The sequence below is a fragment of the Hemibagrus wyckioides genome, linkage group LG19 (genome assembly GCF_019097595.1).
Source record: "Hemibagrus wyckioides isolate EC202008001 linkage group LG19, SWU_Hwy_1.0, whole genome shotgun sequence".
NCBI classification, from domain to species: Eukaryota; Metazoa; Chordata; class Actinopteri; order Siluriformes; family Bagridae; genus Hemibagrus; species Hemibagrus wyckioides.
In genome coordinates this window covers 13,365,256-13,437,344 of record NC_080728.1, presented here as the reverse complement: position 1 = coordinate 13,437,344, position 72,089 = coordinate 13,365,256, and the positions used below count along the sequence as shown (strand labels likewise).

At 40.3% G+C, this 72,089-nt stretch overlaps 1 protein-coding gene across 3 annotated transcripts; it reads left to right on the top strand.

The window, feature by feature from the left end:
- Positions 1 to 22,540: 22,540 nt before the first annotated feature.
- On the top strand, positions 22,541 to 62,618 carry lmo3 (LIM domain only 3). Of its 3 annotated transcripts, none has more exons than XM_058416548.1 (4): positions 22,541 to 22,992; positions 29,131 to 29,344; positions 53,977 to 54,102; positions 61,160 to 62,618. In XM_058416548.1, the coding sequence occupies exons 2-4, from the start codon at positions 29,139 to 29,141 to the stop codon at positions 61,263 to 61,265; spliced, it is 438 nt and encodes a 145-aa protein (XP_058272531.1). In that variant the 5' UTR covers positions 22,541 to 22,992; positions 29,131 to 29,138; the 3' UTR covers positions 61,266 to 62,618. The 3 variants fall into 3 exon arrangements, with proteins under 3 accessions (XP_058272531.1, XP_058272529.1, XP_058272528.1); XM_058416546.1 differs by lacking the exon at positions 22,541 to 22,992 and adding an exon at positions 26,202 to 26,440; XM_058416545.1 differs by lacking the exon at positions 22,541 to 22,992 and adding an exon at positions 26,694 to 27,283.
- The last annotated feature ends 9,471 nt before the right edge of the window (positions 62,619 to 72,089 follow it).

Below are 72,089 nucleotides of genomic sequence, written 5' to 3'. Positions count from 1 at the left end.
ACAAGAGCTTGGCTGAGGGCAAATGAAGACGGTCTTTCGATATCTTTTTTTTTTTTCCAGGACAAATTGACACAATTACAAAAATGTCTATCTTAATAGCAAGCCTCATCTCCATTTCAGCCATGTTTCTGTAGATAGCACCGCTTATCCACAGAGGCAGCCTTAAAAAATACAGATGCAGTCAATGCATTAATATCTAATGTCTCATTATTTCATGTCAACAAGGCTGATTTTAGACTTTATGTTCCATTATGTACCTTTAATCATTAGGGCATTAGCTCCTAATATTCAAAAGGCCCTGTTAGAGCACTAGCTCAGAAAACCCCAAAGGAAATTGCTCTTCTTAAAAAGAGATCAAACATATATTCAATAATGTAATAAATAATTCTCATTATTCCGGTGTTTGATGCTCAGTGGTTGCATGGTATAAGAAAAGGCAGAAAAAGGTGAAAGATAATAAGATGATGAAATGCAAAAACCATTCCTCAAGAAAAAAAATAGGCCTCGTCAGTTGCAGTAGGATACAATGCATGAAAATAATTGGAGCCCAAGGGGTGATATTTGTTCTCCTGAAATAATAATTACTCTTCTGGACTTTGCTGCACAAACATTCTAGCACTTAGTGAGAACAAAATCTACCATTAGGTTTCTATCAATAAGGGATTATATGGTCTTGTTTTGTTATGTTTCACCGTTATCACACCAGTATTGGCCTTGTGGTTTCACAGATTAAAACACCTTGCATTTTTAATTAAACACCTAATGACAACATTAGGCATTGAACTTGTGAAACGCTTCGTTCAGTAAAGGTGCTCTTCAGTGCTGATTGTGTGCAATTCCAATCAGAACCATATCATCTTATAGAAAGGAGATGGAGTGGTAGATAATAATGTATAAAGTAAAGGTCCATATCAAATCTAAAATAAGGCAATTTCTATGTAAATCGTCAATAAAGCAGAACTTTCGCAATTGCTTAGGGCTCCTTCCATTACTGACATGCGGTTTATTCAGAAATCGTTTAACTGCTTGATAGTGGCCATACTATCTCACCAGATATTTGCTCACCTTTCCTCTTCCATTAATGTTCCCAGCAATATTAAGCCCTCTTTCCAGCACATGAATATCGGTGCTTGGTGACCACTCAGGCTGTAGCATCTGATTATGGTTTCGGATAATTCTATCACGTGCTAGATCCAAACGACGGCTGCCTGCAATATTAAGTGTTTTATGAAGAATCACTATTGCTCTCAAATTGAACTCTGGGATGCATTATTGATTGGCCCAGTAGTGGGCCACTGGGATATGATATTAGACTTCAGTGAATAGCATAGTCATGGTTAAAAGTGAGTAGAATTCTTTAGGGGTAAGAACTTGTTCTTTGTTTGCATAACTTTACTTTCTAGCTTAATTTAAGACTAGGTTGATTAAAGAATTTTGGTGTCAGCAGTTTTCGTCTTTGACTGGGCCTGATCGGCCCTCAAGCCTCCTCAAGGCATTATCATTATAAATTAACTCTTTGGATATCACTATATAATGAGCTTTAAGTAGAATAGCTCATGGTAAATGACGCCTAAACTTGATCATTCTCATAATTGTGGTGCAGTTAAGACTATAATGAATCCAGAAATGAAGTTGCTCAAAAACCCCGGGTTACCTAATTGCGTTTGGCTATATAGTATTCGGTTATAGAATAGAAATGATTTATAATCACTCTCCCAAGTGACACCCAGATGAGGACGAGTTCCCTTTTGAGTCTGTTTCCTTTCAAGGTTTCTTCCTCATGTGGTCTCAAGGAGTTTTTCCTTGCCACTGTTACCTCAGGCTTGTTCATTAGGGATAAATATTAATTTAAATTGAACAATTTCTTATTTTTATATATTCTGAATTTTTATATTCCTGTTAAGACACTTTGTAACAATGTCCATTTGTAAAAGCACTATACAAATAAAATGGATTTGAATTGAATAAAATTATGATATGATATGATATGATATGATATGATATGATATGATATGATATGATATGATATGATATGATACACACAACCATGGAGATGATTATTTTTCTATTACAGCTTTGCCATTCTGTATCCCTTTTACATCACAGAAATGAGCTAATACTTGCAGTTTATTAGAGTACTGTTATGAGCTTTTCGTGTTTTTATAGTTACATTTAATTTGGTGTAATTCAGTTTATTTATCACTTAAATTATGGTAGCTATAAACCGTCTTTAGCTCACTTTCAGAAAAAAATTCAGCTTGTTAAAGAAAAACTTCAAAAACAAAAGCTTAAAGATGTGCCTGTAGTGGAAAACTTAAACAGGCAGATTTAGTTTCTACAAAGTGCTGACACTGGAGACTCCTTCTGTAAAATGTTATATAACGGTTATTTACAGAAAGTTTCAACTTGGCATTTTTTCTTTTTTTCATTTCATTGTCTGTACCACTCTGATCAAGATGGGGAGCCTGTGCCTATCTCAGGAGTCATTGGGCATCAAGGCAGGATACACCCTGGACGGAGTGCCAACCCATCACAGGGCACACACACACACACTCATTCACTCACTCAATCACACACTACGGGCAATTTAGAGACCCCAATCAGCCTAAAAACATGTCTTTGGACTGTGGGAGGAAACTGGAGCACCCGGAGGAAACCCACCAAGCATGGGGAGGACATGCAAACTCCACACACACAGTGAGCGGGAGCGAGACCCCCGGACGCTGAAGGTGTGAGGCGAACATGCTAACCACTAATCCACTGTGCTGCCTCATTTTTTTCTTTATTAAACAAAAAGTTTTTATTTTAAAAATATTTTTACATTTTTATACATGTCTGTGAATAAGGCTTACTAATATATTAGACCTAGTGCATTAAAATAAACCAGTGATTTTGCCGGAAGACAGAAATAAAGAAGTAGAAGAAGCCTTTATTTCCGTCAAAAGAACATAAATCAATGCCTCCTGTTCAATCAGAATCAAAAAATCCAATATAAGACATGATATATACAGTAACCCCATTCTACAGACCTCATATTTCGCAGTATGGAATCAGTAGATGTCGTTGAATGTCGTTTGTTTGTCTTGTCTGTTGAGATGTGTCACAGAAGCAGTGCAGGCTAATGAACAAGACATGCACCTTTGCACATGCACCTTCATACTGGTGTGTCTATAAATAGTGCCTTAAGCCTTAAATGTTCATGTTGAATCTTTTGAGTGAGGGCTCAAAAAGTTAAAGGTGGCAGTGGCGTGTAAACAGCTGTTCTTAATTCAAAGTGGGATTGCCGAGCCCTGCTGGGTGTTGGGCTCGAGTTTCATTTGTGCCACTCACAAGTGTTAACTTTCTTATTTAAAAGTGCTGACAGCTTGAATCAAACAGAACACATTTTGGGTGCTATTGCAGAGATGTAAATTTAACAGTCGCTGTTGGTTTAATAACCACATTTTAACTACTAGGCCTGTAGGCTGGATAAATATGTGTTGCTGCTATACTTTGGATTTTCTCATCACAGTAGAAAGCCTGAGCTCAGCATATCAACAAAACCGCCCCCACCCCACCCCACCCCACCCTGGAGAGATTAGATTCCTCTAATAAAAAGTCTGTACCAAATTAAAAAGTAGAAATTAATATTGAAGTGTTTGACTAGTGGAACAGGAACAAATCTGACTCCTAATGCTCAAATGTGCACTCTGCATGGTCTGAAAGATTTACTTTTACTGATTATTGTAACTTTTCTCAATATTTTTTTTTTTTTGCCATACTCTAAACTCAAATGCCTTGTACCTTGGTGTGGTATGCTGATTTATTCATATCGCCTCCTTTAAATATTCACACAGTGGTGAGCCGGAGAAATCCATTGACTGTCTCGTAAGCACTGTCAGGAGTGATACAAAGCTGAATGAGATGGACTGGCTGTGGTTAATTATTAAGAGTATCCAAATAATCGCCACAAAAAGCTGTGCTAGCCTCGAACCTTCTCCTTAGCTGAGACCCACTGAGCGAGTTACAGGCAACATGGCACACACGTAGAGTTATTAAAGGAAGATGCAGTACTTTATAAGTTGCTGTATAAAAGCACCATGCATGATGAGTGAAATGTGACCTCCATGCAAGTGACATATGTCACCACTGAAAAGCACTTTTACCTTGATTTATTCCTGCTTTTTGTGCGAGGCAGACATCATTTTAAAGCTCAAGGCTGCCATAAAAAGTGTGAATAGGGAAAATATGGAATCTTAATAAACCTCAGAGGATACAAAGGCTTTTATTAATAAACATGCAATTACCCCACTGGAGCTTTCGGATTTGTTTAGCTTATAGAACATGCATTTCTGCAAACCTGCCCATTTCCTGTTTGAAGGATTTTATGGACATGATGTTTCAAACTTTCCAGCTTATTTCTGAAGTGATTCGCTTTTAATGCATAATCCTGATGTATGAAACATGTCATTGGATTTCAGTATCCGAAAACCAAAAGTTCGAATGTTCACATGTTCCAATGTAGAATTCAGAGTGGTTTAAATGTCTAATTCACATGACGTTCCTGTGAAATAAGTGAGTGTGAAAAGAGAACTAGTTCTTGTTATAGTACATCCAGTTAGATATCTTGTTCATGTGCATCCCTTGAAAGCAAAACTAATGGAATTCTGTGTGGCAGGCTGTCTGGCGTATTCTGATCACTAGAAGATTGCACTATTGACCAAATGTCAGGCACAGAGCGATGCGATGATTGAATAAAAGAGTATACATAATCGAAACCGAGAACTCTGCCAGGCCTGCCTTCTGTTGCCTCTCTAACTACACCCTGGGAAACTCTAAAAAATCATTACTCCCTTCCACCCTCCTGCTACTGCTACACACACATACATACACACACATATACAGACACACACACACTGGCACGCATGCACCAAACCAATTTTACTCATAATGAAATCCTTTTTTTTTTCTTTTTTTTTACATTAAAAGATTTCATCCTCAATTTTACACTGGGTTCAATGGCCAAAAGTGTTGTGTTGCAGTATTTTTAGTCTAAAATTAATGTTACGATGTTAGTGTCTGCCAAATACCGTAAATGTTACATTAAAAATTCATTGAAAGAGAGAGACGAGGATGACAAGAGTGCCTGTCACCACAATATTATTTGGCCTGAAATTTGGTGTTGCCAGGTCTGCAAATTGACAACAAAATTGGTAAACTTTGGCTTGAAATTTTTTCAATTTTTTTTTTTTTACTTTGATTAGAGGTCCAAGCTCTGAAAGTATTTGCAATCCAGCGCCTAGGATTTGTTTTGGTGTATCTTCACAAAATTCATGTCAAAATATTTAGCAGAGTCAATAATTATCAAAAACTCTGATGAGGTTAATATACAAAATGATCACCACATACCAGCAGAAGGGAGCTCAATTTACTCTAATAGCTGTAATTCGTGATTGGTCCCATGGATTCACACAAAATAAACAAAACACACATACAAACAAGGCATAATCCAGACACGATTTGAAAGGACATTTAGAATAAATAAAAGCAATATCGAAAAGCAAGTTTTGGAGTGAGGGCGTCTATAGGGGGAGTTAAGTTCAAATAACAGCTTCTCAGGAACCATCCAATAGAACTGAATTTCTGTGTGCTGTACCAATATGCATTATATTTATAAATGATCTAATTATCTATATCTTCTATGATCAGATGTTTATCATCTATGAGCAGATTTCTTAAGTATTTATAAGTAACTTGACTGTTCCATGTAAGAAATGTAAGGTTGTTATGTTTGAAATGTAGTTATAAAAGTGTCCATTAATAGGAGTAAGTGGATATATAAAATGACTTGTGGAACTGTGTAATTGTACTTAGTCCCTAGTTCTTTGATATTTTATGCAGCTCTCCATCTTTTTATGTAGCACCATGCTCCTGGAGGAACGTTGTTTCATTTCACAATACACAGCACCAGCTATAAATATGGTTGAAATTACAATAAAAGCTTCTTGACTTGACTGTAGTAAACTATTTAAGTACTTCTGAATGCTCGGATGATGTTTTCCATCATAACGATTAGGCCAGCTTTTGGTCTAGTTCTGAATGTTCATGGAATGCTTCTGTCAAGCAAACCTGCTGAAAAAATTTAGACCAAGACTGGCCTTTGGTTCATTACTAGCGGAGGGGTGTGCTGGGTTGACCCCAGAGGAGCAATCCTTTCAACCATAACTCACACACTCAAGGAGGTTCAGGGAAAGATGAAATTCTGATTGAGGAGCAGACAACCCACAGGAATTCGGCAGTCAGATGACAAGTGTGTGAGTGATGTTTTACCAGTTTGACACCTTTGTGAACATGCTAACGATTCAGCTACATTTATAAATACAGCAGAAGGGAGCAAAATGAAAAATGAGATTCGTGCATTTTTTTTTACCCTGGCTCTAGCCTAAAGTAATGTGTTTTCTGTTTAAACAAGTACCTAAAAATAAAATAAAAACTAATTTTCTTAATTGTGATGGAAGAATTTAAAGCATTTCTCCTTGCACCTGTGTAATTACGGGTACGGCAATGCGCGCCCATGAGCAATTACATCCAATTGTACTGAGCAGAGGACATTTACATTTTGTGAAGCGTGACATAAACCAGAGAGGTTACAATCCTCTTTTTTTTTTTTGTCAGGAAAAGCTCAGGTAAAGGTGAAGTCTTAGGATCCATTCAGAATTCTCATTTACAGCTGGGAGAGGATGGCCCCATCTGTTCCATGGCAGGATCCCTTCCAGCAATCTTTCATATCACTGAACACTATTAGCCAAGCAAGACGCTGGCCTAATGGACCTTCAACAGCTCATTTGTTTGAAGCAATTATTTGGAGGCTACCTCTATTTTGGAGTTGAGAATTGCCTTCACAGTGGTATATTCAGTGGAATATTCGTTGTGTAGGGAGATGGCATGTGTGAGAGAAAGCCACAAGGAAACAGTACTATAACCACAATAACAACAAAAAATGATTACGCAGAGGTGTCACTAAACACACATACAAACAAACACACAAAACATTCTGACATGCATCACACCAAACCAATTTTACTCCTAATGAAAGGCTATTTATTTTTCACATTACAATATTTCATTCTCAGTTTTACACCAATGATAAAATTATTATTATTAAAATTATTATACCTAATTAAGTTTTTTTTTTTTGACTAAAACAAATGTTACTTGAAAAAATTAATTGAAAATTATGTCACCAGAATGTTATTTGGCCTGAAATATGGGTTTGCCAGATCTGCAATTTGACAGCAGAATTGGCTTGAATATTTTGGTCCATGGATTGGTGGGTAGGGTTTTTTTTTTGCATACATAACTTTAATTAGAGGTCTAAGCACTGACAGTACCGTGAACATTATTTCTTTGCCTGTTTCAGTGGCTCGAGTCATAAACATTTGCCTTTCGGACCATTTAGTGATGAAATATGGTATGCATAGATCAAAAGTGGTCATTATATACAATATCTACTCTGTCACTCATGATACAGAGAAATTTAGCTTTTCGAACAGTTTAGTGCCAGTTTCAGGGCTTCCTAAAAGAGCTGAGAGAATTAATTTAACTCCATGGCAGACTGTAGTGAATCCCAGTTAAATGAATTCTTGCTTTATTATGAATCACTCTCTCATGGGGCTTATAGTATGTCTCATACATGAAATCATAGACAGGACATGTAAAAAGTGCATAAATGGTAGACAGCAAGTCAATTAACTGTAAATGTACTATTAGGAAAGGGAAAGAGGTGAGTTTTTCTTCTAGTACATATATTTAATAACGCTGAACAAAATGGACGTTTTACCTCAGCAGCGAGGTCATTTGTTATGTGTCCACCATTACAGCTTGGACTAGAACCAAATGATTTTAGTTCAGGACTCTGGGCTTGCATCAAGAATTAATGAGTTGCGATTTATATGAAGTCTATTTGCCTTTGCTCTTAGACCTGCAGGTCAATACCTCAGTTTCAACAGAGTATTGCAAGCAGCCATGATTCGTTTGAAATATATCTGATTTAGACATTTACATTTACATTTATGGCATTTGGCAGACGCCCTTATCCAGAGCAGCATACAAAAACTTTTCACAAATGTGTACCTAGGCTGATTAGTCCTATGTTCTGACAGAAAAAATATGACTGTTGTGACAAGCATCACGAGCCTTGTACATATACTCAGTGGGTCCTTGTCACATGTTCAATATTTCACAGAGTGTGTTGTTTATGAGGCACTCACAGCAGCTTTTGACTTGTTTTCCAAGTCGGTCTCTCACTGATCACAGACGTCTTTTTTCCCCCTCACTGATGACTTGAGTGCTTTTGAGAATATCACTTATCTGAGCCATAAGAGTGCTGAGGCACAGAGAACATCAAAATGGCTGCCATAGATGACAGCCCCAAAGTGAAACGATTAGCGAGGTCTTTTATGGTTACACCTTTTTTGTCAAGTGTATGTCTTAAATAATAACAGTAGCTTGCATTTTGCATTGAATGGAAAAAAAAGTTTATTCATCCTCTACCACATCTACTTGTAAGGTTGTGATATTAAAGATGGGTACATGTGTGGGTTTTTTTTTTGCCTACTATTTTTCTGCTTATATTTTTCTCCATATCTGCAGTCTGAGGTCAGACAATGAGAGAGTGATGTAATAACGTGGCCTGGCAGGTTCAGTAATGCAGTCAATGGTATAAGTCCTGCTCCAATTTCAAAACCGTTTATCTGAGCCAAAACGAAATGGGAAACTGCTCCCAGTTTTTTTTTTTCATAAGCACTTCACCAAGGATGTGTTCATCTCCGTACAGACACTCTAATCACTTTCATATATGCACTTTATGGCCAATTTAATAGGAATACCGGTACACCTGCTGATTCATGCTCTGCAGTTAACATATCGGCCAATCATACTGCAGCAATGTAATGCATAAAATCATGCACATGATACATGTAAAGAGCTTCAGTTCATATCAAACAGCGGAATGAGGAAATGTGTGATCTCAGTGATTGGGACTGGCGTGATTCCTTGTGACAGACTGATTGGTGTGAAGATCCAATGAGCAGCAGTTCTACAGGTACTACCTCCTTGTTGATGAGAGAAGTGAGAGGTAAATGGCTATACTATAGCGTGAGCTGGCAGGAAGGCTATGTAACTTGGTCTTCCAATCATCAAATTTCCAGTTTCAGTAAGCCTGTGCCCACTGTAGACACAGATTTCTGACAGGAGTGGAACCTGATGTGGTCTTCCACTGTTGTAGCCCATCCACCTCAAAGTTTCATGTACTGGTGTTTTCTGAACCGCTTTTCTGCTCATCATGGTTGTAAAGAGTGCTTTTATGACTTAGCATAGCTAAGCTCAAACCAGTCTGGCATTTTCCTCCAACCTCACTCATCAGTGATGTGTTTCCATTCTCATAACTGCTGCTCATTAGATTCAAACCAATCCATCTGATACCAGCAACCATGCCATGAGCCAAAGTCATTGAGGTCACATTCTGTTTGATGTGAACATTAACTGTAGCTCACATATCAACATGTTTTTTTTTTATTTACAGTGCTGTTGCTACATGATTGGCCAACTGGACTATTGCCAGGATGAGCAGAAGTTCCTAATAAAGTGGACAGTGAGTGTAAATATACTATATTCAGTTCAGTATATTGGGCCAGACACCTCACTGCTTTTCAACTTTTCATTACCACCACAACCCATTATTTCTGAGGAGTATGTGAACAAGACAAAGCCTCACAATCCAAAATAATGGGCCGTGTGTAGACTTTGTACAAACTTCTAACAGAACCTAGAAATCTCAGTACACTGTTTCCTTCTTTGGCACATTGTTGCTTCCACCTTCCTAAGCCAACTTAAAATTCAGATGTTTTCTGACACGAAAGGTGCAGAGCTTCAGAGTGAAAATCAGAGTGATTTTGAAGCTGCCCAAAAAAGTGGGGGTATGCATTTCCTTTTTCTTCCTTTCTTTTTTTTTTGCATATTTCAGGAAAATGTGTTTCCTACCTTTGTGTTTAAGTTTGGTTACTGTGGAGATGGCATCTGATTCGTCACAACTGAGGGTACAATAGGGTGTGATGTGAGAAGTTGGTGCCTGGTGTCCCTGGTCCTCTGAGAACACAATCTGATGTGATCATCACAGGAGGATTAGCTAACTATTCCACTGGGACCTAACAAGCAAAGTGAGCAGCCAATTAAAACATGAATGAGCAGACTCTGTCGCTTCTACACAAAATAGGGGTGGGGGGTGGGGGTGGTGGGGGTATAAAGGCAGGGGTGAGATGTAAGGATTCACATTTTGAACGTCTATCACCTCTATTTTTTCTTCGCTGTGTTTTCTTCGCTTTTTATTTCAATTGTATCTCGAGTGGCTTTGAAGCTCTAAGGTGCATGAACCTCACGCCTAATTTGCAGTTTTGCACAGGAAGGCAAGAGGTTGTGACATGAGACACCACACATGATTAACAAGTCACTTGTTCATAATGTTTATTCATTCGCTTATCTATTTGCTGCCCTCCGCCTGTCTGGTTGGTAAGAGTTCACAACGTGTGAGTCTTGCTTGTCCCTTCTTCAAGGCTTCTTCAAGACATGAGGGCATTAGATAACAAGCAAGTCACCTTAACATGGCTAGTTCTCATTATAAGCTGACATGACTCCTTGCGCTTCTTCAGCTGCACTGATGCTAACAGGCTAATGAGGAACCAAACACAAGAGTTGAGTCTGAATCTGTTCCTCGCATAGCATGAATTCTCGATGGACAATCATGTGAACTGGATAGTTTACTATATTAGTATGTGTACAGCAACATAATAATACAAACCCAGTGCTACTGCATCAAAGTATCACAACGTATAGTGATTTTTTCAGCTTGAAATTCACTTCAGAAAACTTTAATGGCTTGAAACAACTACAGGCAAGTAATAAGAAAGCAGTTTTATTAACTATAAGAGGTAATTGTGAGTTGTGTATGTGAAATAAAAAAAACAGCAATTTGATACTCCTGTATAGTTTACAGATAGCTGTCATACTTCGATATGCCTTATGATTACACTGTTAGTCTACTTAATACTGATCTTCCAATTGTATATGCAACAACAGGTCATGATTAGTGTGCATGTCTGGCACACTCTCCTAATCTGGTTACTATATAGTGCTTTATACAAAATGACTTATGTAGTAACATAGGTTCCTGCTGCTGAAGGGAATTCAAGAGATAAGAAATGAGTTTATTCACTAATAGAATTGAAAGAAAATTCAGCTGAAGTGCATCTTTTGTTGATATTCTATTCTCAAGTGACTTAAGTGTAGGCCTTACTAGCAGTTCCAGCAGAGTGTATGTCCATAATACAACAGCTGAGACATACAGAAGAGCTGCTGCAGTTGAAAAAGCTTGTGTGAAATTAACTATCCTAATTAGCTGTTGTCTTCAACACTTGCCCTTCCTTCATAATGGAAAGTCCTCAAAGGATCGATTGTGGAGAGGCAGTACAATTTGAATCAGTTAGCACAGCCTTATTTCTTGGCAAAAAGGTTGTAAAGCTTATCAAGGACACTGTCATATGGAACTGCTAGTATGGTGTACACTTAAGTCAACTGAGTATAGAATACCTACAAAAGCACTTCAGCTGATTTTTCTTTTAATTCTACTAATATGGTCTTACCTTAATGGCACACAATAAAGCAGTGAATAAACCCATTTCCTAAGTTTTATCTCTTGAATTCCATTCAACATCAGGAGCCTATGCTTCTGAGAAACGTCATAGTCCTCAGTGACTATTAAGGTTAATGGTGTTCATTCAGTGCCAAGTGTTCCATGTATTTATGGCATAACCTTCTGCATGTTTTGTCAACTTAACCCAACCCCTTTCGTTGTATTCATGGTTAAAGTAGAGCTCTCTGTTCACACATTTTTGTCACTCTGTTCCCTACCATATTGTAATGAAGCCGATGTGTCATGTCTGTACCTTTATCACATGTGGAGCACCTCACAATCCATGCATGTATGAGTCAATTATTGAACAGTGAGAATGAGAATAGGCTGAAGGTTAATAGTATTAATGAGAGAGGAGGCGTCCTTCTGTGCAGAGTTGGTTGCTCTAGTAATGTCACAGCAGAGCAAGCAGGGGTAGATGGGAGGAGAATGACTTAATGTCATTAACCTTTTTTACTTTCTTCAAGCAACCACTTGAAATTTTATATATGTTAAGAACAAACATAAAGGAAAAACAAGGCAACTTATGCTTATGGTTGCACTGATTTATTTAAGTTTATTGTGAAATCCATGTGAAATTCATTATGGGTGAACAGGTAGCAGCTAAAACACAAGCAAACAGTGAAACCAGGATAAAGATTATGCCAAAGAATGAACCAAGAGAGTAGGCATGGAGGTCATCAATCACAAAGCATAGATACAGCAGAAATACGAGGCTCAGAAGTGACAAGAGCTTGTAGTGTGTTTCGAAGGGTATGTATATATACTAGAAAGTAGGGAAGTAATTGGTTAGCAGAGGTCACACTATAATTCTGGGGATCACCCACCCTTGACATGCAGGAAGGAAGACATCATCTCTGGCAGTGAAGTGCAGTTCATCCCAGAATCATGCCTGGAAAGCAATAATGTTAACATTAATGTCAGTCTCTCATCAGTTGAGCATGGTTATCATACTCAAGCAAAAAATGTCTGAGTCAAGAATTTGGAGGATTCCTCTGGGTGCATCTACTCCCTGGCTCCTTAGATTGTGAAACAGTATATCATGTACATGAGTTTAGGCACTGGTAAGAACCCTGTCTTACTACATATTGGGACACTGATGACTCAATTTCTGGTGACATGAATACTTTGCTTATGTAAAATGTTACCATCGGCATTTATCAACAACCGATACCTTTGACATTATTTTTTTATGTTTTAATGATAAATCATTTCTGTCATGTTACTTCAAGCAGGATCATAGGCTAGCTAGTGGAGTCATAAAACACTTTAAAGTCTCCAACAGGCCGTATATGTTTGTTTGAATGTCAAATTAAAAAATTAAAAATCATTAATGTAATTAATCATTTCAGAGCTACAATGATAACAAGCTATTTAATTTGTAGACAACGTTGGCTGAGAGTTCATCTGCCTTTTATTTTCGAGCTGTGAAGCTTGAAAAAATATGATGTCATTTCCTGTAAGGGAACATAGTGAGCAGCAATGCTCCCTGGTTTGCAGTGCATTGTGGGATTTTTTAGAGAGCGAACATTGCAGGATTTTGTGATTGATAGAAAGAGAGAGAGAGAGAAAGAGAGAGAGAGAAAGAGAGAGAGACAGACAGCCCTAAAAATGGCCGACTCCTTGATCAGTGCCCTGACTACTGAGCTAGGGAGCTGGTTCAGACACAGCCTTGGATTCTATTGCGATCATAACTAGCACGGTCTCCTGTTTCCCTGGACAAAGTGTGCACATGGTCAGAGGTGCAGATAAGGGATTTGGTCTTCCGCTCAAAACACTTACTGATAGCGGATATCTGCATGACAGGGTGGTAGTAATTTAGATAGGAGATGACAGGTGTCTTGTGAAGTGGAATGATGGTGGTCCTCTTAAAGCATAAAACTTAGAGCCAGTGGTCACCTCTGCAAATACTCTTGCCACAGACTTACAGTAAGCCATCATGTAGTGTGAGTCTCTGATACTCTCGCTCCGAGTCTCTAATTTTTTGAGCATGTTTGATATTCACAGAGATGTGAACCCTTCTGCAGCTAGTAGTAAGGACAACGCTGATGAACAGCCGATGAGAGTCCAAGAGGAAATCAAATTCATCTGCTATCATGCACTGCAGATCCCTGAATCTATTTTATCATCTATCTATACATAGGAGGGCTAGGGAAAAATGTAAACACAATAATAATGCTTCCATATTAAATTATTTGTCATACCCATATGGTTGTAAAGACCAGCAAATAAAAATAAAAACAAGCAAGTGGTGCACAGTAGTACAGAAAATTGCTTAGACAGCTTACACTTTGTTTTTGTGAGAAAAACTAGGGGATCAGGTGCTTTGGAAGAGATCTCTTCAGATGAAAATTGTGTAGTGTGTGAGTCTTTTCTGTGAACTCTCAAATAATGTCCTCAAAAACAGGGTAGGCTCTATCTTGTCCCTGTAGTCTCTTTTGGCTAGTCTGCAACAATCACTTTCTGTAAGTTATATTTGCCTTTATTCCAGGCTACCAAAGTTATAGATAAAAGGTTAGATTTGAAGATTCAGATCACAGATCTAAGATCTGAGCCTCCCAGACTGACCTCCTCCTCCTCCTCCTCTATGTTTGTAGGAGTTTAAAGTTCTGTCCTGACAACATATGGTAAGTCCTGCCAGTGTTATAGTGCCATAGTGAGGTTGGGGACCGGTGCATTCAGCCATCTCTCTGTAAATGAAATAACATGATAGTTCTAAAAATTCAGAGAATTCCAATACACCTATACACACCTCCTCCATTTTTTGGATCTCCTTTTGACCTGACAGAATGCTGCTAAACACAGCAGGTCTGTTGTGAGTGGGCTGCAGTTGGTATTACAGTGTATTGAGTATTTAATGACGAATGAATGTCAGCTATTGTCTGTCGGTCATACTGATTTACTGACAAGGTGACACCGACGTAGACCGATTGCTCCAATTGTACACTCTGATGCATCCACCTCCTCTATGAATAGCCGAGATGGGTCTGGATGGCAGCAGATGGAAGCATTCTTTGAGAGTTTGAAAAGTTTTTCACCTGCAGTTATTTGATTGGTCATTTGACCCTTTTTTTTTTTTTTTTAACATAGAGATTTTCTCTAGGATGCATGAAAGAACATGCTGACCATGTTGGATGTTCTGAGGAGGATAATATGAGGATGTTATAAGTGTTAAGTATAAGAAAACTATCTAAAAACTCTCATGGCCGATCCATAAGGCATAACCAGATATTCATAGCGCTCAAACCCTTTCCCTGATCTGATAGGCTGTGTGAATATATGAGTATTACATACCTGATTTAAATAATGGCAATGGAATTATGGCTTTTAACTGAAAAGTCTTTGTAAACAATTTAGAATCAACCAAACTTTTTCTCCACAAACAAGAAAGAGTATGAGTAACTATATAGTGATGATATTCCTGGCAGGCAGTATATGGGACAATTCAATAGCTCATGTGGGGATAACTCAGGGGCTTTAACTTTGCGAAAAACTAAAAACTGGTTAAGACCAAGTAAGGGACACGGATCTGAACCTTCTTATCTGCTTCAGGGCTTTGTACTTAGGTTGCTTTACAAGGTAAGGAAATGCAGGTACTTTCGATTTGTGCTCCACACCATCAACTCTCCGTCACACCAGGAAATACAGGGGATGTGAACAAAAAGCCGGGTGATACCCAGTACTAGGTGACTGTTAGAGGATATAGTGATGTATAATGAAGTAAGAAATGTATTCACTATGTAGGAGCCCTGTACGCATGATTAACAGGATGGTGATTGCATTGCACTTCCTTTTCCCTCGGGGTTTCCGTCAAGATCATGAATGGAGGCAAAGTCTAACTCAGATTCAAGGATCCATTTATTGTGACATTCATAATATTGTGTGCTGGTCACAATAAATTTCCTAAACAAAGTTTGGTGAAGTATAAATTTAATTCAACCAAACCATGTGAACATGGCTGAACATAAAATCTGCCTGAGATTTCAGCCTCTATTAACATTTCTTAGCATATAAAATCTCTCTGGTTCTGTTTTTAAGTAGTGTTAAATGTATTACAGACACTGACACAGATACCTGTGCTTCCCGAATAACTGATAACTTGGTGCTAGTTGAAAATAATAACTAACAGATTTCAGTTTTATATCTAGGGCTGTTATGTAGCAAGCAAGACAAAATAGAAGGCTTCTCTTTCCTATCATATGTTGTACACAAAATGTTTCGCTAATTGGATGTGGATTTTGACAGGGAATTTACTGGATGGCTGCTCATTTTGCACTGACGGTTCTGTCTGAAATCACAAATGATTATTGATTGGTATTCAGATGAGCACTGAGGTGGAAAAAAATTGCACCTTGCAGGATATGGCTTCTTACATGAAATAGAGTGTCAAGATAGAAAATCCACTCCAAATATGACACTTCCAAAACCTCTCATTTTACAGCAAGAGTCTTTTCAGCATATTCACTACGCGGTATTCAGACAGAATTTGATTCAGTTTAGTTAATGAGTTGCATATATGAAAGTGAAATGTTACTGCTAAATGATCAAGACATGATTTGATTGGTTTTTTGAGCTTCAGGAAATATCGTAGATCGATCCACAGGTCATACAGACATTCGAGCTTAGGTTGTATGCTAAAATGATAACGGTAAATCAAGGACCTTTTATGTGGCACATAAGCAGAGGGTTCCATTGCAAGCACAGTTCAATTTTACTGTCAACTGATGCTCTGCACTGCAATCAGGGATTGTCTGTTAGAGATTAAAAGATATTTTCCTTTTCAGGCGGAGTAAATTGGTTTTGGATTAAGGCTGATTGATTGCCATGGAGGTAGGTATACAGCGGACTATTCGAAATGCTCACTTCTGAGTGCACAAGTAATTTCAGCCGAACTACTCAAGGAAAGCATGCTGGATAGAATCGATTGATATTTTGTAGCAGTTGCCAGTATCACATTGCATTGCTTAAGGTTATCATTAAAGACTGAAAGTGATAATATTCGAGGTTCATCTTCTTGCTGGTTTTAAACATCTGTCTCTCTTGCTCGCTGTGTGTGTGATGTGTGCGTGTGTGTGTGTGTTGCTTCAAATCTGAAGGGTAAATTCATTGACACTATATGTCTATTGTGATGGATGATTTATTGGAAAAATGTGAGTAACAGTAAGCTCTAAAACTTTAGATCAGCCCAGAGCCTCATGTCAATTTTTTCAAGTTTAGAAGTATATTGAATGAGACTTTTACTCAAAAATGCCCTAAATCTGTGAGTTAAAAATTTATAAACCTATCACACTAGCTATCTATATTGTATAACGCTAGCTATACACCTTGAAATCACCTTCTGTGCATGCATATGCTGACATCTTAGATGACATTATACATGTCTTGGATGTCATTATACATGCCATTTAACAGTCATGTATAATGCAATACTTGTCATATATACTGTCATCACAGAGCCAGTACAAGATTGATAAGAAACCCTGGTGATTATCCAAGGTTCGTATAAATATACTATTTAACCCTTCCTATTAGTGGTATGAAACACCTGGATAATAAATACCAACATTGCCATGATTGTACTGAAGGGTGCTCAGATATGATCACTGCACTTGCACCATTGGGAGCCCATTACAAATTTGGAGAATCTGGAGAAAAAACACGGTGAAAGTAAGGGCTGGGAGTCCAGCTCCTCTATTGGTAAATGGCAGGAAATCTACAAACAGGCTGTCCAGCACTATGAGAAAAAACACACTCAGCAATGTGTTGATTTAACACTTGTGAAAAGGTCTACCTACACTAAATTAAACTTTTGCCAAATCTGGGATATCCTCTTTGAGTGTAGATGCTGCTCCCATAGATGGGCACACTATTTCAACCTTGTGCAATCCTGATAATTGAAATAGTGTCACAATATTGGTGAAGTTCAACAGAAAGTGGGAACATCTGAGAACCTGGCAAAAACCAGACCATATGTGCCCTGTATCCCTGTCACAGCACCCTGCCCTCCAACCTGTAAAGGAGGATCTCTCTAATCCTTTGGCTTCTTTCATAGATACAAGGACACATTTCAGTCTATGGTGTTTGGTGGTCTAGTCGCAGGCTGATAACCCACTTCATCAATGCCCACTGTTCTAGCAAAAATCATTGAAATCATTGAGGCAGCTACCATCATGTCCTAGCACCCTCAAGCAGACACTGATATTGCAAATAGCAGCCTCAGGTAATGGAGTGGCCAGCGTTCTCATTCTGATGAACTGCTTGACCTGTTTTGGCGTAAGGGAGCTGTTCTCAATTCACTCTGAATCCGGGCATAATAATGTAAGTGAGGAGGGTGGATGTGTTCCAGATGGCCTGCTTCTTGGTGTTGCCACACAGGAGTTAGTCATCCAAACACAGCAGTGTCCTGGTGCTAGTGGCCATTAGGGGATAGAAAGCACCTGCATGCATCTTGAAAACACCTGTGGTGCTAGGGAGTGTCCAAATGGCAAAATGTTTAATTTAAATGCCTGCCCTTGTAATGTAAGCTAAAAAAATCATTTGTCTTCTTCAGCAATGAATATAAGTGACGTGTAGATTCTCAGATGTGAATTAGTCCTGTGGCTGCATAGTTTGCACTACGTCTTATATGTCGGTACACTACATCTCTTTGTATCCAGATGAATGACTAGTGTTTTCAGCTGTACAATTTGCTATCATGTGCCCCTTCAGGGATGTGCTCCATGCTAACCTATGGTGGTGGTGCTCTTGCCCAGAGCCTGCTCCATGGATTCAAGCAAATAAATGGAACAACAGTGTGGTATATAGACTTCCAGTTGGTTATGCTGACCTTATGATTCCAAAACCTACAATTTCTAATCTAGGGTCTCTGTTACAGAAGGTCCAAGGCATGTCCCTGGTCTACAAGACAGATTCCGTACAGCTGATATAAACCAAATTAGCAGAGGGCCAATTCATATACTGGTCCAAGTGCCCCACTGCCAGGTGTTAATCAGCTCCCTTACAGAGGGGACAAAATCTTCATATTGAAGGGACTGCTTCAATTCTTGCAGGTGAATAGGTAATGTATTGCTGGGGTTGTCCACTATACAATACATTATCTGAGTGTAGTGCACCATATGAGCATCATCCTCAGCAGCACCTTGATTTAGTCAATTCTAAGTCACTAAGCACATAGATGATGCACATGTTCACCTTCCAAGAGATTCAGAAAATAGACATAAGCACAGATGATGTAGCACAGTTATTTCTGGCTAAGCAACAGCAGGTTCCATTACAGGTGATCATTGTGGTGTCTATTCAAACTACAGAAGACAACTAAACAAATATCATAGAGCTGAAGATATTTAGAGGAGAGTGCTAACTGCCCACTTCCATACCTGTGTAATCTTTCTGTGTTTTCATAGGCTGAAGTTTCATATGTCAAGGTGTTCAAAGTTACTGAGAATCAAAGATTTCCAGTTGGCAAGTTTACCAAAAAATTCTTACTGATCATGAACAGGACCAAAATTATAGAAGCTATGATTAGCCTATACTGTTCAGAGACATAGCCTCAATGCTGGCATAATTTAACAGGAGTTTGATCACTGCTGAGTCAAATCTCTTATGTAGGTCACTGATAAAAGCAGATATGATGTGTTGAGCCTAATCAGTTTCGGAGTGGGCAATAATCTTACTCTTCAAAGAAAATGACAAATATTTCATCACTGTGCCAATTAAAAGAGGTATATGTGACCCATATGTTCCTGACTGGAATTTAATGGTAACAGGGCAGGCTGCTAAGATTAGACATACTTAATAGTGAAATTTAACATATTTAGAAATATATAGAATAAAATGTTACTATCCTTTGTGCTAGCATGTACAAGATAGTCACTACTGATCGCTGAGGCAACGGAGAGGGAACTTGCTAGAAGGATGACAGAGGAGATCTCCTGTGGGTATGCCTTACTTTCATTGATAGGCTCACTATGCCTCTATAGGGCTCAGTGGGTGAACTCTGGCATCCCGTAATCACCCCCTCTGTATCTTACTGTCCCATAGGTACAAACAAAGTTATATTATAGTGAATATTAGATTAATCATATAAATCATATTGATAATAGATTTGATTTACCATGGTCCATAGAAGATTTATGATTATCTGCAGTGTACTTTGTAACTTTTCCAAAAACTTTGCCATATCCTGGTTTTGCTGGCCTACTTGCCCAAGGGTATACACTAACACCCATTTCTTTAATGCCTCATTCTGCTTAGATATTCTCACACTTGGACTAGCCTTTGCTTGTTCTGAACAAATGAATTGCCAGTTGAATTAAGTAATCTCCATCGATTCCTCCTGGTGTAATAGCGGGACCCAATTTCCTGTGCTCTGGATATTCTTTAAATCCAAAGGGCTCCCTTTAGACCCATTACTAAAGGTGATCCTTCAGACTTTGTCAAAGACAGTCTCCGTAACTCACAGTAGTCGCCTTTCTGCCAAAAGCTAAATTTGGTCAGTGGGGTGGAGAGAGAAAGAGAGAGAGAGAGAGAGAGAGAGAGAGAGACAGAGAGAGAGAGAGAAAAGCAAACTGTTAGAAAAGGATGGCATTAAAAGCTACGCATCCCTTGCCCCTACTTGAGGGTCACCTACCTGAAGCAATTATCAAATGTCCCTCTGAGGAGAGGCTCTGCTGGTCATTAGAGCAAAGCCACAATTGTACCTAAGTGTCTTCTGGGAGGACAGAAAAGTCAGGCAGAGGGAATAGTGTGTGTTTCCTCTGTGTTGGGGTAAAGTTCAGTTGTGGAAGCCTTCGTTTGCAGATATTAAAAGTACAACATATGTTATGATTGGAACGCGGGCCAGGCTCCTATGGCTTTTTTTTAAATGCCAGTGAGCCTCAGCAGAGGGCCTCAGTCAGCAGGAGAGGGATATAAATCAACACAATAAAACAACACATGGCATCACACCTGGATACTAACGCCCAGAGTCTCTTGGCAAGTGGAATAGCATGCATGCACCTCACACTTTTCACTACACTGTCTTCGCATCGACACGTTTAAGCCTCAGTTAAATAAATACTTCTTTTTTTTTCTAATCTAATCTCTGTCTGCAGTAGGGGTCATCCTTTGGTGGTTAGTAAAGTATTTTCTTGCACGTAACCGAGGACGTAAAAAAAAATATGTAGCAGAGACAATCAAGGTATGGAGAGAAAAAAAAGGCTAAATGACTTCAGTTTTCTAAACATGAACCAGTGTGGCTTCTATAAGGCAGGGCTAGTCACATAAAAGGCTGGAGACATTAGCTCAGAAATGGAAATGTTTTTACAGACTTACACAGATTTTTCATTTACGCTCTGATTAGTCTGATTAGTGGCGTGACAGCATAGTTTATTCACAAAAAGTTGGAATAGTGGATCATGATTATGTTCCTATAACAGCATGTCCTCTAATATTCTATATCTTATTTGAAAATGAAATTCAAACTACATCATTTTAGACAATTGCCAAAAAACACTATTGTCATTTTGCTTTACTAATGATTAATCACAAGATTAGTATAATATTGCTACAATACTGCACAAAACGTTTTTATGTTAATTGTAATTAAGTAACTGGAGTAATTTACACTACACAAGAGCACTGGTCTTTGACATTTTGTCAGTGTGTAATGATTGTACTTTTCATCCAATAGACAATATTTTATTTATAGTTATAAACTAAATTGCCCTTAGACTTCCATTATAAATATATTTCTGGTAAACTTGTTGACATTCATGTCCATGATATGTACACATATATTAGGTGCTGTGAAAATCATTAGATTATTCCTTTAACATGTGAGTTATAATGTGTATATGTTGAGTGCTTTCAACTTCGATGTAATTAAAGTCAATTTGTGTTGCTGTTCTTCAATCTCACACTTCCACATTCTCCAAACAGATGTTAAGATGTAGGGTTTGCTGTTTTTGAATGTTGACTGCTTACAGTCAGATATGTTGTGTGTGTATATGTCAGGTTTGAAATGCAAAAATTGTGCACAAACCTGTGCTCCAGGAGAAAAAAAACCCCTGCCTAGTTATGATTGGCATCAAGTGCATCTGTGGTGCTTCTATGTGACGAAGCTGTCTCGCCTTTTAAGTGAAAAAAGTGTAACATTGCAATTCCCTTAAGTGCTCCAGGTTTTAGCATGCTGCTAATTAGACGGGTAATGCGAGAGGCTCTGATTGGCATTTTAAACGCTCCGCCATCACTTCACACCGTTCACACCGCCCGCCTCTCTTTTTGCATCCACCCTCAAAGTTGCCATCAGAGGAATCATTAAAAGATGAAATGACATTACAAAAAAAGACCCTCCCCTGACAGAAGTTATCATTACCACCTTTAATCAAAAGTAAAACTCTCTCTCTTTTTCTCTCTCTTTCTCTCCTTCCTCTTGGCCTCCTTTTATCCCTTTCTGTCTTTTCTGTAGGCCTACATCTCATGCATCAGCCTTCACACTTTCCCAGGGTTTTTCAGAGGGGAGAAGAGAGTGAGTGAAAGAGAAAGAGAGTGGGAGAAAAACGAGAGATGGAGGGAGACAGGGAGAAAAAGAAGACTAAGCTCTGTCAATTGGAGTGAGTGCACTACTAAGTTTGGCTTCACTACAAAGGTTAGCAGATCTGACTGTCAATACTGTCAGAGGAATGGAGTCTTTGGAAGGGGAGGCAGTGGGAGGAGGAGGATACACGGAGGTGAGGAGGAGGTGGTGGTGGTGATGATGATGAAGGGGGGAGGCAGGAGGGTTTGCTTTGAGAGAAAGAGATACTTTGATATTTCGGAATGTTAGAAGGGTGAATACGGAGAGCTGGAGGTTGGGGATCTAATTACCGGGCCATAATTGGGGGCTGGGGAATAGGCCGCCGTCCTCTCAACTCGCTGCAGATCAATTATGTTAAGAGAACATCTGTAAGTAGAGCTTAATGAGGTCCATTAGAGCAACATGCGCTGCCTCTCCCTAACCGGGCTTGTCAGCTCCTTGGATGAGCCGGAGAGCGCTGCTAACTGGGGACCTGCTGGAGGTGCTTAAATAGGAGAGGAGGGGAGGGAGCGAGGGAAGAAAGAAGGGAGAGAAAGGAAGCGCGCTCAGGTCGGTCTTGCCTTGCTGCCAACGGAAGATACGAGCCTTTTTCTCGCATGGAGGAGGACGAAGGGGGGCTTTGAGATCGAGAGTCTTCCAGAGAGCGAGCCGGGCGAAGGAGTTTGATTCGAAGCGCACGAGCTCGTCACACGCACGCGGCAACTTTCCCTCGGTATGGTACGCTTTCCTAAGGGCGCGCGGACGCACGAGTAGTAATGGTCACTGTGTGTCTATGTGTAATGTGTGTATATATGCATGTATATGTAGCTCTGGAAGCAAAAGGGGCGTGCTCGAGGATGTCGAAATGCTACGAGGCTCATATTTTTAATTTCAATTCAGAAAATATTGCAAGTGCGCAACTGCGTGTAGTGTTCGATGCTGCTCGCGCTATTAAGAATCAGGGGATTCCGTGAAAATGCATGGTACTGAAAGGATGTTTATGTTCTGAAACATCTCTGCTGGCTCCGGAAATAGCTCTGCTTGCTCTTCCGAAGGAAAAAAAAAAAGATTTACACCGCGGTCGTTAAGCTCCGAGTTCTCATGCCGTTTGGTTTCAGCAGGGATCCTCACACTTTGCGTCCTTTTGCATGGAGTGTTGTCGAGTGGATAGAGTGAGTGTTTGGATGGAGTGATAACATCCTCCTACCGGCTGTGTAATCAGTGTGTTTGGGAAGAGAGAGAGAGAGAGAGAGAGAGAGAGGGAGCTCAGCGTTCGTTGCGAGTACGAACATCGTTATTATATCGTTATATGCTGAATCTTGTGATTTATATAACATGCAATTATCCCAGGTTTGATGATTATAAATAGAATTAATCACTTTATTAAACAGAGTATTAGTTCAACTAAAGTTATTTATATTTTTTTGGATAATCTGGATTAGGGATGTACCGAACGAAATTCAGAGTCTTGATATGGGAAGTATCGATTGGATCGATGTTGCAGTTGATTTGATTTATTTTTGCAATCCACTGGTGCATGTTGTGCTCTGAATATGTGTGATGTTTACGCACAACACAGATCAACATGAACATAGAAGGCAAAATTGTCTTACAGTACAAATATTTCAGAACTTGGCAATAAAAACTTGCAGAGAGTCAGCTTGCTTACTGTGAGAATCTCAGTATTGGAGAAGTTTGAAGAATCCAAAACATCCATATCGTAAAGAATATGAAAAAGAAGGGACCACTGCATCCTTATGCGTGGACGCTGTGACTCATTGAAACTCATACAGAAATCTGGATCGTTGAGATTCATCAGGAGGATCACAGCACATAATAAACCAGACCAGTGATTTGTTGGAAGTCTCAAATGTGTGTGTAAGCCTTCTGTGTTTTGTAATAATGACTGATGTGATAATGATTGATAAGGGTTACATAGTATAATCCCTGTTCGAATCACTTCACCCTGGGTAGACTGGCTGGAGTGTTTTTCTCACAGGGTGCACTCTTCCTGCATGGTCTAACGATGGCACTCTCTCTAGCTCATCACTCCCAATAATTCAGATATCTGTGGTGAGTAATTGACGTGATAACACACTATATAAAGTGGAGGCAGGGGTTTAAAAAGGATGAAGAGGTTAGAGCCCCCCATACCCCCTTTCCCATTCCCCCTCTCTCTTTCTCCTTTACACACAAATGGCATGATTACGCAGATAGCTCTGCTCTGAAATAATTCAATCCATGACAAAAACCTAATTACTGGCAGGTCATATACCCTGTCAGCTTTAATGCATCTCATCAGTCATAATGGTGGTGAGGAGCATTTTTATGACCCATCTCATTACCGCTGCATTTTAGGCACAGTGATTGGCAAGAGGCCGCAATGCTAACAATCGAATACACCAAGTCTGACACCATCTCTCCCACTTCTTTTCTTTTTGCATTTCTCCCAGCTCTCTTATTGAGGGATTTCACACTGAGACTGAGAAAAGTTTTAGCCCATTGTCAACAGCAAAAAAAAGCTAATTGTGTGCGTGTGTGTGTGTGTGTGTGTACACTATGAAGGGAGGGAACAGGAGGCCTTATGCATCATTCTCCTTGGCAACCTGGGCATCAATAGGCGCTAATTAGAGTGTGCAGGTGTAGCCAATGGGTGAGGAATAAGTAGTTACTTTGCACAGGGGATCAGAGGAAAGCTATAGGCCTATACACGACAACACAGGCGCTCCACTCGGTGAAAAAAAGCAGTAATTACTGCAGTAGTGTGTGCTACAACTGAGACATGAGAATAAAGATACTGACCCAATCATTTGCTGCAATGCTATTATGCAAACTGCCTATACACACTGTACACACTGGCAGTCTGACCTCTAAGGCCAGTGTGGGTGGAGTTGAAACGCTTTCGTCTGGTTTAAGTGGTTAGATTAAGGCATGCGTGGTAACTGATAAATTCTTCCTCCCTGATGCATTGAGACATTGAAATGTTTGCTTAGTTACACTGAAACAGTGTGTTAATGCCTACAGCTTTTCTCGGTTGTAACCCCAGAAACCGTACCAAAACTGTACTTTCCCTCACTTCTGGATAGTACCATCAACAATACACCGTTTGTACATTCAGTATGTTTCTTCCACCTAGAAATGTGAATACAGTGTTCATTTAAAAATATTTTAAGGTACATAATTACACCTTAAGGACCACTGATGTACGGTTAAAGCTTTACTTTAATTGATAATAAAATCTACACCACAGGCACCTTCTCAAGTAAAAGATACATTCTAAAGGTACAAATGGTGTACCCACTCTAGTGAAGGAAAAGTACACTTTGGTCCCATTATTTCTGAGAGTGCATGGTGTAACGGTTACATCTTAGACTAGTTTTTGACAGTGTCAGTTCCCCAGATTCTACAGGTTTAAAGGGTGTTGTCTCCACTTGAATGTCTGCATGATAGGAAATGATAATCACTGCCCATAAGGTGACCCCTAATAATCATATTTGTGCTAAAAAAAATTGGAAAAAGGATGTGTCGTGACTCCAGGTGTTCCTGGAAGTTCCTGCTCGGACAGCAGCTAATGATCCTAGGTCACATTGACTGCAATACGATCTGCGGTGCAAAAAAAGAAAAAAAGAAAAAGTATCACACTACAGCATGTAAATTGCTTGCACGCAATATAGGAAGCGGAACTGTAGCAGTTGCGAGTCTCCATAAGCAGAGCTCGCGTGCACGCGCGTCAGTCAGTGAAGAGAGCGCAAAGTTTCTCTAGGGAGCGCGCGCCGTCACTCCGGCTGTCTCTTATTAAGCTAACGACCTGTTTTTCTCTTCGTCTAGTTGTCTTACCGGTGAGGGATTGGCTTCTCGAGATCATAAAAACCAGGATCCGCTATTCCCCGAGTCTCATTCGCTGTTGAGCAAGTTGTTCCGTGCTTTCTGGCATGCTTAATCCGTGATCACTCAGTCGAAAACACCTGTAGCTTTTTTCTTTTTTAAGTGTGTGTGAGTGTGTGAGTGCGATCCAAGCGGACCTCGTTATTTCCGAGCGGAAGATAACCGTTATCTGCGGCTCGAGGTCTGTTTTGTGAACTTTTGGTTTTCTTGCTCCGAGGAATATAGAGAAGGAGTGTGCCCCAGTGCAGCCCGTGTAGCTACTGAAGTTCACTCTTCTGCATAAGTTGCACAAGAAGGTGAGTTGTCGGGGATATCACCGAACACCAGTTTTATACTCGTTTGCTTCGTTTTTGTACTCGCGCAGCAAGTAAAAGTAATAAACTGTTGATGAGATTTAAAAAAAATGCACGGGCTACACGCATGGTTTCATTAACTCTGTTTCAAGCAACGCGGATGTAACCCTGGTATTCCATATAAGATGATAATCTCGGATTTAGTTGCATAAACATTGCAACACTTGATTAATTGTAATACATTTGAAATGGGGCAAATGGGGAGTTTAAATTCCTTTAAGTTCTTCCTTTTGGGGTGTTTTTTTTGTTTTCTTCCCTTGCACAAGTGGCTTTTTGTCAAAATGTGTAAACATTAAAGCAAGCTGTCATTTTGGAGGAAAACAAAAATCATTAAGAAGCGCGAGCTGTTCAGTGTTATGTAGCAGTTCCTGCGCGCGCACCCCGATCCGCGCCATACGATGTAGGGATGACGGCACGCGGAGGGGTGAAGTGAAGAGAGTACGCCTTTGTCGTCCACTGTCATTATGTTCTCTCGCCTCCGCCGCGGCTGCTGCTGCTCCTGCTGCTGCTGTTAGTAGGTTTAATTTCATAGTCGAGCGCTGACGGACGGCGCTGAGCTCGAGCCCCCTTTTTTCCAACCCCCTGTGTGTGCCTTTGTTTGCCGTTTTCGCGTTTCCTTTTTTTTTTCTTTCTCGCGAGGCGAAACAGGATTGTTAGCTGTAACAAAAGCGAGCCGCCCCCCATCCAGCTGCTCACTTCACGGAGAAGGGAAACCCTCTCGTCGCATGGTGGTGATTTCAGGCGCCGGAGCGGGTCGACAAATGCAGAAAAGGGAGAAAAGTTTCGGTAAGGTCTCGGCGTGTGCATTTTGTTTTTCATGCCAGAATCTCATTATGCGCGTGACCTGTGCGAATTTGCGCAAAATCCTAACGATATTTGGATTGCGACCGAACCGTGTAGTTTAATCCGACGCACATAACCTTTATAGATATCCCTTGGGTTTTTTTCCCCTCCTTAATAAATACCCCCCCAGTGCTGTAATTTGTGCCTTTTACTATTCTATTCTAGCGTCGTTGCCGTGTCTCGTGATTCTGAGTGTTTTTAACGGTTTCCGAGTTTATCTGTGCTTCCGTTTGGTGGTCGTGCCTCGAAAATTGGGCTCCCTTATAATAACAGCCAATGTTATTGGCCTTTTCCGAGCGCTTGGCTGCCATGGCAACAGTAATTAAACTGATAAGCGGGTGAAATGTCAGCACCGCCGGCTCGCGCAGCTGCTCCGCGCTCGCGCTCTGGCTGAAGCAGACGGTCCCACACTAGTATTTCATTACAAGAACAGTGGCAGCACTATTCTGTGAGGATTCTGAAAAAAAATGTCACTCGTACCAGAATTTTTCAGCGTGCAAAACGAAGCTTTCGGTCAAATCTTACAGGTTGATTCCGTTCCTATAGATCCGCACTGTGCATCGATCTTGAAAGAGCGTGTGGGAAAGGCTGAGGTGCATTCGATGCAGTTTGGTTGCGGACCCTCTGGTGGACGGAAACTCTAAACTTTTGCTTTTCTTGGTAATGACTGTGGTGTGAAGTGGTGCGGATGAGCGCCGCTGATGGGGAACGGAGGTGGTAATCAGCGCGCGCGCCTCACGCCGTCGCATCCGGTCAGATTAAAAGGTCAACAGTTTAAGCAGAGCAGCAAAATAGGGTGCGTCCAGTAGCACGCACAGTATGGCAGTTCGTCCACCGCTCCTTTTCTACCTGGAAGCGTTTCACATTTATCTGCCTCTTTGAAACCGTTTCATTAAAACGACATAAAACGAAACTTGCACTCTCTTAATACGTTTGTGTTTTTTTCTGTTTTCAAACTTTCCACGGTTTGCAAGGTCATCAGCGTTTGCTCTACTAGTTGTTTGATTATTTGCTTGTTGTTCAGTGCTTTTAATTGCAATGCACACTAGAAATCTTAATCACAGCATTAATTGTCTGTTTGTATAAATCACATGTACCCTTTCTGTCCAGAAAGTAGGAGCATCAAACCAACAAAAAAAGGCTCTGTCCTAATTCAAAGTTTACTAACACTCAATCTTGTCTTTCTCCATGCATGTTTACTCTTAGGTTAGCAAGATGTACAAGGTGAGTGCAAGGGGGTGAGGCAGATTGTCCTGGTGTCAACACAACAGGCACGAATCAGGCACGCTTCTAATGGAGGACAAAAACTATTAGGACAGGACAAAAGGGGAACCAGGAGTGCAGGCGCCGGGTAGTGCTCACTCTTGGCTGTATGGAAGGAGAATACTAATTACAGGCCGTCTGCATGAGCCTGCATTGTAGCCTCTCTACTCAACAAAGCCCTTTCACAGCCTAAATAGGCGTTACACAATGGCTGCACTGGGGGCAAAGCTTTTCCTGGCCCCTCCTATGGAGAGAGAGAGAGAAGAAAGAATGAGAGAGAAAGGAAAAAAGCGAGCAAGAGATGGGAAGAACTGTGCAGCTGTTGTATATTTTTTTGTTGGATTAGTGTTTGCATACCAAATTTAATCAAGTTATAAGCAATAGTCTGGTTAGCTCTTTTTGGATCTTTGGGTGCCATGGTTTAAAAAAAAAAAGGCTGTCCAATTTATTGTTTGCGTCAGCTACAAGCTGTATCGGTAATTATCGTGTTCTCAAATTCTCTGGTCTGATCTTATTCTACTTGGCAGGTATACAAATGCTTTCCGTCCAGCCGGACACCAAGCCAAAGGGCTGTGCCGGCTGCAACCGGAAGATCAAGGACCGCTATCTGCTGAAGGCCTTGGACAAATACTGGCACGAGGACTGCCTAAAGTGTGCATGCTGTGACTGCCGCCTTGGCGAGGTGGGCTCCACGCTGTATACCAAGGCCAACCTCATCCTCTGCCGGCGGGACTACCTCCGGTAAGACCCTCTACCAACCTTAAAACACTGACTAGCATCCATCCAAACTGGTTACTAGATAGGAGTAGCATTCTATGGGCTAATGCCTTTGGCTTATATATCTAAAATAAAAAGCAGTTTTTATATTGATTTGTATATAGACCTACACAAAATAAGATCTACAATTTTTTACTTGTATAATGGGACTTTGTTTTTTTGCTTGATTGATGCCTGAAATCAATTTCAAAGCCACATTGGTCCTCACGGCTGCATTGACCACACACAAAAGCAGCCTTCTTGGTTCTTCTTCTAAACACCGTATTAAAGCACATGCCTAAAAGCCTTGATTACTCTCCACATTGAGATTCTGAGTATTCTCCTGTGCCTTTACATATGGCGTTCTCGTAATCGAAAAAGACAGATCTTTATGAGCCAATAAACCGCTAGCGTTTCTCCTTCGGTTTGAAGGAATTCACTTGTTGGGTCCAATTAGTGTGCTGGACTACAGAGAGTGGAGCATTGAGTTTAAGACCACCCCAGATCCTGCTCATTTTCCTCTCGCTAAAAGAAGGCTGAGTGTCCAGTCTAGCGAGCACTACTTTCCTTTTCACACTATTGTACCACTCAAGACTGACATGCTTTTCACTTGTTTGCACACTTTTCATTATAGTTTGGGCCTAGCTGTGTGCACACTGAGGTGGTCCAGTAATTGCACTGATGCTAGCCCAATTTTGGTTCCATTGAGACAGTTTGGGGATGGGTAATTAACCTTTTACCGGTCTAAAGCTGTTTACATGGACATAAATTGCATGGGCTTATAAATTAAAGTGTACACCACAAAAATGAGAAGACTCACACTAAAAATAAAACAGAATATTCTAGTACAGAATCATTTATCTTGAAAAATAATGAAGAAACTAATCTATGTGGGCTTGTTTACTAGTATCAGGGCATCACAGCATTAATGTTATTGACAGTAGTGGTGATGATGATGATGATGATGATGATGATGATGGTGATACTAAAAGGAAGACCAAGGGGTGGCAGTACATGCCAGTGTTCGCACATACTTATTACTTCATGTCAATTATTTCACCAGCTAACTTTTCAACAAGGGTAGGGGCGCAAAGTCTCCATTGCATGGACCAGCTCTAGTTACTTCTAATGCATCTGTTAAAAGGCATGTGTCTATTTAAGCTCACTGCAGTGCTTCAGGAACACATGGCTGTCTTTGAACGTGCTAGGAGCCGCTACATCGGGTTGCTACTTTGCAAAGGCACAGTTCATTTAATTTGTGCAGAAGGGATGAGAGTCTCCATTAGGCATGACACAGACGAAGAGACTTTTGCGGAGATGAGATGGATACGCGGCCAGAGGGCTGAGGCTATGCTCAGATTACTTTCCTACAGTAAGCCTCATTGGCTGCATCCTCCTAAAGCGCATCTCCATTCATGACAACATGCCTGTGTGCCTTAAAACAACAGCTCAGGAAAAGAAAAATAAATTTGAGCCATGGATGATGGCATTGCTTTCTTTTTCTTTGATGGAATATAAAAAGCCTAGTGCTTTGGTAACACATTTTAGCAGATGAAAGACACAAAGCGGTTAATGTTAAAAGTGATGGATTAAAAAGTGAACGTCATTCTCTGTTTGCTTGTGTAGCACAGTTGCATTTTTTCTCTCTCTCTCTTTTTATTCAGTAATTGCCTGAGATCTTTTTATTCTTGTCAGCATTTGGGAGGATATAGGTGCTGCTTGCTTGCTTCTTCTTTTTCTTCTTCATCATCAAAAGTTCAAGGTGACTGAATTGATTTCACTGTAGCTATCACACGACTTTCCTGTCTGTCCCTGCTGCTTGGCATCTGCTCACTGGCTCTTACTGAACGGCAAACACTGCCGACGCCTGGCTCCTCACATCACGTTCACAGTTCCACTAAAAAAAAAAAAAAAAGAAAAACGCTCTCCATTTCCGAGATAATCAGCGGCCACTCTTACAAAAGCACTACCTCTCGACACCTGATCATTCCCTTATTTATTTTCTTAGGTTCACACTGCAGTTGGTCACAGAAGATAAAGAGAGACTTGATTCCGCTCAACCATCTCTCTCTCTCTTTCTCTCTCTCTCTCTCTCTCTCTCTCTCTCTCTCTCTCTCTCTCTCTCTCTACTTGTTCCATTTCAGCTTTCTATTTAAAAGTGAATTATGCTCGGATTTATTATACACGGCCACCCAACCCCCATCACGTAGAATCAATCCAGTCCTGTTTAGCAGTGTGGCATGTTATTAAGCCTGACATAACCAGGGTTAATAGAATTCTTCAGGGGTCTACAACCATGAGCGACCAAGAGCAATGTGGTCCCACCAGCTGAGAAATAATCCCTATCACAACACACACAAAACTAAATTAAATAAGAACACACAAAAAAAGATTTGTTTTCCAAATTGGATGTTTATTGTGTGTTTTCAGTCGGGGCAGAATGTGTTATTACATTTCTATAACAGCAACTGAATTGAAATCACAGGAGCTCTAATATGTTATGAGTCTTATAGTAATAGCTCCTTCACAGGGACTAGTATGGCTCCATGTAATGTAATAAGAAAATGGTAATAATAAGTTTTGTTATTTAGAGAATAAAATGAGAGAAAAAAGGATTCTCATCGACATGGTGAATATTTCTGTAGGGAGACGTTTATGTAATGATTTCAGAATCGAATCTTTGCTTTGTAACTGACGAGATTTGCGCTTTCTGGTTTCTTGCGACAATGCTAAGCTGCAGAATTTTTTTTGGTTCACGTAAAGAGAGGGAGAAAGCGACTGTTGCTAGCATAATAAATAACAAAAATTGTAACGTTTATTAATTAAGAAAAAAATGAAATGTTGCTGAGGTAGAAGAGCAAGTATACACTCAAGATGTGCTGTTATTGGAAAACAATCATACCCTGTTGTGTTTTATTCATTATTTTGCAAATACAAGACGTTTGTTTTCCATAAGGAACAAGAAGCAGGAAGCGTTTACAGCTGCTAGATACTGTGTACATCATCTGATTCATATTTGAAGCGTTTAGACATTCAGGGGGTAATTACTTGATATCGCACCCGCCTTGATTCTTTTACCACGCTCAAAGTATGGATATACGTCGTCGGAGCATCCTATCACCAAAATGATTCTTTTGATACTGCGCTGGTGTCTCTATTAATGATAAAGCATAACAGCAATAACCGTGTTTATACCAATGCTTTTGCATTTCAGAGCAGAGTGCGATAAGGTTAAAAAGCCCAGACAAAAAAGGGAGCGACACATTTAAGTTGGGAAGGTGGCGGAAATAAACTGCTGCAGCCCACAGAGAGTAGCCACAGACATGGAAGCAATCCGCCAAGGCCAGGATGCAAGCGGGGGGGAAAAGCTGTTAGGCATCAGTTAATGGAAAACTGTAAATTTCAGGCATCCATTTTAAAGACAGCACAGGGGGACCACTTATTTATTTATCTATCTATTCATTCATTTTTTTTAATCCAACTTCAATTTTCCTCTACAGTGGTTTTACTAAGATTGTAAATGCAAGCAAACTCACAGAAGTCGTCGACATGACTGGATTTATTACCATTTTGGAAAGCAGGCTATCGGTGGAAGATAACCAACATGTGTTGCATGGTTTAGTTGTAATAACTTCTAGTCTTCCTCACTCATTCAGAAGCAACTTGCTGGACCACATCCACCGTGTCCTGTATAAACTCATGGAAATGAACCCTGAAAATGTATCTCCCGACTTTTCTCATATTTACATTTGCCATATCGTAGGCAATGCAGAATTCGCACATATTGAAGTCCGCACTACAAGCCTTGTACAAAAGATCAATAAAGTGTGGCAGGCTTGCCTTATCTGGATAAAGTTGGGAATTGGAGTAAGTTGTCTTGAATATCTTTTACATAGCTTTTCAGATATATTCATCTTGTTTCCTTTTTCGGCTAGTCCAGCATTAATATGATAATACGTCTTTTCAAAAGCACATCATATGTGTTCGTTGTAAAGTCGGTGATGGAAAAATAAAATTCCGACCACATAGAATCAAACCTAAAACTGGGCATGTTATTGGGAAGCTCCTCCTCCTCCTCCTCCTCCTCTTTTTTTTCTTTTTACAAATAAATTTTCAAGAAATGAAAACAGCAAAGAATGACAAATTGGTTAAATTTTTGTTCAAGTATTATATTTTGATGTGTACCTGACACCATGACTAGGCAAGGTTGAGGCTTATGTTTAAGTCCTGTGTGTCACTTTTACCTCAGGTGATAAAACGGAGACTGATGTAGATGATGCTAATAATAATCAAAGTGATAACTCTGTTTTCATTGTAACATAGAATTATTTAAAAATGTTTTTGTGTTCCGAAGTTTAGGTTATACATGTATACGTTTGGCCTGGGCCTCATTCTGCAACAGTTCAGAAATTCTGTAGTGTTCATTTGAGCTTTTAATCTGAAGTGGTACAGCTTTTCTGCAACTTTGCACAACTAGAAGTTACACAGGAACCTCTATAAATTCGGCCCGAAAGTTTCAAATCACACATTTATCCCTGTGATGAATGAATCTCTATAATAATTCATGTCGGCTCATTAGTAGTTTGCTGATGACGCAGTGCAGCTGTGTCATCTGAGAAAGGTTAGCTGGTCTCCCCATTGGGAATTGGAGCAGTGCACTTCCTCTGAGACTGGCTGAAAGATTGAGGCCAGCTCTCCTCCTAATGACCAGTGCATATGGAGTTCTGTCTCTGCTCTTCAGCACTATAGAGCATCAAGCACGACTCCTTGGTCAGCTGTTTTTTCTCTAAACAATCTGGCCACCTTTAGTAAGACAAAGGCTATGAAGAATATTCAGAGGTCAGAGAGTCTGTATGTTTGTGCTGCCTTATGCAGACTGATGTACAGCATATACACACCGGTGATAAATTAAAGGAAAAACATGGTGTCTAAGTGAGGTATTGGTCCACCACAAGCTCCCAGAAATGCATCATTGGGAGAAAAGCATCCTTGGTAGAGATTCTCTGGAACTGGGAACCTCAATGTTTTTTTTTTTGATGATGCTGGTGGCTACCACAGTGTTCTGCAGAAACATGTCATGGTTCCAGTAAAAATGGACTACTGTGGACCTAATTGAATAGTGTAATTTGCTAGACACAATTAATCTGTAAACACCACCAATTGATGGTGTCCCTCAAGGCTCAAATTTGGGTCCATGGCTGTTTTTCACGGATAAGTATTTACTCATCCATTTGCCCTTATCACTTTGTTCTCTGCATGTGTTATTACTTGTCTATTATGTGTGCAGAAGTAATTACATTTTTACATGTTTTTCTCAATATGAGACGTTGTTGTTGTTGTTGTTGTTGTGTATTTCAAGGTGAATGTTCCATTTTCTGCTTTTATAAGTCCTTGAAGGAAAACTGACAGACATTTTTTTTTTCTTCAAATACTATATTTGTGTTTCCGTATTCAGCTTAGTGCTTTATAAATTGTTTTGATATCCCTTCAAAATCCTGCTTGTTTAATATAGTTTTTAAAACCTTCACTTTTCACGAATTTTCCTGTTTCCATTGCAACATTTTAATAATTACTAAAAAGATGTTATATGTTTTAATAAATTATTCAAGGTTGCAGATAATGTCTGCAATAACAAAAAATATTATTCAATATTGATTCATTATTCCTTGCTCCCAGGTCATGGAAATTAGAAGAGTAACTCAGTTACAATACAGATCTGAAGGTTGTTAATGCAGTGTGCATTAGTTACCTGGAACAAACTAGACTATTACTATTTAGCTCCTTTTTTTCCTGCCGTTTTTTTTGCTTGTGTGTATTTAGCAGTCGGAAGTAAATAATTAGTACATTGTTGCTTACTACATGTCCAAATTAGAGCAGAAAATGAAATTCAATATTGTTTAAAGCATGAAATCTTAAATACGTAAAAGATGTAAAATTTTACATTTATTTTGCATTTTAGTTGGTGTCGACATTTAAAAAAAATATATATAAATACCTAGTTTTTCTTCATACTGTAAATGTTTTGATGTTTTAGGGAGTTTTCTGGAACGTTTCAGTTGAATTAGCCGTCTTCCTTAAACTCACAAAGAATAATAATTAGAGCTCTGAATAGCGTTAAACGTTCGACATTTCAGTGACTCATTCTCAGGAATATGTCATAGGGATTATTCTCCATGGCACACATTGTGTTCTGTAACTCTTAATAAATATTTCATTATTATATGATGTTCATCCTCTAATTCTAGCAGACAGTGTGGGTTGTTATACTGGTGCATTTTTATTTTACTGTCATAGAAATAACCCAAGGTGAAGGCTGTAGTTGCGAGCAGACGAAATGTTTTTGCTCTTATGTCATGTATGCAAACTCAATATACCTGATTATTTCTAGTTAACTCTGGCTTCTAATTCTAGTTCATTCTGAACTCATTGGGACAGTTTTTGACGAATTTCCTCTGCCTTTTTTTTCCCCTCATTGTGCTGCTTCGTAGGAACACATCCTATATTCATAAATCGTTATAACTGCTCTTATAATTCTCTATAGCACATCATTTACCTTACCTGAAGCACTCTGATGACATTTTAAATGCTGTTAATAATGATCATGAAGTTGGTAATAAATAGTACAGTTTTATAATTATTTACAGGATATTTAGTTATAAAGTTTGCAGATGGCATCGTAATTTATTAACTCATGATTCATTACTATCAATAAATTGCACATTATTGGACTTTAATGGGACGTTATTATGAGAGTTTATAAAAATGCTGACAAGGACTCCAACTTACAAAGAATTACTAACCGAGTTCTAATGATTTACGCATCTAGACTACAAAGAAAGTGTTAGGAGACAAGTGGTAATGCTCATCAGACTGTTTTTCTACTTGTTGCAAGGTCTCAGGCCTTGTGTTCAAACCAGTGAAGTGTGGTGTAATATTGAAGCTCTGAGTCAGATCAGAAAGCATCCGGCTCGTTTGTTAAAGCAAGTCGCCAGTCCCACAGCAAACTTATAAGGTCTCCTTTCAAAAGAAGGTGTTTCAATGACTCTTAAGAGGCAAATCCTCCTGGAGAGCATGCTCTATTAGGAGCTGCCTTTAGTCTAGCGGTATCAGAAGCACTTGAGGTGTGGATACAGCCCTGGATAACCTTGTGTCTCTGAGGTACTTGTTACAATAGAGCACTCTGTGTGTACAAAAGGACCTCTTCTGGTCAAGATTTAAATGGGCCTGCAGCAAAAGACTTATTTTTCCCCTCTTCTTATCCGCTCAGTCTCATTAGATAGCCCCTTCTGTCCCCTACTGCCCAGCCCATGTCCTCGCTAGTACCCCTTAGGGCCCTTGCGGATACAGGTTTTTCTTTATCAGCCTTGTTTATGTCATCATGGTGTTATCAACAGCAAATTTGTGCTGTCCTTAAAGGGTAGCTGACATTTACAAAATATGATGAACACGTTTCTTGAGAGGAAATAGGACACTTGTGTTTTCCTCAGAAAAGAGACTGACATTAGTGAACTAATTCACTCAAGGCAATGATGAGGGACGGCTCCTAAAAAGTGAAGCCGTCTTTATACAGGCATGAGAAACGGCGCGTACCTCTGCGCATCTACCGTCAGAAAGAATATTTGGGGTCCGAAGATAGAAAAGATGTGGGAGGTTGTTATAAAGGCAAAGGCTGGGTATTAAAGAATATTTTTAAAGGAAGGCATGTTATTTATTTTTAGTGTTAAAATGGTAACTTCAATGCATGCTAGCAAAGTATCACACCAAATGTCTTTTTCTATTTGAATTTCATTGCTTATTTTATCAGAAGAGTAGGCAAACTTTTTCAATAAACTGTATTTTTATATTATTATGTCCCAGTTTTGAAAGAATTCATGGACAAGTAAAAAACATATGTAGAATAGAGGGATTAAAACAGTGTGGATTAAGTATTCTGACAGATTATCAAAAATGTCAAACATGAAGTTTTAATATCTTTGAAAACTAGGCAAGGAAGACGTGGAGATTTATATTCTGGCCTATAAATCCTAAAAAGCTGGTCTAGAAGCACTGAACCGGCAGTTTGGTAACATCATCCATGTGGCTAAATTCTCAACATTAACGCATTTGTGATTTCCACACAATATTCACTATGCAAAAATGTATGCTTATTTATATTCTGCAATTCATATTTTTGGGGGGGGGTCTAATCTGAAAAATCTGTACTGTAAATATATTGTAGCATTTGCAGTGCTGACTATTTTTATTACTACTGATAAGTACTGGTTTGATAAATCTGGCAAAGGAAGTAGAACTGTTCGGCTCTATCCAGAAATGAAGGACCAGGCAGGAGAATGAGTGTGGACATGAATAGGGGTATACAACATGTCCAGATTGTCAGGATTGTTCAGTACTTAAATAAACAAAGAGATCTGCCGAACAGAGAAAAGCATGAACTTCGAAAGTGAACCTGATCATTGCAACTGTACAGAAATTTCCAGAAGCTCAGTTCCTGTTTCCATGCTCATCGCCAACTGTATTATTTGTTCCCTGCGGTTTGTCGTATGATTCCTGCCCCTGGAGACTCTCAAGCCGGCCTGCGAGCCGCAACGGCCTCTCCATTGCCACAAGGTGAACTATTCCCCACTGTGCGTTATTATTAATAACTGTCAGCCAGAGGGGGTCACCCACGACAACTCCTTGAAAAGAACCCAGGGCGAGGCAAGTAGGCCGCAGCTGGGTGCCTTGTAAAACAATACCCCCCTACTCCTCCTCTTCCTACCCCCACATCCCCAGACGTTCAGTGCTTAAGGCAGGAATAATGCATGGGGGCGATTGGGGACCAGCACACGGCCATGTTTGCAGCCGTGAAAAATTAAGATGTCACCACCTGGCCCTGTTAAGCATACCTTTTGCCAGTGGACGGGAGCGATCTATTAGAATGGAGCAGGGCAAAGGGACTGTCTTTTTTTTTTTTTCCTCATGCTTTGTGTCCTATTTTCCATGTTTTGTTCAAAGTTTACTCCATTGAAATGAAATGGATACTGACAACTGAATGGAAATTCACAATACTTCCTCATGCTATTAAAAAGGCACATGTTGTTCAGTATAAGGAAATGACATCGGTGAGAATATAGGCTATAAATGATTCCTAAAAGGAAAAAATGATCTAGAAAAGTTTATTAATCCTTTTTTTTTTTTTTGCTGTGATAAAGATTTTAAAGTTAAAATTCCCAAATCTCCTTTTGTCATCTCTGGCAATTCTCATCCACAGTATTTTTTAAAAATAAATATTATTGCTGATGTTCAGTTGTAGAGGCATGTACATTTGGAGGAGACTAGGTAGCGACAGCAATTTATTCATTCTATCCTCCTCTCCTGTGTACTTTCCCTTTGAATGCATTACAAATCCTGCTTTAATTTTCTCTGCAAAAGCACATAGACATCCAGCTACATCACTGCAATCTCTTCAAATGAAATTGGTTTCAGAGGGGTCAGAGTTCGGCGAGTCGGTCTGTGTTATGATTTCCATCTAATCTGGGAGAGGAATATAAAAGGATAATCTTCCCTACCTTTTCCAGCCACGGTTACAGTCTCATGGCAGGCTAGTGAAGCTGTAGAAAAGTGGCAGTGTTGGAGTGGAAGGAAGGTGTGGGGGGGGCACACACTTTTTCTCTTCCTATTTGTTTTGTGGATTTATGGGAAGCGAAATGTCGGACGGCTCTGACTGTGCCATTCGTGGACAGACTCCATGAGTCTGTGGCTAGATTAAATGTCAACTTTGACCCTGCTGCTGATCAGAAAGGGCCACCCAGGGGCTGGAGATGGGGTTGATTTGGTCCGGAGGAGGAAACAGAGTGGCTGTGAATTTATTGCAGAGGACTTCTGCTGTTGCACTGAATTCCCTCACTAGCACATTTTTCATCGCAGCCCTATGATGAAAGGCAAATGTCCATAATATTCTTTTAATTTCATTTTAAAACAAACAAAAAAAGGGTTCTTTCTCCTAGCTGTTCTATAATTCTTCTCTCACTTTACTGTAGTTAGAATTTAAGGAATTACTGAATCTGAATCTTTTAATAAATCCTTTTTATTTGTCTTTCACAGCTCACAGCTTATGTTGTCCAGATATTGCGCAGTCAAGAGTCCTCAAAAACGACTATATGCTTAAAAATGGCAAGGTGTGGAGGAAAGATATCAGTTTAGATTCATTGCAGTGAGTTAGAACAGTCTCAACCACGGCTTGGTGGATGCGAACCAGCGGCATTGTAGCAGAAGAGCACAGTCAGACACCTGCTGAGTGCAATATTATCTTTTATCATCCCAGCAGTGGGAGAAACTGTTTGTCCGCAGCTTACTGCTCCTTGTTGTTTTTGTTGTATCGATTCCTGCCATTATGTTGCCATTACTTGCTATGTAGTGATGCAATTCTCTAAGGTTTGATTTGTATTGACGGAGCAAAGCCTGTGAACAAGAGCAGAGCTATTAAATATATTCATTACCTCCTTGTGTACGGTATATGCCACCAGCGCAGCTTATAATATACCAGATTGTTGGCACTGCCTGGTTTTATATACTGTATGCCTTCGCAATGTGCCTGTGATGTTCTCACGGGTGATTATTATAAAATTGTTAGGATTCCAAAGCTTTCTTCTCTCTGTTATATTTTTAGGTTCTATCCATGGCAGACTAGCACACTGTATATAAGAAATTCAGGTGATATTTTAAGTAGTTGTCATAGCAATGGCAATTCTGTCAAGATGTAATGATTTCACATTTATGAAAAATATATCTAGAGTATATGCTTCATTTTTTTTCCTCCCAGTGTACAGACATTAATTTTCAGAAAGTGCCACAATCTTAATGAGGAAATTAAAACAAGCACCTGCTGAATGCACTCAGAGGAGTGATCATGTTGGCTCTCCACCAGACTAAATGAAATTTTTTACCAGCCAACAGTCTTGACGATTTCTTTTCCTTTGCCTTCCAACCCATTTGATATCCTCACTCCTCTGAGATGAACCGTTATTCCTGTCACTGACATCAAAGATGGACAGCCTTCTGGGAAGGGGGTCTCAGAGCTTCCAGAAAGTGCTAAGGCCCCAGGATCCCTTCATGGAGAGTGCTAATCTGGGCCATTCCTCTATAAATTGTACTATTCTTTGTCTTATTACTTAGAACTTGAGCACAGTTTAGGATGTTTGACCTTTCCTAGCTCATCTTTTGTCTGGATTGCTGGAGGTCATTCCTTTGCATATATATATATATATATATATATATATATATATATATATATATATATATATATATATATATTTTTTTTTTTTTCAGTTTGTTGTTTAAATTTGTCAATACTAGGTTTCCCAGGTTCCAAGTACATTTCCTGCATTTTCTCAAAATATCTTGAAGATTATCAGCACATTTTTGGGGCCTAAGTGACTCAATGAGTATAGAGTCACTTTTGTGCTATAAAAGGAATCCCATTTTGCCTGTCTCAGATATCATGTACATTCCAGTTTCATGATGCGTACAGTATCCTGGTTATGGCTCCAGAGGTCTTCCGCCTTGCACATGCTAATTGAAGATCAGTGGCTGTTATTTCAAGGCCTGGTGGAGCCTCAACTAGCTTCGGAGGGGGGGTGATGAGGTGATGTTGCATACTTGGCTGGCATCTCTCCTCTGCCGGCATGTGAGAGTGTGATAACCAGCTTTGCCGTTTGACACGTGCAGACATGCAGGCCCCCTGCTGCCTCCAGAGCTTTGGCAGACACCGATCGGCTTTTGTTTCTGGACTCCAAGCTTTGGAATCCCGCCGCCATCCTGGCTCGAGACAGCAGCACCATCCAGAAAGCTTGCAGCTTAGCCTCCAACTGGCAGCATCCCTCCAAAAACCTGCTTGCCTCTCACCTGAGATAAAGCAACGAACGAAATGCTCAGGGGGTGTGGTGCCGTGCTCACAAAGGAGGAACCCTCCTTAGAGGTTTGTGCAAGGAACAAAAGCTCTGTCTCAATGCCTTCTGGCTTCTTGGTTTGCCCTTTGGCTAGCAGTATGTGAGAGCAGTATGAAGTCAGGCTCTGGGATTTTGGTCATATCAGCATGAAGAACACCTGCTTTCTTCAAAAGACATTTATTAGAGATACCTAATGGAGCTTTTTTTATTCTGCTGCAAGTTAAGCATTTTTGCAACAAAATGCTAAGCATTCAGAGTAAATTCGTTGCTTGGGCAATATGATAATATGAGCAGCACAGTGGAGCAGAGGCTAGCTTTGCTACCTCACAGCTCCAAGATCTTCAGGTTTGATTCTAAACTTGAGTCACTGCTTGTGTGATGTTTCACATATTCTCCTCCTGTCTGTATGGGGTTTTCTCCAGGTTTTTCATCGGTTTCCTTCCAACTCCTAAAAGCATGGCAGTAGGTGGATTCTAAATTGCCCCTTGGTGTGTTAATGTACGTGTGTATGCTGTCCTGTGTCTGACTGGAATCTCATCCAGGGTGTATTTCCACCTTGTGCCCAGTGTTCCCAGGATAGGCTCTGGACCCACCCCAACCATTTACTGAATATGAATGCATGAATAAATATGATAAGTCGCAGGATTATGGTTTTCTGAAAATATTAAATGTACAACTGGACAACCCCAATTTTCTGACCGTAACGGGCAGTGCAGCTGAATCAGTGAATCAGTTGCTTACTTTTTGCAGGAATGATTTAAAGCATTGTGATTTTTTTTTTGTCATATCACCCTCATTTGCTAGACTACCCCATCTGGTATGCCTGGTATAGACTGGTCCAGCTTTATGCATGGCTTGATCAAGTGCACTTCCCTTCACTAATGAAGCCCAATCTGGAATTCTGAACCTGTAAGCTTCACTGCATTTCCGTGATATGACTGGCAGTTTGATGCACCTCATCAGCACTCCCCTGGCAATTAGCCTGTGGTACAAGAGAGGGCCGTCCTCCATCCTGTGGTACCGCCCCCTGCTTAACGAGCCTTTTATGGAGATGAACAGGGGCTGATTGAAAAGCGAAGGCCTCCGACTCTTTTTCGGCATGCTGGGAGAGAGAAACCTTCAGATGGTGATCGGTCCATGTCAGGCCCATTTTACGAGAGCTTGATTTGGATAGGGACTGAAGGGCAGCCTTCCCCCTCCCTAAACTGAACCCCTGAGTGACTTCTCAATTAGTGTGCGGCCTAGCGGAACTGCGAGACATTGCTAGATGCTCCAAGCAGCGTCCACCCCTGAGATCTCCTTCAACCACGTGGTCAAGGTTATTTTACTGTGGATATAGCATCAGTACACATGCTTATATTGAGCTAAACCTGGCTGTGGAGATAAAAGCAGCTGTCTTCTTTTTTTTCCCATTTTTTTTTTTTAAACAACGGTGGCTAGCAATTCAGCCGCATAAAACACAGCACAGTAAGTCTCATCTGGATTATCATATCTTTATGAATGACTTTGATATCTGAACCAATAAGATTCTGCCTTGTCCTATTAACTGAACGACGTACGTGAAAGAATCTGAAGATTTCTTTTCTCTCAACCTGCCTAAGTGAACCCCATCTCGTCCAGTCACTCAGCTGTACTTTTGTAAAATGAGATGTAAATGCAGCCATTTTAACAGCTTGATTTATTCATGAGCGAGCCAAAAGAGAGAGAGGAATGCAAATGAGCCGCTCTGGCTTTGCCCTTGGCCCGGGCGCAGCCACAAACAAGCCCGTCTCACTGAAGGAATTAACAGCTTTATTACATTACCTGACAGTATGGGCTGCACATGACAGCTAGCACCGCTTCCTGTGCGAATGCTGATGTCATCATACTGAGCTGTGTGTAGCTCGCTTGACGTGTGCAGTGCAGGGTGAATGTCAGAATTCCCTTTTAGTTAGTGTTGTTTATTGCACTTTTTGCAAGGTGAGCACCGGATTGTTATTCCGCATGCTACTTCTACGTCTTGGTATCCCAACACTTTTCGAGAATTAATTCAGCTCGTTTAACATCCAGACTCTGTTTAGCCATGCTTCAAAGACCTTTCTAGTTGCCATAAAATCTGTTTGTTTTGTTTTTTTAATGTTCAAGTAAAAAAAATTTGGAGTTGCATGTTGTCTCTTTGTTTACGTTGATTAATTCTGAGTTCTCTGGTTTCCTGCCTCCTCCCAAAAACATGCTGGTAGGTCGATTGCCCATACTTGTGACTGGGTGTGTGAACATGGTGGACTGCAATGGACTGACTTCACGTAGAGGACGTATTTCTACCTCATACCCAGCGTTCCCGCGATCCACCATTCCGGCAGATGAAAAGTTCAGATTTTCCCACTGACGTAATTTCTCTTAGAATGTCAGCTGGTGTTATCCCAGCTCTCCAGTTGTCTACATATACACAGTTTAGGGCTCATTTCTGTCCCCCTTCTTCAATATATTCTTCTAATCTGTTTTCTTCAATTCTGTTTCCTTGCTCTTTTATGCTTAAACAACATGATTTTTCTTTCATTGTTCTCCCCTTGCTGTATTTTTCCCCTCTCATTTCATATCTTTCTCTCTCCCATTTTTCTTTCAAGGTTTTCTCACATTTCTTTAGACTTGAATATTAATTTACAGTATTAATTCTGTCTTCTATTCCACCCTCACAGTTAGAACTGCTCACCTGTGTGCTGTGTGTTGTGGGGGAGGGCAGTGCGTTAGAGCTGTAAGTAATCAATGCAGTCCTCAAATCACATCCTGCCTCTTCATTAAATACCTATCTGAGTGTGGGGAAATAAGGGCACTGGATTAATCCAGGTGTCTGTGTGTGTGTGTGTATGTGTGTGTGTGAGAGAGAGAGAGAGAGAGAGAGAGAGAGAGCGCTGAGGCAGTTGCTGGTGGTTGTGTATTGATTGTGCTGAATCTTTGCCGCTTTTCCATACAGTTTTAATCTCTCTGAAATGCTAAAGAGGCAATCAAAAGGAATCACCAACATATGTGTGTGTGGGTTTGTGTGTGCGTGCAGGCACAGGGGTGTGTGTGTGTGTGCGTCATCCCAGTGATTTCTCAGCCCGTCTCATCTGCATTGGGTCTGCACACACACACACACACACACACCAGCCTGCATCCATCCTTGTAGCAGATGAGTTGTTTTACTGCACCTTAAGCTCCACGATGACCAGAATGTGTACGAATAAGAGCTACAAAGATAAAGCTCCGACTACTCTAGTGACGTGTTTTGACTTAATATCTGTATCTACATATGACACATCTCTCTCCAGTCACCTCCAAGTAATAGTTTGGATTACTGTGTAACGGCATAATTCATAAGAGCCTTTTGTCTGTAATTATTTTAAGTTGAAAGAAGTTCCTTTGCTGGAAGGGAAAAGGTATGCCATAATGAAACAGTTAAGCTTCTTTCTCCTTCTGTCAGAATTACCCCAGCGCTGCTTGTGCTCACATTCTAACAGCTCCAGATATTTGGATTTGATCAGGCCTAAGGCTTTTGTGTGCTCTCATTAAAATAATTGGCTGTTCTTGGTCCATTCATTAGAGACTCCTCTATTGTTAGGCATGGGTAGCGAGATCATTTGCCCTGATTCTTCCTCCCTGCCACACATTGGAATAATAAAGAGACATCACACTCGGGGAAGTGGAGCCGCTGCACTCGGTAACGCATTACTCTGATACCCATATGTCCCTGGCACAAAGCAGAGCAAGCCTTTGATACCGAAAGGGGGTGTGGATAATTAATTTGATTTTTTTTTTTTTTTTTTTTTTTTCCGAAAGGCAGAGGGAGGAGAAAGCGTATTGATCACGAGTTCATTTGGCTTTATCTTTATTCAACTAATTACTTTTAGGCTGAAGAACATTAAGGTGGATTTTCATTTTAAGCAACAGTGGGGAATTTTTCACAGAGAGGGGGGAAAAAATTCCCCATCTGTATTTTCAGCAGTGATTAAAACGTTTCAATCATTACGTCTACAAAAAAAAAGTCCCCTCATGCCGATTGTGGGGAGCCATTTGGAACTTTCATCTAATTAAAAACCTATATTAAGTATTTTTTCCTACTTCTTTTGTTTGTAAGATAAAAAGGAGGGGGAGTTAATCGGGTAGGTTCTGAAGTCATTTTTTGCTGACATTTTTTTCTCTCAGCTTATAGCCTGCGTGATAGCGTACTGGTGATGAGGTTTGATCAAGCTGTTCCGAGTACATTAATTCTAATTTTCCTTTTCGTTTTGTATAACAACACAATTGCACCGTTCTTTGCAGTTCATTCAAAGCACCTTATTAGAGAAGGAAAGGTTTGTCTGTTTTGACTGAAGTTATTCCTTTTTTTTTCTTTCTTTCTTTTCAGCTCTAAAGAAAGCACAGGCGGTCTACACAGAACTGTTAATGAGGAAGGTGGAATGTATTAGCACGTCGATGTGCTGGGAAACTTTTAACGTTTACATACAGCCATGCAGTGACAACACTATCTAACTATCGTTTAGCAGCGATTCAGTCTAAATTTCTGAATTTCTTTAGTCGCCCTTTTACAAAGCCTCACCTGCACACTGATTGGACTGTCCTTTATATAAAATTGCAAAGAGATAAGTAAATAATAATCATAAAAAGACACAAAGAAATATGTTCCTAGTTTGTTTTTAAAGCACTTTCTAATTGCTGTGTTTGTGCTTGGGTGGGGAAAAAAAAACCAAGCTTGACCACCATTAACCTCTGTGTGCTACAATTTATTTTCCAAGTCTAGGCATTAAGGCTCATTCTTGCAAATGTGTGTGTTCTTCACTTCCTGTAATTAAGTAGAGCTTTTCACATGTAATCTGTAAATGCAGAGAGGTCAGAACGAGCACCTGTATTCACTATTAGTTGAATCTGAAATAAAGGCACAATTATTGAATCGTGTTTTTCTTCAGTGCTAAATTGTCCTGATTGAAGGGTCAGTGTTTCATTCAACGGTTCAAGGGTAGGACGCCATTGTTTTCATTTAGCAGCCTTAAAATGTTGCTTTTGCATCAAGCCATTTGATGTTTTAGCATGTATGCTCAAAAGAGAAGTCTTTTTTTTTTGAAAAACTCCTTAAGTAGCCTAACAGGTGAATAAAATAGTCAGTGGAAATTAAGTTCCCAAACAGCTCTTCAGTAAAGGTCAAAATTGCATTTAGGAGCATTCTGTTCAATCAAAAGTACAAAAAAAAAGCATAGAGTTTTCCAGAACTTTCACTAATTTCACTAACATTATACTTTGAGTACATGTGTTAGGCAAGAAAAATAAATTCTCGATTAGGGTTGCTACACATTTTGCTTTAAAAGACATATTTTTAAAAAAACAGAGAGGTTCTTTGGTCTATTTTACAAGAAATGTATTTTTTACATTCAATATTTAAAAAAATAAATACCCAGATAAAAGTATCTGATGCTTCCATGAAGGCAACAATAAATTGTCGATTTGTAAGAAAGCTCATTTGCATATCCCATTATTGCAAAATAAAATTAAACATGACTGCGGTAAATAACATGCGACGCAGCCCTATCTGGCATTGCCTCGATACGACGTGCACAACAAAACACGTCTGCGTTTTGACCCCAACACATGACGAACAATAGCCACCGTATCCATTTAGGAGCTCTTCACAACAGCATTGTCCCTCTCCATCATTTTGCTTCTAACAGCTAAAGATCACACCAGCAGTATTTCCATTTAAAAATGCTTCTAAATGGTTTTCGAGAATCAGTCGACTGGACGCATTATGTTTTTGGATGGTCCCCCTCCAGTCGAGATTAGCTTAATTAGCTGTGAAGAGCACTGACTCGTGGGACCACGCGTGTTTGGTGCAGATAATTGCAGGCCTAGTGTGGTGCACCCTGGCACTCAGCTTGTGACTGCAGGTGGGTTGGCACTATCGAAGTGCACATCTGGGCCCTGCGGGGGTTCAAAACTTTCATTACACCCTCTTCAAAATGCCCTCCCAGTCCCCACACAGTGCTGCCAAATTTCAGTGCTGAAAGGCCTTTGGTTGTATTTAGCAAGGGCGTAATTATTTTTTCTTTGTTTCACTGTGATTTTTCTGTTGAAAAGAGTCACAAAATGGAAGCCTGTACAGTGGCGTTTTGATTCCGCCAGCGCCTGTATGCTCAAGCGCAAATGTTTGGCTTTTCTTATTCTTTTGCAGCCAATTTAAACCGCCGTCTTATCTGTTATTTGTTCATCTCCGTAATCTCACTCATAAGGTAGTCATTTTCTGAACTTGTTGTCATCTTACAAAACTGTTTACAATGAATTATCTTGTAGCGGCAAACAGACCCAGTAACCTTTGCTGTCAGGAAACAATTACCCTCTTTAGGAAGCATGTTTCTCCATATTAAACGTCCTGGCTTACAGGACTACTGTCTCAGTGTCTGCGAAAGAGGTGAAGAGTGGAAGAAATAGAGCATGTGAAGCGAGAGTTACTCATGAGACGCTCAGTAACGGTATGATTTGACGATTAGCTCAGATCCCTGCACCAGCCAGAGCCGACTGACATTTGGGCGGAAAGCCGTCTGTACTGCAGCAGCAACAGGAAGAGAAGAGAAGAGAAGAGAGGCGCATAATTCATCATTAGGATATCAGAGTCCAGGTGCAGATTAGAAGTGATCCAGCCAGCAGCCAGGCAAAGCAGGGCACTCAAGGAGGAAAATCTTATCCCACAGCCAATTCCCAGAGCATGGCTGCCCTTAATTGAAATAATTTTGCCCCAAGAGTTGTTTAATCTTTGGAAATCGCACACGCAGGAGGGTATAAATTGAAGAAAGCAGCCGTCTGATCGCATTGCCAGCCTTGTCCACTCTCCATCAGCCAACCCGCCCTTCTCCTTCTCCCTTCCATTCCCTTCTCCTGCTCTCACAGTTCGACTCTCTTCCCCTACTAAACCTTGACGTTTTAAAGCTTACGCCAGTGCAGGCCACGGAGCCAGTGCCGCATGCTGGCGTGGGGTGCCTGCTGCTCGAGACGCAACAAATCATTTGTCTGTTATTAACCCTGAGCCTGTAATTATGCAGATTGCCATAGATTTTCCCTGGGTGCCGGGAAGTGAGATCCAGGGGTTGCTCTCAGCGTGGCAGGCGGACGAGAGAACGGCCGTGCATTACTGAACTTGCCACATTCATCATGTTGACTGATGGCACGCGGAGCTGGTCCCCGGGTCCCGGTGGTTAATGTAGTGGGTAATTAACTGTCATTTGCCTGGTAATAGGCCGATGATCAATGGTTTGTGAGGAAACAAATTCTAATTCGGCAGCTGATGAATGCACGCCGAGGCCAGAGCAATTGAAGTGGCGGGGGTGGCAGAGGGGAAGGGGAGGAAGGAGAAAGAGGGAGCCGCTGTCAGAATTTCAAATGGCTCTGGAGGTGGCGGTGTTATCGCTCTTTCTTTTTCTTTTTTTTACTTTAAAGGAAAAAAAGTAATGATTGGCCCTGAAAGAAAGTATGCTTAATTTGTTGCCCTTGATGTTTCTAGAATACCCAAATGGTTGAAGAGAGGAAAAAGAAAAAGGTAGGACAAACTCATAATAGTGCTTCAAGCCGTCTCGCTTTAACTTCGGTTTGTTTCTCGTTTGAGTGTGACGGCAAGTAAATGATACGAATGGTACAACTTGGTGAGCATGTTGAGGTGACATCGCTTGCGCTTTCTCCAACAGGCCGTCGTCTAATCATCACGGGCGAGCCGAGTGCCTGGGTTTCGCTCCTGCACCCACTGGGCTAAAGCCTTGTGGAATCATTTAATTGGTATCTATTTTTCTCTCATCAAATAGATACCATTCAGCCATGAAGTACTGCTGTGCACCTTTTCTCTCCAATAAGGTGCTGCCGGAATCTATGGCGCTATGAATTCTAATTTCGTGTTTCAGCCGTTTGAAACATATATGCTGTTTTGTCAAGCCTCGAGTCGGAGCAAAAAACGTATTTTTCCTCTGGAGCAGGCTTCCCTCTAGGCTCTTGACCAGACAGTAAAGTTAACCATGCCTCAAGCCGATCCACCCACCCTCACAAAATAGAAGAGTCCATTTTGTGTACCTTATCATCCAGTGTTGATTTGTGCATATCAAGGTTTCTACTCTGCTCCTCTAAGAGACCACATTTGGAGAACATGTGCCCTTTGAATTCATTACTAGCCAAGCACACTTAATTCGCCGCCTCCCCAGAGAACCATTAGCGTCTGTGGCATCAAACTGACGGAGCAAGGAAAGACAAGTGGCAGGTAGGGCTTCATCCATCGCCTGCTCCCTCCTTCCTCTTTTGCATGATGTGGGCTCAGGTCCTTCTCAGGAGACGTCAGTATTTGGTGCACCATCACCATCTGTACTGAGCACCAGACTTAAACTTTTTTGAATAGTAGATAGACATGAGACTCGGTTCTAGTAATGCATCGGTCAGTATTAGTTTACCATCTTCAACACGTCATAAACAACCCAGCAACATTTCTTCAAATTATTAATCCATATAATACTATTCCATTACATAAGAACGGTTTTCTCAACCGCAGCCAACAAGATCTTTAGTAACTAATGTCTTTTTTTGTTGTCTTATAGAACAAATAAGAAAAGAGAGTCTTCTGTAAGGACACATGCCTCCTCCTTTATTCCTAAGCTTTTTAAAACTCGACTGAGGTTGTCAGGTTGAGGAAAAAGAGACGAACCAAATTTAAAAGTGCTTTTTTTGGGGGGCTTGAAAACAAGTTGAGAAATCTATTCCCAGAATACCTGCGCTCATTTTCTCCTCATTGTTCTTCAAGCATCTAAGCAAGGGAGCATCGTTTTTTTCTTCTTTTTTTGTACATTCATCGCTTATGAGATCAAATCCCTTCTTTTTTTTCTGCGGTTTTGGTGTGTGTTCTTATGGGACATGGGTGCGACAGATGTGTTTTCCGTGTGTAAGCATCATAGTGAATAAAATTTAGATCTCAGTGAGACTCCTGGGAGATAAAAGTGAAACGTGCCACAATTCTTCAGAATTGTAAGCTGTCCATAAACTGGTGGTTAGCTGTTTCATGGGAGGGGAAAAACCCAAAATGAATGCAAAATAAGAACGCTAACATGAATGTGCCTGAAGTACATGTAGAAAAAAATGTTGAACAGGCTTCTGTCCACAATTTATACAAATAACGAATGTAAAAGCAGCTTAACTGATGTGATTTCTGGAACCTTCCTGTGTCAGTAGATTTGGGGGTCCAAATGTAGGTCTAATGAAGGATCTCAAAGGTTGAAAGAAAGATGTCACATGGTCATACAAAACACCTCGCTAAGAAAGACTCTTATTATAGTAAATAAATAAATCCACTCACAATCATAAAGCTTGAACTTATCACTGGTCAAGAGCAAGACTTTAAATTGTCTGGGTTGTTTAAAGGGGTGTGAGAGAGAGAGAGAGAGAGAGAGAGAGAGAGGTTCCTGGGAAACTAAGTTCAGTTTTAGATTCTGACATTAAAATCGTCCCAATTCACCTACCAGCTAAAACGTTTTCTACCCTGTTTGTGAAGAAAAATGATAAACTTTTGATTGTGTTACAAAAGAGTACACTTCATATAAAAGAAGAGAACCCAAGATACACACGCTGTCACTGTAAACAAACACCTTGCTGCACTTCAGCTTTTTTCATTATTCAGGAATCATTATTCCTTCTATAATTTATTTTCTTTTAATTTACCAGTCCCTTGATTTATTTTTCCACCTCTCGAAAACCCCTCCTCCCCCAAAGAAACAGTTGTGGAAAATATCAGCTAAAAGCGTGCATAGATCCACACAGAAATAAATACCAAGAAAGAGTAGATCATCAGGATACCTTCGGGATACTCATTTCAACACACTACGATTTGGGACACACTAATTCGAACCATGTAGGACAGATAGTAGGCGATTTGGGACATAACACTAATTTAGAGCCATTAAAAAAACCTAAAACTATTTCCAAGAACTACATTTTAGAGAAAGTATTTTTAGTGTACTTTTTTTTTTTTTGGCCTATTTTTAATTATGTGCTCAAATATCCAAACCATCATGCCCTTTGTTTGGTATTACTTTGTGGGTAATAAATCAAGCTGACAGTGCTTATGTAATCTATTTCAACTGACACTCTGCCCTGCATTATTTTTTTTAGAAATTGCATAATGCATGGTTGCTTTATTTATTAAAGAAAGCATTCCAGACCTGCTATTTTACTCATTTAAAAAGACAGAAGCCTCTGTAGACCCTACATTTTTTAGTAAAGTCATGACTTGCAGTTTAATTGGTCATTGGTCAGTTCAGTTTTGTGTTATAATTTTGGTATTATGACTAGGGATTTTTTTGCTGTGTGTGTGTATGTGTGTGTGTGTCAGCAGTCATTGAAGGCAGCAGTTCTCAGAGTAAGCAGTTGTGCTCCAGTTCTTGCAGGGCGTTCAGCCCTTTCTTTTGGGATTTCTCTAAGCATCTGAGCTTTATGACAAGTTTTCCACACAATATGCCAGTAAATACAGAACTATAATGGACATGGCATTCTGTCACATGTTGTTTTTTTTTTTTCCTCTATTTTTTTCTGTCACACTGTTCTTGGGTGCAGGATTCCCAGTGAGAGTGTGTTGTCTAATGGCCTGTTAGCCTGTTGGTCCAGGGTTTGTGCTGTAGCAATTCTTCTGAGGGATATCACCTGTACACCATGCTGTGATTATTTGTTGAAATGCACTATAGGTTTGGACAGCACCAAAGCACAATACACAAATTCGCCAGGTTAAAAGGTGAAGCTGTTTCATTGTGAAATGAGCACTCATGCATTCATTCATTCATTCATTTTAAGTGTCCACTTTATCCTAGTCGGAGTTGAGAGGGATCCTGGGCCTAGCCTAGTTGCACTGGGTGTAAGATGGGGAATAGTGGGAATCCTACAATATTATTTTTCTTTATAATTTCAGTATATGTTAGTATTGCATAAAATATATTATGGGCTAAAATTAAATTGTAGAATAAATTAAGAACACCTACTGGACATTATTCATTTTTTTCCTTCTTCTTCTTGTTATTTTTCAGTTTGCCTATATTATCTTTGCACTCGTCTTTGCATATTTAGCAGCATATCTCGTTCTTTGGATGCATACAGTGGCCTCTCATACAGTCTTTAACCTTGAATATCCATTTTTATACAATCAGTCAATCAATGCCGCAGTCTGTGGTTTTTTTTTTTCCTGGATGATTAAAACAGCAGCCCAGCTGTTGATTCCGTTTATATTCCCAGCACTGTGCACTTTTGGGTTGAAGCTGAGAGACAGCAGGCAGATAAAGGCAGGTTTATTCCTCACTTAGTGGGACAAGCAAAGCTTTTTGTATTTGGAAAGCCCACAGCTCTGCACCCACTCACTCAAATGAAAATAGCATGACAAGACCATTTAAAGGCACGGGCCACTTTAAATTTGCAAGAGATGGGAAGTCGAAGATGACAGATTGTGTGAGTTGGGGGAAGAAAAAATGCACTGCCATTGATTCGACCTGACAACAAAAAAACCTGGAGGCGTCACTTTTTCATACGGGCATCGTCTGTCGTTCGTCAGGTAAAACCCAGAACACTTTCTCTGCTTTAAACAAAGCAGGGTTTAATCTTAACTTTTTTTTTTTCATGGAGTCACACATGCATATGTCTGACTGCATTTTCCTTTTTAATGAAAGGACATTTCCTTGGTTGTTGGAGGAGGCATTTAATCCATGCACCAGAAATCCATGATGCAATTTTACATTTCTGTTTAGTGGTTTTAAATCCAAGGTTTCTTACAAGGACAGATGTATCATTTCATCTATTTCATATTAAGCCCTTCTGGCATTTAGAGAGAAATGAGTAGGATGCAAAAGCTAACACAAATGTAACTAGAATTAGACAGCTCAATAAGATAGACACACTTGTTTTTTAAGCCTTCTTCTGCTCTTCTTTAGTCAGCTTGACCGCTCCAGACGATAGTCGTTGCTGTCCCAAGGTGTATCGAGGGGATCCCTTAATTCTGTAGGTATTCATAAGAGCTCGGTCTATCCGCTGTGTACTTTGCCTGTGGGGAACATGCTTTTTCCGAAGGTTAATAAACAACCCTGCATATTGCAGGCCTGGAGATCATTTATCAGATTGCGATCTCTTACAGGCTCTGAGAGTGGCATGCAGTTTTATCATTTTAACAGCGACGGCTAAAAGTGCCTGGAGAAGCCTGCCTAATAGGTTATTTTGTTATATGATTTTGTTATCAGATTGCTCTCTCTCTTTTTCTTCCCCCTTTTTTTACTCCGACTAGGTTGCAGCACAGTCACAGCTATGAATCCCTAATGAATCCTCCCTCTCTCTCTCTCTCTCTGTGTTCTGAGGACACCCTCTCAAATAATAAGATCTTCCCTGGGCCGAGTCCCTGCTCGGCCTCTGTGGTGCTAACCTTGTCGAGTCCGTGTCAGCAGCACTAGTCATCGCCGTGATATTTCCAGTACACTTGAACTGTCGCTTGTGCCTTTAGGGCACCTTCGAAGCCATTATTATTATGATTGTTTAACCCATCACACTGAAACGTAATGAGGTGCTCGTTGGGAGAAGAGCTTAACCAAAGAAGCAACCCTGTGCAATCTATTGCATTGTGTTCTTGAGTTCTTGAACCTTGGTTATCTAGTGCTGGTCTTTTCAAAACACTCGATTCTTCCCATGTTTTGGCAGGTTGTTTGGCGTGACGGGGAACTGTGCAGCCTGCAGCAAGCTCATCCCAGCCTTCGAGATGGTCATGAGAGCCAAGGAGAATGTCTATCACCTGGACTGCTTTGCCTGCCAACTCTGTAACCAGAGGTGAGCTCTGCCTGTCTGTCTCTACCCAAACCTGCGAGCTTTGATCAGATCCACTGTGTTTGCTGACATTTTCCATCAAACCCTAGAGCTCCGAGGCACACCTGCTTATGAAAGGAGTAAAGACTCACTTTATATATATACATATATATATATATATATATATATATATATATATATATATATATATATATATATATACATACATACACACACACACACAGGTGTTTAAGGTGTTTACCCCTTAAAATCTTAGAACATAATTTTAAGGAGATGAACTTTAATTGCATTTCATTCATTCACTTTCAGTAAAAACAAAAGTGCAATCTCTCCCTTTCGGTTTCCACCAGTTCTCCAATTTCCTCCCACTTCTCAGACGATCTATGGCTAGGTGTGTGTGAACACATGCACTGAAGTGGGCTAGCATCTTAAGGCATGTTCCCAGTATAGACCCTGGATCTACCATGACCCTTACCACAGTGAAGTAGTTATTGAATATGAATGAATGGTTGAATAAATTCGTTAGGAGATACAGTATCCCGTGAAACAGTGTATTAAAAACATCCCAGTTCATAAACTAAAGAAACATTAGAATTTTTTTGTTTGTTTGTTTAATTCTATGGTCTAAGTTACCCTGAAAATTCCTCTCACGAGTGATTCATGTGAACGTGAGGCGTGCTGCTTGCTCAGCTCGGCTAGTCAGACACCTACAGAGAGCAGACGTGGTGTAAACAATGACAGAGGGATGTGACACCACAACTTTGTTCTCACTAAAAACAACACTTTAACTAGGCAGTGTGGAAGCATTCTGGATATCTAAAAATGACCGGGGTGTCATCCAAGACGAAGGATATCAAATTAGCGGGTTCGAAGTTTTGCTTCATTATTAACATAACTATTGTTTAAAACGTTATTAACTTCAGTTCATAATGAGAGCTCAAGGTTCATGCACTGAATCTGCTTTAGTATGTCCCTGACCGCTGTTTCTCCTCAGACAAATCAACATCAAATAAAAAAATAGTTGTTAAGAGAAATAAACATCCTATCATTTTTAATCAATTTTTTTATGTGTATTTATAAGTTTGATAATTGGTATTCTCCACAATCTATTGACCTGGGTGTTAAAAAAATCCTTTTTTACTGACAAAAAAAGTAATGTTTAATTTTTTAAATAAATATATATAAACGGTTAAGAGTTATTATTAGTATTACGTTAATAGGGATGTCAGATTTTGATGGCACAATTAATGTCCCTGCTGATGTGTACGTTACTCCACCCATTATATTTTTACTTTTTTTTTTTTCCAATTTTCTGTTCATTCCTTGATGAGATAAACGTTTGTGTCAGTCCACTTTCACTGCACACCATGGACAACTGCAAGCATCAATCTCCTTCATTCTTGAAAGACTCAGTGGAGTGGATACCTCTGTCCATTTCTCAGTTTCTCTCTCTCTCCCTCTCTCTCTCTCTCACACACACACACACACACACACACTAAGAGCAGTGCACATCAGAAGGGCAGATTGCAGGTTCTGGTTACGCACAATTAGCACCGGGTTATTGTCTTGCCACTTCACTTGTCTGCACGAGACACACTCTCCTAATGCAAGGAGTCAGCTAATCTTCATCAGCGAGAGCCTAGCCTGGTCCACTGGCCTTCCCGGCATTAAAACCCATTTAGAACCAGGCAAATCTTTCTTTTTACATTAGGCCAGCCAATCAAGTGTTTAATAAAATCGACGTCAGGAACGCACACTGGCTGCTGAGGCCTCTCTCCGCTGCCACGCCTGCCCATCACAATTTCACCCGCCCTCACAACAAGATTTATGGTGTAGTGTCTGCACTAATTGCTGCTGTTTCTCGCCCGGAGGCTAGACTTTTCCAGCAGCTTCTTGACACTCTGAGACATGGGTGTTTATAAGAATTTTTATAGAAGGTCTGGATGTCACACGATGCTTCAGATATGTTTGTATTTGAGCAGGGAAAGGACTGAAGTACGGTGGACTCCAGAACTCCAAAACTACAGATAGAAAAATCGTGACTGACTGTTAAACACGCGGTGAAAATTCAGCCGCCGAGATACATAAGCCGAGCCTCAAAAGCACATCTTTTCAATACTGAGAGTTCCAGATGCATATTTAGCTGTCAGCCCGTCGCAGATTGGCGAGACCTTTTTTCTTTGCGAGCTGAAAACACTGGAGAACGGAGCATCAACAGCGTGATATATAAATCCACCTCATTTGCCTGCACGCCAATTCATTTGTCAGCAACTTGACAAGGTATTATCTCTACAGACATACATAGACATGTCATCTGACACGCCTACGCAGCTTTTGTTGTTCATCGTTTTTTCGAGAAAAAGCACCTCACAAAACTTGATGCACTTCTCTGAATAAAAAAACAGAGGGATAAATGGCAGGCCACTCCATTACAGTTCTGTCAGGTCTACAACCTTGTATCAGCTTACCAGCACTCTGGTGTTCCTGGATAAACATCAGTAAGGCCATATAGACTCCATCAACTGCCTGCGATGGCAATAGATATTAAAAAAAAAAAGATTTGAGGGTGGACACACTCCCAATGCTTTCAAATGGCACTTGTGCTGAATTGGGTTTGAATGTTGATTTGCTTATCAGGAGCTTCCAGTGCTGTGCACTCTGGGCCTGCTTTCCACATTTAGTTCAAAGTACAAAGGAACCAAAACGAGGAAATCACAGGCGTGAAAATGAACTGACATTTTTTTTTTGGAAAATAAATAACAACTGCCAACTAGTACACCCCCTAAAAGCCCAGTTTAGCAGGAGATAAACCCTGTTTGGCATCTAAGAACATGATCAGCCATATTCCCTTTTGGAGCCTGGGCTACATAGTGGGAAGGATCTGCGTAGCCCTCGTGCCCTCATGGTTATTATAGCTGGCATTAGAAAATTGATTAAACTGGTAAAAATAGGTCGAAATAGAAAGCTATAAATTTCTATAGTTTAGTTATTTAACCAGCGTTTGTTTTCATCCCTGTCCATGCAGTGGCTCTGCTTTTTCATTACACAGCTTCAAACAAACAGAACAAAACACCATGGCCTTTCATAAAGACATCTGTCTGTATTACAAAATGCCTACCTTGGTCTAACGGCGAGATTGTGATGCACGTAGACAGCTATTTGAGGTGAGCAGGGTTCACAGCACGTAATTATTCTCCTTCTGAGGGGTCAACCGTGGCCCAATATTGCCATACTGTGGTTAAATGGATACAATCAGACTTGTAATCACACTTCAGAGCCCCCCCCTCCCCCCCACACACACCACCACCACCACCCAACCCCCTCACCCCTTCCCCCATGCACACACATTTACACAACCATCATCTCCTTTTAGCAGCTTTATTAGTCACCGCAGCCCACACAAAAGCACAGCTGAGAGGAGAAAATGTTACATACTGCCAGCGATTAGCCCGATTTCATCGCACTGAACTGCACTGAATTCCACGCTCAGGAAGCCATTTAGAGAGACATTTTAGAAAGAAATAGAAAGCTCAGCCTCTGTTTGTATCTGAATTCCTTTCTCCGCAGCGAGACGGACAAAATGTGAATCGGGTTGCACAGAATAGCATGTTTCAGATATGATTTATGTGTCTCCATTCAAGCAAGGAGATAATCGCTCATAGTCACTATATTTCGGGATGGATCACGATGCCAAGCCTTAGCAGAAGTCTGGTCTGATTCTTTAGGGTTGGATTTCACCACCCGACAAAACTCTGGAGCTATTTCTTTAGCTTAGTTAATGGGCACTGACCTGTCATTGTGTGCGCGTGTGTGTGTGTTAGATTTTGAGTGACTCTAGCGACCCATTAGACACAGATTAGAGCTAGGGGAACAGTTAATCGATGAGTCTGTCGTCCACTCTGGCCTCATCAGGCCACTATAGAAGGCTTGCCTTGTGCTGATGAGGCTGGCCACTGCTGCCCAGAGGCTCTCTAGGGACTGGTACAGGGGCTCAGATCGCGGGTGCCAGGCTGAAGGAGGTCACAAGTCAGATGGGGAGTTTGCCGAAGCCAAATTAGGCTGTTTGTCCCCCAAAGGGGACTGAACTTCAGCACTACAGTCTGTGTGCTGCAATTAGTCACCTTGTCTCTCAGATCCGCACCACATCAAATGTTACTTCTAAGAAAACAAAGAACTTGCAGAAAATAGTTGCTTCTGTTCGATTCTACTTCTTTCTGATTCTATTCTCTCCAGCTGCTTCATGTTCTCCCTACTCCTCTCTATCCCTCATTTAGCAGCTGCCTGTTATTTTGTCCTGGAGATGTTACTACTATAGTTAACATGGACCTCCGAGGCAAATCGCAGAAGTAGTCATACATCATTAGGTGCTGCCTTGGAATCTTTTCTTCAGCTAGATGGGTCTCAATAGACATATTCATCACAACTGTCAGACCTGAGGGGGGCAAGTAGGAGGAGGAAGAGGGAGAGGGGAAGTAAAGACAAGGAATAGTAGGAAGGATGGAAAGAAGGAAGGGTAGGTAGGAAGGAAGAAAGGAAGGAAATGGAAGATAGTAAAGAAGGAAGGAAAACAAAGAGAAAGACGTGAAATCCTGAAAGTGGGAAAGAAAGAAGAAAGAAATAAACCCAAAGGAGGAGATATATCCAGTAAAAAGGAAGGGATGAAAAGAAACAAACAAGGAAGGAAGTAAGACGAGAAAGAAGGAAATTTAAGGTGGGCAGAAAATAGAATGAAAGAAGGTAGGAAGAAGGAGGAAGAAATTAAGCAAGGGAAAAAAATTAAGGTCGAGTAAATTAAAAGACAGAATGTAGGAAATAAACAACAAAGGAAAAAAGAAAATGAACGCTGAAAAAAAGAAAATAAAATAGAGCTGCTGTCAGATTATATTTGGACGTTTACATTTCCAGAAAGTGAAGGTACTGAAGCAGCAGTTGAACTGTGTGAGAAAGTGTTATTGGGGGCTTCACACACAAAGCTGAGGTTTTAATGCTGCTGGTTGGAACATGTGGTGATCTGTAATGACTGCAGGAACTGCAAGATGGAGGGCAGTACAAGGGCATTTATTACTGCTACCTCCGATGGGCTGCCTGCAATATCCTCGTCATAATTGGCGCTCAGATGTCACCAGCACTGTTGACATTTCACCAAGCAGAAACAATTTGGCGTCGTGAAACGGGGCGGTGACGGGACAAAAAGGCTGCGGAAAACACAGGCTTTAAATAAACACAGAAGGTTCCTTCTAGCAGAGAGAGAGAGAGAGAGATGGAGGTACGAGGAGGAGGAGAGGGTCCCGAGTGTCAAACAAGATGGACACTAATGGATTCCTGGGAAGAATGTGTCATTTAAACAGGACGTTTTTATTGGCGCCAACGACACCATTACATTAAGCACACCTCTGCTTTGTGTTAATCACCATGTCAACAAGCACGATTAATGGATATTACTTGTTGATACTTGATCCTGCCTAATGGCTGCGGCTGCCGGCTGACACTGTCACCTGTGACTAATACAATCTTTTACAAACTTTCGCCAGGAAGAAGTTTATGATTAGAAACGGTTTACGCAGGGCTGTCTCTGCTGCTTGTTAGGTTGCTAGATAGATGGAAAGGTTAACGTATCTGTGTTCAATTGATCTTTTTATTCCCTAAAACAATGCATTGTGGTCAACAGAGCACGTTTAAGAGCTCGTGATTGGAGGCAAATAGGCTCGCAGGGGGATTGAAGCCTGCTGAGTTTGTTTGCGCTCCTGTTCCAGCCTCAAGCTGAGAAGTGAACTAGTCTTTTAATCTTCTAGCTAAAATGGTGATGGGGGAGTTTCAGGTACACACACATACTGCGAGAAAGAAGGAGGGGAAGCACACTGGTAAACAGAATTGCGCACTTGTAGTCTGACCTTGTCGAACTCGCTGTGAGCAAAATAAGCAGCCCTTAGGACAACTCGGCACACAGAGGAGCTCTCTCTTTCTCTTTCTTTTCTCTCTTTCTCTCTCATTCTTTTTTTTTCTAATTTTTCCTACCCTATTTCTCTTCGTCCCTACTCTGTCCATTTCTGTCTCTCTCCCTATGTATCACATATCATTACCTCTCTCTCTCTCTCTCTCTCCTCCCCAACATAATCTCCTTTCTAAAAGGTCAAGTGAGACAGTGGCCCATTGGGCAGAGTGAGTGGAAGCCAGGCTGTGATTTATTCATGTTGCAGGTGGAGAAGCAGCTTCACACTACCGATACACTCCAGAGATACACACTGTAAACACAGCACCTTCCCTCAGGTCAGGTGCTCTCATGCACTTGAGTTAGAGGTCAGGTTAGTGTTCATTGCCCTGAAATTCCCTCATCTCTGATCTCTCATACCCCTCTTCAGTGCCAGAGCCGGTATTCGTTCAGAGAACAGGAAAGCATTTCCAACACAAACGTTTGAGAGCTGGGCTATCAGATTTTGGGAGGTTATTAATGCAACTGTTCAGGGTTTTATATGCTACATTTACCAAAAGCCTTGAGAACATATTTTACTACCCAAAGTCAAAAGCTTCAGCAACGATAGCAGCATATTTGTCCTGTGCGTGTTTCCTTCACTCCCTAGTACCCTCCATGCCCCATCCCACCTTCCTGGACTGCTAGACAGAAGGCATTCTTTTACACCATTATTATGCTGATCACATCAGCAGCTACAATAATCATCATCATGTAATAACTGAAAGCTTTTTGAGTATATTTTACAAACCAATATCAAATTCTTCAGGTTCAACAGAAAATAATTCCTCGTACAGTTAATCAGAACGAAACAAATGTTGACATCTAGAACCTGGTGTTCATCTTTTGTTTGCTGAAAATGTCATGAACCTTTGAAAAACCCTTCAACGATTCCATTATGGAAGACATGCATAATCAAGGGAGAAACCCTCGGTTGTAAGTTTCCACTTACGGGTTTTCAGGGTTTCTCCAGACTGACAAACCCTAGAATGTTTTAGGATGCTAGATGATAACCACACATAACTATCCCACATTGATTAACCTCTTCTTTTTCTGTCTTTGCTTCTTTCTCTGTCACTTCTCATTTTTCAGGTTTTGCGTGGGGGACAAATTCTTCCTGAAAAACAACATGATCTTGTGTCAGACGGACTACGAAGAGGGGCTGATGAAGGAAGGCTACGCCCCGCAGGTCCGCTGACCCCAACACAGCACTCGCTTGTGGGGAGAGAGCTGCGAGAGGACCTGAAAGGGGACATGCAGTCAGACACCAAAAGCACTACCATCCTCTCCAGCCCTTATCCTTGATAATGTACATAAGAAACGCCCACTATGGGGCACTGCTGTACAGAATAGCCATAGAGACTTGTTGTGAGTGGGGAAGGGGGTTTTGCAAGTCCCCCTAAGCAAAGTGACGCTGGTCTTGGATATTGCTGTGGCTCTTTTGAAACAACCCCCTTCTTTTCCCCTGCCCCTAAGACCCATGGCCTCATGGAGACAATCCACCCCAAGGCCTGACAACTCACACTTTTACACACATGAAACTGCAAAAAAAAAAATGCAACCATATTCATAGACCCCTCTCCACTGACCCCCACTTCACTCTCAGGCTAAGGACGAGAATGGGGAAAAAAAAGGGAAAACAATCATTGAGTGATGAAAAGGTATAAATGTAGTCCTGTCAGCTGGGAGCGAGGGAGCCATGTCAATATAAGACCTCAGGTTGAGGGGGTTTCCTTATTTCTATTACTTTGCTTCTCTTTTCCTTTTATGAGAAAAAGTCCTGTCCAGCTGAGCACAGCTCAGCTCTTTCTCTCGCCTGTTTCCTATCGGTACAGCAGACCTGCTGGAATTGCTACACTGACACAACTTTATTACTAAGATTATTCATGTTCTGCTTGCTTTGTATGTAAAACAGCCTCCAGAGATCATTGTCAGGACACTGTAGGGATTTGGCGCACAAGTCAGTTTGTTATGTGGGGTGGGAGGGTGTGGTGTCTGATTTACTTCTTTTATACAATGTATTTATTTGAACCCTTTTTTTTTGTTTTTGTTGTTCTTGTTGTTGCGCATCATACTGAGGCTTTGTCCTTGACATGTTTATACTTGAATTGGATCACTGGCCAGTTGCTGAGCCTCTTGTCCAGGCTTCACAAGTCTGGCCTCATTACTGCACACTGACAAACACTTGTGGTATGTTGACGAACAAGTCAGCTCACATAAACTAGAGGTCTTTAACCTCCGATTTACCGACTTTGACGAGTTTGTCGAAGTGCATGTTAACGCTACTGTACCGCATTTAAGCAGCATCCAACTGACACTTCAGTTACCTTCTGAAAGTGAGGGCAAAGCCTCAAGAAAAAAGACAAACTGATTTGTAAATGGTGGTTGTACATATTTAAAAAAACAAAAAATAAAAGTATTCTTTTTGGCTTGCTATTAAATAATTTTCTTTTAAGTGACACTCAGCATGAGATGTTTATTTTTAGGACACATGTACATACTGTATTGTAATCATTTTAAGCACAAATGTAATACAGTTTTATTGTGTTAACATTGCGTGCCAGATGTCTTTTCTTCCAACATTCTCAACACCCTAATCCAATCCTTGTGAACTGTGTACCGATTTTGCCCATTAATCCGTTCATTTCCACCTCCCGAGTGTTTACTGAAGCAATTTAGGTTACGTGCCTCACTGAAGGGCACGGAGTATAAATGCAAAGAAGCCATCGAAGGCCTCTCCACTCACCACTCTATTAGCCTAGCCACCAGACCATGCTATGCTCTCTGCTCCATGATTGATAGTAAGTGCAATCATTTTTGTCAGCCATTTTGTTGTCATCACAACTCAAAAATTGCCACCCTCTTTTCTCCCTCGACTGAAAAGCAGGGAGTATAAGAGAATCTGTCAGCGCGAGAGTGCATTTAGGAGGATCAGCTGAGTAGAGGAGTATAGATAATCACCTTCTGTTGAAATGTTGGGGCTTTTAATGTATTGTAACAGCTACGGGCTCAGTTCATGCAATACTTATACGAGCTCTGCAGGTCATGACCGAGACCAACACTGGAACCATTTAAAGCCTGTTGTAGTTTGGCTTATAAGTGAAGCCAGAGCTGTGCTCGACAATCCGGCTTACTGTACAAGTAAAACAGTGAGATTAAAGTCCTTTCTCTAATTAGGGAGGCAGTTTAAAGTAGCCTGTAAAGTTTGACAATAGGCGCACACTCATCTCATTATAGCCCATAATAAGGAGACCAATTAAACTAATTGAATTGCTTTAGCTTGAAACACAGAGGGGGAAGGTGTCTTTGATTAGACTCAAGCTGTTAAGTCCCTCAATGGAGAGAGAGATTGGTCTGAAGCTACACTAAGCCTTGAAGAACTGGTGGGAGAGAAAAATTGTACAACATTGTGAACAAATGTGATCTCAGATCTGCTGAAAAGATTATTTCTAGGTTTAGTGTTAAGAAACGGAATTATGTAGGCTGTCATTTAACTGGGTAATTCCACTTTATTATTATTATTATTATATAAGAAAAAATTCTTAGAATCTTTACAAATAACAACAGTAACACTTTCTATGAAATCTCTTTAATGACCTTTGAATACATTCAGCATTAACTGAATGTAGTGATATTGTCGCTGCCTCGTAGAGACATACCTTTAAGACAACTGTGCAAACATTTTCTTCAGTTAGCAGGAGTAAAAAAAAGGTTTTGTTCGACCTGATAAAGCCTCTGTGTGTAATTTAAAAGTAAAATAATGGAGTATTGGTGACATGGTGGTGCAGAAGGTAGCTGCATTGTTACCTCACAGCTCCAAGGTTCCTGGTTCGAGTGCTGGTTACTGACAATGCAGTGTTTTAGCGTGTTTCCTCCATGTTTTCTGGCTTTTTACCTACTCCCAAACCATGTACAAATATGTACATCTGTTAACATAAACAAAAATGGCACTTTCCTCACTGACTTACATCAAAACCTCTTGACTACTGTCTGTAACTTCGAGTCATATGGTGGCGATAACATACCAACAAACATAAGCAAACTATCTTAAAAATAAAGGGTACAATGAAACCTACATGCACATCAGAAAATACCCAGTTGACATAAGGTGTAAAGAATATATATATATATATATTCTGTTATGACGGTGTTCTGAATTTCAGATCATTACTAGTTGTTCAATGTAGTGACTGTCACTCACTGATATTATTATCACAATATGTTAAATACATGAGCGACTGTAGAGAAACTTTTGGAAGTTCTCACCATCCAATTTAACCTCATTTGTCAGCTCATGTCACACAATTACCACTATTTGTCTCTGACATATCAGAACTACTCAGTTACAAAGTCAGGTGTCAGTGACGTTCTAACATAAGTCAGCTTGGAAAATGTCAGAACACAGCCTTAGGTCAAGAATCTGTCTCCTGTCTGTCAGAGAGACATCAAAATGAAATAAATAAATAAGTAATGCAATCTGCATTTTGGTGTACATTTATTTGAATAATGTCATATAGCCCTATGAACACCAGCAATTAGTGTTACTATGCAATAAGAGTAGCCTGTAGAAATGACTGCAGCAATCTAATAATGCTAAACTTTAGTGTATTGTGTTGTCACTTCCTTAATTTGCTCACATCATGTCAATCCGAGTCTTTGTGACTCCACAGTTGCATGGCTTCTTTGAATCATCCAAGGTTATGAGACGTAAAGCTGCTATTACTGCATTTGGGAAGAAAGTTCCAGTGCTCCCTAGTGCATTCCCCGCCTCTCGAACGTCTCACCTTATAACTTTTCTGTCTGTGTGAACAAAGACATGTTTCATCACTTCTTTTTATTCTCTGAGAGACTTGCACTGATGAACAGCCAATTCGCCGAGTGCAGGCGGAGAGACGGCGTGTACAGCATCTTATTTAACATGCTGTTGTTATTGTATCAGACCTTTGCTACTCGCCTGGGCATTTGTTAAAGATCAGCAAGATAAAAATAGAAAAGAAAGATTAAAGATAAGAAAGAGGAAAAAAAAAACAACAACCTCACCCCCCCGTCAGCGACGAAAAGTCGATGAAGCACAGAGGAAGGGAAAAATCATGCAAGTTTCTTCCAGAAAATCATTAAGAACATTTAGAAAGTACATTAACTTCCAGGCCATGTATCGTTAGCGGCCTCATCCCCATGCTGTCTCTGACCCCAGAGTGTGTGCATCAGTCCGCGCATCCGATAGCCCAACTCTCCTCGTTTGGCAAACGGCTCCAGGGGTGAAAATAATGATCTACATAGACATGCCAATGCTATCTGGACCAGATAAGGCTGCTTTAATGACTCCTTATCCTTCAGCCCCTTTTGTAGAGATGGTGCCCTGGCAAATGTATTCCCACTGTTGGGTCATTATCTCTTTATTGCAGCAATAATAGACTTGGGTATTTTGGGTCAGATTTGTGTTGCAAAAGAAGATACATTTGCGAGCCTCCAGTAACAATGTGCAGTGGTAAGTGCTATTGTAGATTCAGAGATCACTGATTGGCAATAAACATGCTTAAAACAGCTAATGATTGTGAGCGAGTGATACTCCGAATGCAGTTTCTTTGAGATGGTGCCAATCCTTAGAAGTCGAGCAAAAATGTAAATCTTTCTGAATCAAGGAGTGCTGCCTACGTTCAGAGTCTGCCTTTTTTCATGGTTGACAGATGAGATCAAATCTGCCTTTTTTTTTTTTATAGCTCAAGGAATTATCATCTTAAACTCGGATAAACCCAGCACATGGCATGAGACCAAAGCCTTTCAGTAATTTGGCAGCTATCAAATCGATCAAGATGATTGTCGTGACACTCGTGCACCTGACCTCGCATATGCACGCGCACAACGTCCTGGTCCATTAAAAAAAAATCAGTATTAACTCTGAGGATTGACATAAGTGGCTCACGTAATAAAATGGAAGTCGGGAAGAAGGAGAGTTATTTCACCTAGAACACACTCAAATGCCACTAGCAATTTCTTCCATAAGCCTACGTCTACTGATGTGTCATTTAAAGAATGTACAATGTGTTATCTGCGCCAAACGATCTACAAAGGCTGCCTGCCATTATCAGGAATGTGCTCTGGATAGCATAGCACGGGGCAAATGACTCAGGGAGATGGGATGTGGGAGATTCTGAGGCCATACGCTTCTCTGAAGTTGTCCCTTTGATGTGGCACACTAACCTATACCAGATGCACCAGGCTTAGGCCACTAAGAAGTACCCATGCTGTATCAGTGGCTACATATTCAAAATACACACACACACACACACATATATACAAATACACATACACCTGCAAAATAACGCTCGACATCTTGCTACATCTTCATCTTATATATTTTCAGGAATCGCTTTGTGGAACAGCACAGCTGTTTTAATTAGTCTACTCTTGCAAGTCATCTCCCCAGTAGTACGTGGCTGTTTTTAGGTGCCTTGGTGAACACACTTATTGCCATTTTCACAGCTAGAAACCCATCAGTCCTTATAGCAGTCTTGTTTGTTTATTGCACACCATTTCCATTTAGCCTAATCTTGAATTGGAGAGATGATTGTATTCAGCAGGGTTGCGGAAACCGCATTACTGCCAACTGTAACCTTCACAGAATCCTTCAAAGACGAGATAGAAGGCAATTTCCTGTTTTTCGGTCGGCGAGGACAAACGCAAACTTACTTCTCGCCCCTCGCTCGGCTCAGAAACATGCGCCGTCCTCAGAGGGCTATTGGAAGATGATGGGCTCGTTATCTCAGTCACAAACGCTGAAAAGTGGTGATGAACGAGATGGGCAGAGTGTGTATCTGCTAGGTATTAGCACATAGCACAGCCTATTGTCTACCTATGGCCTTGAGAGTGAGCTCGAAGCTGTAGCAGTATGTCAGGCTGTATCCTCCAGTGGATAAGAGCTTTATGTCAGGTGGATAATTGGACTCCTGGCTTTTATGGTCTTATTTGCTGGGGTGGGGTGGGAGGGTAGGAGGGGGATCTTATGTATACACCAACAGCTGAAGGTTATGTTTGTGCCTGAGCATCTGTAGGAGCAGTTTCTTCACTACAAGTTGAGTAGACTTTGCAAACATGATCCAAACATCAAAAAGCCCTGACCCCTCTCTGACCCTCACCTTTAGCTTGTGGGCTTGGATGTGCCTGCCGTTGGTGTGTTAGCTGAGATTCTTTCAAACTGAGTGCTGAGCATAATCAGAAGAGCTCCTAATGGCCACTCAGGAGACCCACAGCCAATAGATCCTGCCAGTCAGCTGTATCCTTTTCTGAAACAAAGATCTGTGCAATTACCACCTGTCATCACACTTCACGCGCATCAGAGCAGGCCTCATCGCATCCCAGCAAAAACCTTTCAAAGCCAGTATTCCTACTCAACTACTCTGAAGGAAGTTGCTGTCCGTTCCATGTTCCTGTTTGTTTTCTCGTATCTTTGTTAGTTAGCTGTGTTTACATTAGTAAAGGTGAAGAAAGATATTCATTTTCTGCCTCGACTTGTGACCTGCGACTCCTTGGGAAAGCTCGCCCACATGCATGCTGCGCATTGTGGATACAAACAGCTGCAGGTCAGATATGTGGGATGGATTATGTGTGTATGTGCGTGTTTGTGCGAGCGTGTGTGTGTGTGTGTGTCTTTGTCTTTGTGTATAGCTTGCTTAACCTCCAAGCAAGCGCCGAAAAAAATGAGTGAGTGTTTCTTAGGTGCTTGTATAAGAGGAGTCTAATATTAAACAATAAAAGGTTTTTCACATGAATAAATGATGTAGAAGTTCTCAGACAGCGTGAATAAATCACTACTTTGACTTATTGATTATTCAAGCGTTCTATGGACTTCTATGTATTCATAATGCATTTATAAGCTCATTTGTTTAAGACGTGTTACAAAGCACACATTATAATTTAATGTCTGTTATACTATATACCTGTATACTGGACATTTATAGCAGTTCTATTTACATGTGTGACATATTAGAAGAGTGTATGACCTCAGAAGGTTAAGACACAACACTAGTAAACCTAGAATAATAACAGCAACCTATAACTGTGTGGAAGGAATAGCACATGATATTATTGGAAAATAAATTCATGCCAAGGAGATATGACTTGCCAACGCTTACTATTTTTAATTTATTAATTAATAAAATGCCAGTTTTTTGACTGTATACAGTTGGAACGTTTGTAAGGGATTTTAAGTTAGGGACAAAAACTAATAAATTTAAATAGATTTATTAAGTTAGGGAAAAATAAAAATAAATTAATATTAATTTATTAAGTTAGGGATAAATAAAAATAAATTAATATTAATTTATTAAGTTAGGGATAAATAAAAATAAATGTAAATGTAAATCTAAGTCTATTATTAATCTTGAACTTTTTGCCTAATATTAATCTTTTTTGTTCTGTAAAGCTGCTTGGAGACCAATGTTGAAAGTGCTATACAAATAAAATAAAATTGAATTGAATTAGTTCCTGTTATCACTTACACTATAACAACTATAAAAAAAATTGTATCTTTACCATGCTTCTCTCTCTCTCTCTCTATCTTGATTTGAATGAGAAAAAAATAATAATAAAAATCAGCGTTATGTTATGGAAGCAAACAGAAAGTGCAGACTTCCCTCCTTATGCCAAAAACTTTCAAATTGTTACACTGCACTGACACTCGAGACTCTTTCCATGAATGTTAAATAACCAGAAAACCTCACTGTATCAACCATTATTATCATGTGCGTTTGTGTTAAAAAAAAACCCCTGAAAAACAGTCTGTTTATTGTTATTCTTAGATTATATGGACTACACACCATCCCACCGTCAGTCTCTGTGAATGACCTGTTACTATAGAAACAATAATATATTAGAACAAGCACTTTAATATGAAAAAATACAGGCGGAAATACAGTCAGAGCTGCCGTTAGAAGAAACTGATCCACGTCTTCTGACATAAAATTTAACAGCTATAAAATGTTTTATGTATACTACATAATGCGTTACTAATGCATTCATATGAAATGTTCCTGGTTCGGATCTGTGAATAAACTGTGCATGACAAATCACAGATGCAAATTTAAACATCTTCTAATGAATGTATACGAATACGAAGATTAAGTATACTTAATACTTAAGTACACTTATACCTTATACTGTAAGTATAAGGTTACAAATCAAAAATTATTTTCATTCATATCAATTCAAATGAAATCCCAGCTTTGTTTGTATGTATATGAATTTCTCATGACATGAATTATTCTTCAATATAACAGCTAAATGGTTATAATCACTACATATTATGATAAATGATGTTTTGTTTGTTATTACTAATATATAATCGTGCTGCTCAAAAAAATATTCAAAAGAAAATTTGGGCTCAGCAAGGGATAATTAGGACTGTTTGGAACAAATGGCATGCACCAAATCAGCAGGCCACGACATTTATTACCACCGCTAATTAAAAGAGAAGATGAACATCTGCTAGGCCTAATCCTCACCTACAATATGTTGTGTGTGTGTGCGTGTGTGTGTGCGTGTATGTGTGTGTGTGTGTGTGTGTGTCCGTGCATGTGTGTGGTTGGTGGGGGCTGTGTTTAGGGTTAAAGGTTATTCTGGACGATAAATAACGAGTAGCCTGGCACCCAAACAGCACCCAATCAAAAGGGTCCTTCAAGGTCTATTTATTACAGTTGGCATTTAAGTTTTTCTCTCTTTCCCTCTTTCTCTACGGCTCTCCTCCCTAAACTTAATCAAGTGATGAGGTGGAAACAAGGCCCAGTAGATAAAAGTGTTGGAGATGGTAATGATGCCAAGTAATGATTTCCCCAGAGGAAATCTGATCTATTGCCACGGGGAAGAGATGGAGAAGAAAGACCTGAGGGAGAGAAAGAGAGAGGGAGAGACAGAGAAAGAGAGCGAGAGAGAGAGAGAGAGAACGAAGGGAGAGGAGAGGAGGGGGAATCCACATCAGCATTTCATAAGAGGCTCCTCAGCCATGAAAGTGAGCTAGAAAGGGAGGTGGAGGTTGTATTAGAAGGAGAACGGTTCTCATCACCCCTTGGGTGCCTCGTTTTCTCGCTCCCTCTTCACGTGTTTTTGAGGGCGGGGGAGATATAAAGTGTTTGTGTACACTTGGGGGGCTGCAGGCAGAGGCGCTAGGTGAAATTAAACAGCTGAAAGGTATGATTTAACAATGCTCAAAACTCAATAAGTATAAGATAAGCAGCAAATTAGATGTGTCTGTGTCAGGAAGATGGGAGGGAGGTGAAAAAAAATTCTCCCTCGATCGATCGCATCGTCAAAAATTAATCTCCTGCCCTGTACCCTGGACTCGCTGCCAAGGTTGGTGAGAAGTAAAGAAATAAGCACATGGAATATAACTATGCTCTCTCACTCTCATCACTTCTCCTTCAATTCAAGTTCCTATTCTAGTTCACAGCAATAATTTCAAACATCTTTACATGGTTTTGCTCAACATACAGCCTTGAACATGTATTATGTGAGTGATTCCACATCTGGAATTTAACCCCATTTAACCCCTAATGTAACTTAAAAAATCATTTTTTAACATTGAATCTAAAAAGCATTTTACCATGCATTCACCATTAAACCTATCCCGGTCAACCATCTCAGTCAACAATTTTACAAGGTTGCTGATGATGTCTACATTTTGACTCTTAAATGAGGAAAAAGCTTAAGGACTTTAGCATAGAATTAGCAAAATGTGTTCACTAGCATCCACACTAATGACAAGACGGTATAACGATTTATTTTGGGGGGGAAACATGGCTTTCAACAAAGAGACTTACAAACCTACTTTTCGTCTTATGATGCAACATCCTGCTGAACATGTCGCTTCCAAATATTTCATAAAGGTGAGTGTGTTTGCGTAACAGGGTTGAGTGAATGCTGTGAAACTAAAATGTACATTTTTAATAGCATGTAACTTATGGAAAAATATGTTTCAAGTGGGAGATGTTAAAATGGATTCATGCAGTAATACAATAATAATAATAATAATAATAATAATAATAATAATAATAATAATAATAATAATAATAATAACAATAATAATAAAAATAATATAGTATTTAAATCATTTGAATTTAAGGTAGAAATGTAGTGGGCTAGGATAGAGAAAGAGGTTTTATGATGTTTATCTGATGTATTTATATCGATTGGGAATGACATGTTACCTAGGTTTGGGCTGTTTTTCTTTTTTATTATATTTGTAAATGTAATACACAGTATGTAGCAAGAATCTCAGGTCTCTTTTTGTTCATTAGAGCAGAGGATTGAGAACTCCACCTTTAATAAAGATTTCTGTTTGGCTAACACAGATTTCTGAATATTTGGTTTCCTCCTCAAATAAATTACACAACACTTGGTCATTTTGCAAACAATGGAGAGAGTGTAGTTACACAATCTTGCAGCCATTGTCGATTATATGCACTAAGAGAACAGGGATGCATGGGGGAGAAAAGTGTGCTGTGTCTGTCAGTGCATCAAGCCCAAAGGTGACAACGCACTCAAGCCCATTTGCACTGCATTAAGTCCAACTCACGGCGGAAAAGTGCCTCTCTGCGTTTCACCCCTCTTTACCCTAAAATAATGGAGCCTTTTTCGCAGCTCCGGGAGGCTTTCGCAAGCTGTGCACTTAACGGCGTGCCATCATCACCTGCCTCTCTCCTTTCTGAGTACCTCCCAATTGATCTCCGGGAAGAAATTCTGCCATTGTTTGTGTCACGATTCGCACAGCTGGAGCCGGAGCGTACTATTGCACTCGACTAAACCCAAGTCACCATTAAAGCGACCATTAGCCAAGGTGGTGGCAAGGGTTTGAAGGAAAAGCAGCAGAGGCCATAAAAAAAAAAAATCAGTTACGTAGTGCAGCCTAGATGGCTACTATGTGCTGGATATATAAAAAAGAGGATAAATGATTTGTTTAAAGTCACGACTATGCAAATCAGTATGGACACAAGTTGTGTGCAGGCCACCGAGATGTTCTGCTTGGTATTCA

What these genes read in the sequence shown, in the direction of transcription:
- lmo3 (XM_058416545.1), top strand. Translation starts at nt 27,223, where the DNA reads ATGGTGGTGATTTCAGGCGCCGGAGCGGGTCGACAAATGCAGAAAAGG. An exon ending in GAAAAGGGAGAAAAGTTTCG is followed by an intron (nt 27,284 to 29,130) that starts GTAAGGTCTCGG and finishes TCTACTTGGCAG; the next exon opens with GTATACAAATGCTTTCCGTC. An exon ending in TGCCGGCGGGACTACCTCCG is followed by an intron (nt 29,345 to 53,976) that starts GTAAGACCCTCT and finishes ATGTTTTGGCAG; the next exon opens with GTTGTTTGGCGTGACGGGGA.